Here is a 72089-nt window from a genome sequence, read left to right as displayed (position 1 = left end):
AATGCTTTAATTTAAAATTTGGGTAGGAATTTATCTTGGTTAGACTATCACATGCCACTGGGGTAATGAAGCCGGACAACGTCATGCAGTGTGTCATGGGGAAATTAGACCAGGGCAGAGAAACGTTAGACAATAGCCTACTCTTTTCCAATTTTCAATTGTCAAAGCATCTTTGACGGGACTGTAACTCATAGATGTCCACAATTTTGCATTTGATGACGATTGCTAATGAGGAAGTATTTTGTAGTCTGGTAATCATGCAACTATTCTGAAATAATCTCCCTTTAGTCCCTGTATCTTACTAAGCTTTCATTCCTTTGTGTCAGAAAATTGGGGTCACCCTTCGATTTATTTTTAGAATTAGATGCCTATATCACTTTGATATTATATCACGACATGCGTTGTACTTTTAAAAATAGAGGACTGATTCCCTTTAAAGTGTTGTCGATTTGAAAATAATTTAGTTAGATAGGAAATGAACGCCTGTATGCCTTTAAAATTAAAAAAAAAAAATTCAAATTTAGTTTAAAGAAGAAATAGGCGAAATTACTTCAAGTTACTAAATGACGACTTATAGATCGGTTAATATTTCAATTTAGTTAAGAATTAGACGACTGTGTGCCTTGTCCATTGATAAATTTGATTCAAAAAAATTCCCAATTTAGTTCAAATTAAATGATAACATCCCTTCAAAATTGAGTTATTAATAAACAACTATAGTAGTTTAGTATTTCATTTTTTTTTGTAAAAATCAGACGAACATATTACTTTAATTTAAATAAAGTCATCATATAACAAAACTTAGGTTAAAATTCCAATTTAGTACAAATTAAATGAAGTCATCCCTTTAAATTTGAGTTAATAATAAACAACCATAGGTCGGTTAATATTCTAATTTAGTACAAATTAAACGAGCACATCCCTTTAAATTTAATATTAATAAACAACTATAGTGGGTTACTATTCTTATTTAGTTAAAAATGAGAACACGTCTGAATTAGTAATAAAACCTGACAAGAATTTCAGCCCCAAGGTGACAAGAGTCATCCTCTTCAAAATTTAGATTTTATTTCGACATTTGTGGGTGACACAGTGGGACTGATATTACAATGGGATCGGCGACAGCCTTTATTTTCTGTATTGTTATTTTAATGAATATTTTTAACTTTTCAATTAATGGCGATTCGCCCGACAGTAAGTATATTTAAGAATTTTATATAAAATTTTTGGAAGATTGACAATTTTCTGTACCAAGATAAACATTATCAGCTAATTTCGCCCTATTTTGTGGTGCACATTTATACGTAAAACGATGTTAACAATGTGGACTCTCTGAAAGGGATGCGGAGCTGACGAACTAGAATACCAAATAAACATTATTAGCTATGTGAATTTTATTTAAATTTTTAGCTGATTGTCAATTGTGTAATCTATATAAATATTATTAGCTATGTGGACTCTCTGAAAGGAAGCCGAGTTGACAAACTAGAATACCACATGAACACTTTTCGCTATATGGACTTGGTGAATTCAATTTCAAATTTTTAGAAATGAAATGAAATGAAATGAATGGAGTTTTACGTCCTAATTTTCTTCACCCTATGAGGATTGCTATTATGTGTGCACTTGTTATTGTATTTGGGAGCTATGTAGACTCTCTTAAAGGAATGTCAAGATGATGACGTACGAAGTGTACATTGTTAACTATGTGGACTCTCTAAAAGGGATGTCAAGTTGACAAACCTAAATACCAAATAAACATCATTAGCTATGTGAACTCTCTGAAAGGGATGCTGAGTTGACATACTTAAATACCAAATGAGACATTATTAGCTATGTGAACTCTCTGAAGGGATGCTGAGTCGACTAACCTAAATATCAAATAAACATTATTAGCTATGTAGACTCTCTGAGATGAACATTATGACATATGTGAAAAAGGGCAAGTTAATGTCACTGCCTTTCCCACATTGCAAACTGCATGGCGTTGCCTGTGTTCAATAGCAAAGATTAGAACATAAAACAGAACGTAAAACTCACTTTTAATTTCTTTTTTTTACACAAATTTACCACATTGCAAACTGCATGGCGTTGACTGTGTTCAATAGCCAAGATTAGAACATAAAACAGAACGTAAAACTCACTTTTAATTCCTTTTTTTTCAGGACCAGAATGTAAACAAGATTGTTTCGACCTGTCTATAATACCGGAAGTGCTGTGTCATACGAAACGTCCCGATCGTAAGTGCCCGGATAACAAAACATGTTGCTACATTCCTATTGGCTTAACAACTACCAAGGCTACCAAACATACAGAGACGTCTAATAAGGGGCCACAGTGACAAATCGTGGCATTGTTATACAATATATTCACTTGTTATCTTGTTACGACATTTGTTATCCTTTTGTTATCATGACATTTGGTGGAAATCTGATTTAGGTTAGAGATGCAGCTCAATTTTGTTTCATTATTTTCTGTGGGTTTCTTCAATCAATTTTGTTGAAACAGCTCTGGATATTTTGTTGCATTTATTATCTGTGGGTAACTGAAAATATTGTGTTTCATATACTTTCTGTGGGTTACTTCACTTAGTCTGATAAAATACAGCTCTAGATTGTTAGTTTCATTTATTTTCTGTGGGTTACTTCACTTTTTCAGATAAAACTTTCGTTTCGTGTATTTTCGGAGAATTAATTACTTGACAAATCCAGATCTGACAATTCTATCTTCTTGTTTTGTTATGCAGGTCTGACAAGACTAGATCAAAAGCAAAAACTACGTCAAGCCTACGTAAAGTATATATAGCTAAACGCATGACAGATATATTGTCCAAATGTCTAATACATTGTTGTAGGTTAAATTTCTTTTCGAAGGTTATAACTGATATATCTCTGTATGTTATAAATAAATAAATTGTCAACGTTGATATTTTTTGAAAATTGTTTATAGCTGTCAAACTACCAGAAAGTTTTTGAAAAAATAAATATATATTTATATCAAAATATGTATTTTTCTGTACCTCATTGAACTTATGAAATAAAGGGACGTAACTCTGTTATTTGAGATGTCATAATCTATCAGACTACAATTGAAGCATGATATAATAGAATTTTATTGACAGAAGACAATGTAACAGAAATATCAACATTATAAATAAAAACAAAGTAAATCGTTTATCACCTTTGACGTACAAATATTCTATATTACCCGGCCTAAAACGTTGAAGTAATAGGAATTATTCACTCCACTTATCTTGCCTTTGGGCACGAGGTAGCGCTAGTGTACTTTCGGTACAGTGACGCCACCTAGGGAGATAACCCGAACCAGTCCTATTCCAATCACATGCCTACCTGGCTACTTATACATTTTACAGCATGTATACAGCTTTATAAACGCATAAAAAGCAAAATTAAACATCCCGCCATAACGTCGTGACGTTTGCCTACCCCTGACGTCACGTTATCTCAAGAGGAATGACGTCACAGAATCAGCAGCAGATTTCCGGATTCACGAGAAGTCCAAATTAACAGAATCCAGTACCCTTCTGCAATGTTTGGTTATGGGACTAAAATGTGGTACAGTTATGTCAAAAATTGTAGAATATTTGTAAACAGTGTTCGATTCAAAACATAAACTCGGGTACATAACGCATACAATATAAATCTAGCATAAAATAAATAGACCCCAGACGAGCACAAAATATAATTGTTTGACGATAAAAATATTTACAATAAAAATAAACAAATAAGAGGAGGTCCGCATTTTGAATTATTGCACTTAATAGAGGTAACAATGATTTTAAAATATATACAGGTCAAGATAATTTGTTTCGTTTTATTCTTTGGGCTACTTCCATCATTCTATATATTCTTCAATTCCAATATAATGACCCACAAAAGCAATAAAATGACTCTGCATCCCATTTAGTTCTTTCATTAGATTGGAATACGCTATAAAAGCCACAGAATGACTCGATTTAAGATCCAAGAATTAGTGAAGTAACCCACAGAAATAAACGAAACAAAATTACAAGATGTGCATATTGAGATTCGTACACCAGGAATGTTTGAAGACCCTAAACACTACAACTATGGATTCGAATCTTCAATAACCGGGATTGACTAAAATAGATTAATAATATTAAGAGAGTATTTACAAACTAGCTATCCTGACGATCGATGGTATATCCAAAACATATGTCCACGGCATCATAAGCGTCAATTCACACGGTAACAACAAATTCACAATCGAGTTATAGGCAATATATGTAATTTGCAACGATATATGAGAACACACCGGACATCTTTTACGAATTTGAATTAAGCATTTATATACAGCGTCGATATCAACACAACAATATTAAAAAGTCTCCCTTGCGGCATCCGCATTTCAAAATGTCAATTTTTGGTCCAAGACTTCCCATTTCCAGCGTTTGTTAAAATGTTTGTCCAACATCCCCATATGCTTCACGTTATTCTAATACGTATTCCATATAATGTAATATATATATACCCTCTTCAATAGTGTTATAACGGTATCTTGTATTAGAAAGTTAGCTCCCACATACTGTACCATATAATATGTATTCCATATGACGTAATATATACCCGCTTGTGTGTTATAGCGGTATCTTGTATTAGAAAGTTAGCTGCAATCAATCGTTATATACAAGGGCAATAACCCATTTTCGAAAACAACTGTAATGATGAGAATTTCAAATCCGAAACCCATATCAGCAGCATGAGCTCTAATTAATTTGGAGCTTCTTAAAGCAAATAGTAACACAGTGTCGGGAATTAACAAAGTTTTCCTCTTCAAAAGAAATTTCCGTTCCATTCATACATCCTTGCCTCCGATCAACAAAATTTCACGTTTTGTGCTCCGATCCGAATCACCCTTTTTGGGCGTTGAACGTCGATCACAGCAAAATACTTTTCGCACTGTTTTTTTGGTTTGAAGTCTAAAATTAATATTTAAAAAGCTGTAAATGATGGGATTTATAGCATTGTTTATGAAGAAAAATTTCGAGAAAAATTTCGAAACGACTTCCACCTCTATACCCTGATTTTTCTCTAAGTCTTTGATAACTGACCGCGTCATCATGATAGCTATAGCTGGTAAATAGCTTATCACAAACGCAACTGTAACCGCAAACAACACAATGGTCGTCCGCGTTATACGTATACGTGAAGCGTAGTTAGCTAAGCTTCCGAACCTTGTCCGTTTTTGGTCGTCGCACGTGGTAATGTTGCATCCTCCGGCACCAACGGTTCCTGACGAATCATCGTCGCCATCATCTGCGCTACCACTAGCTACATACGTAACACGGATCTTCTTCTTTTCCTGGTTGGGTTCAGATGGTCGCGAAGAAATCTGGTCCCCGATCACCATATTCCTGCGTCTCTTGATTTCGACCCAAATCCTGACATAGAGGGCCGTAAGAATCAGCAGTGTAGCCACAAATACTACCGACAACGCTCCGTAATATACAGTTTGAAACGTAGATTTTCTGTACTTCTCCTCGATCGAGCAGTCGTAACCTAGCAGTCCGTCAATCGGAGTCGTAGATCGCGTTATCCCAAACAGTAACGCAGTAGGCATCGAGAATATCAACGCAAGCACAGTCGCCATAAAACAAAGCATTTTAATCTTGAATAAGCTTATGATCATCAATGGCCGACATATTTTGAAATAACGATCAAATGCGATTTCTACCAACACTATTGCTGAACCGTAAATCGTAAACGTTTCTGTAAAACGGAAGATCTTACAGCCCGTGGAGCTGTAAAACGTGTACGGATAACGTAAATCGTAAATTTCAGTAGGCATACCAACGACGCATGCGACTAGATCAAAGATGGCCATCGTTAGAATGAAATAGTTAGAAGAGGTCTTTTTGAAGCGTCTACGGTAAACGTATACGACTAAGGAATTTCCGATTACGCCTACGAACATGAGGAAACCGACCCAGATCATTACTGGAATAAAATGCAAGGCTTTTTCATCGTTTAGCCTCTGGAGTAAACCGGACTCGATCACGGTTGTGTTTCCAGAACTATCGTTCTTCAGATCGATGGTAAAGTTCCGCATCTTGTTTTCTGAAACGACAAAAATAAGGCAATTAATGGCTAGTCGTGAATATTGTGGGTGAATAGTGAATACCCGAGAGAATTCGAACCATTGTTGTGGGAACATTCTTATATTTTATCTCTTTAGTTTTATTGATATCTTTGATTGACGGCGATGAATTGGCTTAATTCTTTACAATTTCACCTCCTCTTCCATATGAAGGCAATATCTAATTTGTAACCTCCACGTTTGACGATATAAGAAGTATATTTGAATATTTATTCGCTTTACCAGCTAATAGAGTTCAATTTCAGATACTCGGAATACGTTTTCAGACTTCTGTTAATGGAGCCATTTGATTAGATTGTACGCTAGCAAATACAGCCAATCATAGTCCTCGACAGAAAGTCTTTGAACAAAGCCATAATGTTTACAGTCAAGGTATAAGACAAGTTAGTAATAGCTTGACATTGTGAAGGTTGAGATAGGGGAGTTAAAATAGAGAAAAGTTAACCCATTAACTGCCATGTTGCATTTGGTGTAAGTCGTAATAAAAGGTCGTAATAGCTTCACATTGTGAAGGTGGATGTATAGGGGGTTAAAATGAAGAATAGTTAACCCATTAACTGCCATGTTTTGTGTGGTGTAAGTTATTTAGTAAATGACGTCTCCCACTGCTAGAGGTAATGATTTATATTAACCAGTTAAAGTACCTATTAAATCACTTGGTATTAAAATGAGTCAGTACTATAGTGTACTCAAACAGTCGGGGTTAATTCACAGAACTCATAAAAATTCCAGTTTAATAAAACAAGACAAATTTTGGAACGGGTTGTAGCTCAGCTGATTCGAGTGGCTAAAATCTTAAAGCCATTTTTTAGGTCGATCAAAAAGTGGTCGTTGCACAAAAAACTCCATTTCATTTCATTAGTCCAATAAGGTACAGAACAGAAGGATATAAAACTCCATTTCATTTCATTAGACCAATAAGGTACAGAACAGTAGGATATAAAACTCTATTTCATTTCATTAGTCCAATAAGGTACAGAACAATAGGATATAAAACTCCATTTCATTTCGTTAGTCTAATAAGATACAGAACAGTAGGATTTAAAACTTCATTTCATTTTATTAGCCCAATAAGGTACAGAACAATAGGATATAAAACTCCATTTCATTTCGTTAGTCCAATAAGATACAGAACAGCAGGATATAAAGCTCCATTTCATTTCATTAGCTCAAAAAGATATAGAACAGCAGGATATAAAACTCTGTTTCATTTCATTAGTCCAATAAGATACAGAACAGCAGGATATAAAGCTCCATTTCATTTCATTAGTTCAATAAGGTACAGAACAATAGGATATAAAACTCTATTTCATTTCGTTAGTCCAATAAGATACAGAACAGAAGGATATAAAACTCTATTTCATTTCATTAGTCCAATAAGATACAGAACAGTAGGATATAAAACTACATTTCATTTCATTAGTCCAATAAGATACAGAACAGTAGGATATAAAACTACATTTCATTTCATTAGTCCAATAAGATACAGAACAGTAGGATATAAAACTCCATTTCATTTCATTAGCTAAATAACGTAAAAATAAGAGTTCGGGGCAAAACTTTCATATGGAGAAAGAAAAACACTTACAAGTTCGAATATGGTTTCTATCAAAACGCCACAAAGGTTCCAAAAGGATCATAAAAACGATACAGTAGCCATTGACATTAAAGCCCGGGATTGTATCGAAGTTACCTCATAATGAAGGTCACTTAGTTTTAGACAGTAAAAATGACATCCAGGTGTCAGACTAGGCTAGAGGTGTTAACATGACTTAAGGTACACCTAAAGACCAAAGGTAAATACAACCGAAAATTACAAATTACTTCACGATGAAATAAACAATGGCGATCTATTTGACCGAGTTTTACTTAAAGCTACAGTGAATGAATGAATGAATGAACAAATGAACAAATGAATGAATGAATGAATGAATGAATGAATGAATGAATGAATGAATGAATGAATGAATGAATGAATGAATGAATGAATGAATGAATGAATGAACCAATGAATGAACCAATGAATGAACCAATGAATGAATGAACCAATGACTGAATGAACCAATGAATGGACCAATGAACCAATGAATGAACCATCCAAATAACAAACCAACGAACTAACCAATAAACGAATGAACAAACTGACGAACGAATTGTGATAAAACGAACGAAGGAACGAATGAATCTGCCATAGTTTGATGTATAGCAATGGTACTTCCGATTAGTGTGGAATGTTGAAGAACTTTAATTAATTCTAAGATAGTTCAAGTGTATCAAACTAAAATAAAATCTCTAATCGTTTTTGGCACGATTCTTTGTCTGTGGGCACCGGAACAGTTTTCGTTTTTTTTTATTTCAATGTATTGCGTTAAGTACATACATACAAAAGGTTCAGAGAAGAATTCAACAGTTGGGAAAGTCATTATCATTAAAATTCCTCTTTGAGATAGTCGGCAAAACTTTTATACCTTTAAGGTATTGATATTTAAAGAAATTCAATCGTCAAAGGCTGGGGTGCAAGAGGCCAGAATCTTTCATCTGTGACTTTATTGCACAGGTATTTACAAGTCTCCCCGTTACACATTTGTATACATATATCAATTAGTACGAAATTGGCCTCATTACACAGTTTATATCTTCAAATATGGCTCTATTAAAGGGTTATTCAACTATATGGTCTTATAACAAAGGTATTCCAATCATCCTCGATATGGTCTTATTATACAGGTATGTCACTCATCTTTAATGTGGTCGTATTGTAGAGGTAAAACTCCCCTTCGCACTAGTCTTATCTCAGAGGTATTCTAAACGTCTTTAATGTGGTCTTATTATAGAAGTATTTCAATACCCCTGTAAATGGACTATGGTTGTAATATAGAAGTAATTACTATTGATTAGAAGAGGACAATCAAGTACAAATCATTGATAATCAACAATAAATCTTCAACAATCTTCACTCTATACAGTCTGATTATTGATACAGGTTAAGTCTACCTGAAATATTGGTCGCTTTGTATTCCCTTGTATCAGCTTGGGACTTCAAGTGAGGTGAAGATGGTCTGAAGACGGCTGTCTGTCTAATCGCTTCATTTCATACAGCAATGATAAACTTGTTTTGAAATAAAATAAAATGAAATGGAATGGTGCTCACGATAGGGCTAATTAGGAATGTCACTTCTACATGGAAGAATTTTTTGCCCTTCTTTTCTCCCGATAGGGCAACGCAATACGATGCGCAATGAGGAAAATTTCCAGGACAGTGGCATTAGCCTACCCTTAATAGTGTTAAGCTGTGTAAGTGAAATAATTTGTATGCCCTACGTTTATATTCCAGATAAGGCAACACCTTGCAATGCCTAATGGGGTAAATTTTGCCGGGACAGTGGCATTAGCCTGTATGAAATTAAACATGGAGAGAGATGATCAAGGTATTACAGACTAACAGGTCGAGTAAGAAATAGTATAATTAGATGACTTTATACCTTTAATCTACAGCAAATATTGATATTCCACTTAAGGTAAAACCAATATCTGATTTTTCATGTCAACAAATCTTTATTTAGTTATACTTTCAGACAGTTCCAGGCTAGACTCCAAACGAATCCATAGTCGTCACACTTCGCTTCTGGTCGGCGAGTTTGCTTTCTGAGCCCAATTTCATCCTTTGTAAACCCTTATGCGTTTATACCCGTGCAAGGAAAGCTATTTTTAAAAATGCGTCCTGGATTAAGTTTAGATTAATGGGGTCAATTATTATTATAGGGAAATAACACTGAGAGAAGTTGGCGCATCGTAATCAGCGCTGACGTAAATAACAACATCACTGAGGTTTTACTCTTCCGAGTCCCACACCTAAAAGGGTGTGGACTCCCATCTCACGAATTCGTTTTCATTAGTCCCATTAGATGCAGAAAAGGCGGGAGTAAAACTCCATTCATTTCATTTCCAACCTGGTGACAGAGAACTGCCACTGTACTAGCTAGTCGGGAACAATAATCAAGTATGTCGACGTCCAATGGTGTAAGTACTCTCGACAATCGGAATTCGAAAAAGAGTACTCGAATATCGCCCGCTTTGTCGAAAAGTTTCTCAAATGTACACTGAACGGCGTTGTATATTTTTAATACTCCATACTGCAGCAGAAAAATACAACTAATTTCATTAATTCATTTTTCATTTGGAGAAGCTTCAACTGAGTTTTATCAAATGAATGGGAAATATTTTGATATATAAGATACAAATACCGTAATATGACATGCCTTGAAAAGTATATAAGCTAATACGACAATATATGATTAACATATTTACAATATAACAAAGTTAATCTAAAATTTGTAATAAGTCAATTAACTGGATATCAAATCAAATTAGTATATATTAGTTTGTTGAATACCATGGATACAGAAGACTTAGTAGGTTTCAATTAAACTTATAATAGCTTTGTTAAGTTATAAGGTATCTCTGTGAAATGTGAGTCAATCGGTTCATTTTGCCTTGAAAGACACCCGAAGTATGATTTATAAATTTATGTTACAGAATATTTTGACGAGATAGAAGTGTTTTCCTCGGGAACGCCTGTCATCCCTTTGCGATTGTGTTAGTCAATTAAGTTTCCCTTCAGAGACTTGCATGGGTAAACCATATCATATTATGTCACTCGTGTGATACGTCACATCAAGGCAGAGTGAGTAATTTCATGTGATACAACGTCAAAGTAAGTCAGGTCACAACGTCACGTCACGCCCCAACGTCGAGTCACACCATACGTCATGTCACAAAACGTGACGTCACAAAAAGTGACGTCATGTCACGCCATACAAAGTCACATAACGTCACGTCTCGTCATGTTACGTCACAACTGACGACGTCACGTCATCTGTAAATTTATAGAACACAACTCGCGCTGTACTTCAACAAAGATGAAATCAGACTCGAGCCACACGCTATAATAACGTAAGTAGTTCATTGTAACCACCGACTGTGTATCGTAATGTTAACAAAACACATTAGACCTAACCTTCTGTCTTTATAGAACTGTTTTCAGTTATTGGTCTACAGGCTACATACTGTTAGGGAAAATTACAGTCTTGAACTCCAAAGATTCTGGAACTATTAGGCACAGTAGGTTACTAGGTTTGTTTACATACTTTAGGTTGGCTCTGTGGTTATGGTATATTTTTCTATTAATCGTTGTTTGAGCGACATGCTGTTAGGTGAAATTATGATCTTGAATTCCACCGATTCCTGGGACTAATGGACACAGTAGGTTAATCGGCCTTTCTTACCCTTTCTTTACACCCTCTAGTATGGCTACAGGTTTATAGTATAGTTTTCTGTGTATGAGCTACATGCTGTTAGGGGATATGACAGTTTTGAATTCCACCGATTCCTGGAACTAATGGACACAGTAGGTTAATCGGCCTTTCTTACTCTTTCTTTACATCGCCTAGTTTGTCACACTATAGCTGTTTACATCCTCTAGTTTGGTTCCGTGGTAATAGTCTATTTTCTTTTAATCGTTGTATAAGTTTCTACACAACTGGCTACTTTCTCTTAAATGTGTAGACATTCGACAAACCTCGGCCTTTTCCGTGCAGAGTTCGTTCTACATCAAAGCAGATGCTAGAGTTCCTTGACTTTTGATTGTACATATAGTTTAATACAAAGTGTTAAATTTCCACTTGAAACTGTCGAGAAGTTTTATACAAATTAATTATTGTTTAGTCTAAATTCTCTTCATTATATCTTATAAACTATCTCATCTCACTTTCAATCAAAACCTGGGTACGAGCTACTTTAAATTATAGGAACTACGTAGTACTCCAAACATAAAACGTATCGTTTCTCTTTCTTGCTAGCCATGTTTTTAAATCAAAGCCTAGACTTCTTAAATATTACGGAGCTACGTTGGCCCTAATACTCCGGATATTATGGAGGTTAAACGTTGCCTAAATTATTTCACGTGTCGAAGCTTTAGAATACCAATGACGTCATTACAAAATGGTCATGTCAATCTTGCAAAGTACCAATGTCGATGAGTGAAAATACAAAATGTATATGTAAAAAACTTAATAAGCGGTAAGGATCGACAGTGGTATTATTTATTACAATAGATATATTGACAGACTGTCAGACCGTATGTAATCTCTCACTGTGATAGACATATAAACTATAATCTTATTACAAGAATGAAATGAAATGGGGTTTTACGTAAAGTTTTGCACCTTACTTTAAAGAACAGCTGATGTTACACCTTATAGAGCTGGTATGAATGAAGTTCTGTGCCTTAATGGACTAAGAAAAGAAAGAAGCAACTATATTTTACAAGGGATCCTTTCTACTAGCTGGTTCTTAGTCAAACGTCTTGACATTGATCTTCCGTACCCATTGATTATATCCGTACCCAATTACAGCTAGGTCGACGGGAATTGTGAGTGCAGACGACTTACTCAAGATCATCTGAACTCACAGCCGTCATTTATTTTCAACTTCCTTGAAAGGCATTAAGTAGCTGGGGTATGAAGAACTGGACACAATTATATAGATAACAATTACTTTAATAAATAACTTGCGACGTTTCGACGATGATGTTTTCGTCTTTATCAAGCAATGATGATGTTCCAACCGTTCTGCACCTCGTTTTTTCTCTCTCGACCATCCCTTTAATCTTAAAACAGGTGAGACCTACAGTGAGGGAATAAAAATTGCTGATTGACAGGAGTCGATATAACGGTATTGACAGATTCACATCTGCTACCATTCTGCTACATAATCTGGTTACAAGAAAATACCAAATTATCGTTATTAGCTATGTGTGGACTATCTAAACGGTATGTTGAGTTGACAAACCCAGATAATAGATCAACATTATTAGCCATGTGTGGAGTCGACAACAGTGGCAGAACCCCATCTCACCCCACCCACTACTCACAGTCCCGAAAGCAAGTTTTTCGGACAAAAGTCTCATAACTAGGTTAGAAATTCGGGCAATCTCAGATGTCTCCTCCCCTCCCCTCCCCCCTCCTCGGACGTAAACCTGACTCCGGCACCGGGTGTTCTGAAAGGGTGATCATACTCAAGACGTTACACTAGTCAGTAAAGCAGTAATAAGTTAATAATAGATAAAAACATTGCAATGTCACTCAATGAGTTATTACTCTTGACTTTAAGGAAACAGTCAAAACCAACTCTTTATCGCCATACGGATTGCTTATACGTTTATACCCGTGTAAGGAAAGCTATTTTAAAAAATATGTCCTGGGTAAAGCTTAGATTAATGGGGTCAATTATTATTATAAGGAAATAACACTGAGAGAAGGTGGCGCATCGTAATCAGCGCTGACGTAAATAACAACATCACGGAGGTTTTACTCTGCCGAGTCCCACACCTAAAAGGGTAATTCCCGCACGCATCAATTGATTGAACTGTTGTTCTGTGGTACTTTTTGACATATATCAATTAATTGATAATTAAATAGCAGCAAGACAAGCGTTTTTTCTTTCATTTAAAATTGTTTAAGGATTAGCTATAGATAGTGGTCTAATATAATTATTCAATTCCATAGCAAATATTGTTTAGAATAAAGGATATAGCAAATCAACGAAATGAATCGAATGGAGTTTTATGTCCTACTTTTCAGCACCTGATTGAGTTAAATGTTTTTAGAGAAGATTGCCTATAGATAATGGTTTAATATGGTTTGATAATAATTATCCAATTCTTCTGCATATATTGATTATTATTGAATACTAATAGAATATAGCAAATTGAGAAACTGGTAATAATATAACTATAGAAATTATACAATTCCGCTACAGATAATAAATATGATATACTATAGAATGAATACACAGTGGCGTATTAAAGAGGGGGGGGGACATTGGGCCATGGCCCTGCCCTCTGGCCTGTGAAAGGTCTTTTTGAAGTGTAAATTAAACCGTTCCTGCTCAAAATCCGTTGCCTTCTGGGGGGGCCTCTGGCAGCCCCTAGTCCTCCTTCTGGCCTCGCCTAAGACAGACACCTATCTCGCCTCCTCAAAACTTCTGGAAATTCATTTCAGGATTTCAGGCCATCTGAAATTAGTTGCGGAGGGGTGTAGCCTCCAACGCCTCGGACATTTTCTAGATTCGCCCCTGAGAATACAGAATATAGACAGTACAGTCTGAGAATAGAATACTGATGAATTCAGTTCGATCTGCAGATGATTATATCATTAATCATAGTATACATATTGATAGCTGATATCGATCTTTTTGTATTATTCAATATTTCAATTGCATTAACTCTATTGATTCATAGCTCGTATCATATCAAGATACATTTTGACAAGATGGCTGGTTTTTCTACGAAAATGTCAAAAATTTGTTTTCAGTTTCATTTCATTATTTCGTTATTTATTCATTTATTTATCTGATTTGAATTCATTTCATTTCAATAATTCATTCATTTAGTTTTTTTTTCCATTCATTTTTTTTTTTTCATTTTTATTTCATGTACATGATTTTGAATAAATTTGGTAAAAAATGGCAATTTCTTTTATTTATTTCATTTCATTTCATTTCATTCGTTGGCAATTCATTTCATTTCATTTGAACTATTAACGACTCAAGTTGGAATACTTAATAGCAATTTGATGTAATTTATCGGCACCAGGTGTGTCCGAAAGCAGATTAGTCGAATCATTTAGTCATTCAATTATCAAATAGATCAATACAAAAGAATTAATTACCTCCAGGACAAAACGCAGGAAATGGAAAGTACAGGCATCATTTCGACTTCCAGAGATTCCAATTTAAATGATTAATAAATTTGATCGAGATTTACAATACATGACGAATAAATTCAATAAAATAGAATATTATAACATTTCTTTCGTTTATATTCCTCATTTGAATGAGTGAAGTACCCCACAGAAAAAAACGAAACGAAATATCTAGTGCTGTTTGGAATTGGAATGGCGAAAATTCAAATCTAGACTTGGTGGTGCAATTAAATCAAATTTGTCTTTCCATCCACAATAAAATACAAATTTATCAATTTTTTCAATCGCTTTGATTATCTCTGTTTTGTTTTTGATCTCAAGAAAAACGTTGCGCAGGTCGAACTTATGGAGCCCTTCTCAAGTCAAAGAATCTAACAATTCAACTTATGTATTTCGTTTTATTCAAAGCAACGTTTCGGCATTTTACTACATAGGCTAATATATTATAACGTTTCGTGTCATAACAAAAGGTAAATGAAGGCGAAAACGAACGTTTTTGAGAATATCGTTTTAAAACGGAAAACTGAACGCAGGCGAAAAAAGATGGCTTTAAAACATATTCGAAATTCGAAGTTTAAAATTCACACACTTACGAATTATTTCTGAAAATGTTTGTTACAAAAAAAAGTTATTTCAATTAACGAATGCGTTTTATAATGAATACTGTTTAAAACTCATTTTCTTAATTAACAAATCAAAGTTGAGACAAAATTAAAATTGTACATACCGTTTTTACAGAGAAACACTTCACTTTAGAATGCGATCCGAGTGGAAATGGTGGTTTGACGAGCTAGCCTGGACCTACATTTCAGTGAATTAAATTGAAATAATTCAACGAGCAATAATCCATTGATAAAATTACGTATTTCACAAGAAAAATAAATTCCCACGTCAAATAACAAAAGTCTTCTTCAATGATTCTCGCCGTTTCTCACACTGACTGAAGCCAAGCCTCGTTCTGGTAATCAATCGTCTGCTATTTAGAATGATGAAGCACGTGGTACCAGGGAAACGAGAAGGTAAAAGTCGGAAATCAACTCTTGACTCAGTTCGCACAATGTGAATCGTTATTAAAGGGACACGTTCGTCATCTGTTTAAACAATTATGCTTTTGTCTCCCAAATGGGAATTTTTTGTCTAAGCTAATCAGTAATAGTGTTCACAGCTCACCGTCGAAAATTTAGCCATCGAATCCGTGTGTGTCCACAATTATCTGCGTTTGAAAGTTAAAATGACGACTCGTCCTTTCTCGAAACTCTGCCATATATAGAAAATGTAAAGGCCTACATAATGTATAAAAATGGAAAGTAAAATTTCTAATTTGAGGTATATGTGAAGTGATTGTGCGATTTTCGTACATTTTTAGTACTTCTGAAGACTATTTACATATATTCAAGGCCAACGTCAACCCACGATCAGCCTGAACAATGACCTTTAAAGGGAGTGTAAAGAGTACAGTAAACTTGACCGTCGTATCTTTCTCATTAAATTAACGTTAAAGATGCCCCGGCAGTTGAAAATCGAAAAAGAGAAGGCTAATACCAGTGTGCTGGCAAAATTTCTCTCATTGTACACTGCATGGCGATGACTTCATAAGCCCATTAGTTACAGAAAAGTATGACACTTCACTTATTTACCTCACAATTACATTCCTATCGGGGCAGCGCATGCGCTGTCCGTCATCCCAAAGTACAGATAGGTGAGATGTAAAGCTCCATTTTATTCAGAATCCCATTAACACAAGATCTAATAGTTGTCAAGTGTTTCCTTTGTTTTATAGTACGGAAATCCTTTCTTTTAAAACTGACATTTCTCTCTCGGTTTTTTAACAATATTGGCCACTTATGAAAAGAAAGGAGGAAAGATTTCACTTTTAAGTAGGCCTAACTTTGAGAGTTTTGATCAAACATAGGGACATCGCCTAAAAGCGAGGGAGAGGGAGGAGTGAGGGACCGAGAGGGCTGAGGATTGGAGGTGGTGTCGGACTTTTGGAAGAGGCTATGACCTTACTTCTTCAGTACTATTCCAAAGCATACGCGTTCCAGTAATACTTTTTAAAACAGGCATTTGGTACCATGTTCGATAACAATTAAATGAAGAATGGCGTCCTAATACCGATATTAAAACATAATATCCATACGAATCTATCCATGCAAGATCTTTTGTATTCTAAAGAATACGGGTTCCAGTAACGTTTTTTTAAACGGACATATGGCATCAGGTTCGATAACAATTAGATGAAGAAAGACGTTCTAATACCGATATTAAAACACATTCTTCTCGAGAGAATTGGGAATCATAATATCCATACGAATCTATCCATGTAAGAACCATACGTAGTTTCGTATGTTATAATATCGACCTGTAAATTTGTAAGCATCGTCAATATCATCAGTTAAAACAGATCAGTTCATGATATTGTAGACGAGCAAGATCTTTATAATGAGAAGTGATACACGCAGATATCAAGAAAATACGTAGTCGATTTCACTCCTTTAATGCATTTTCGTTTAAATTGCAATAGTTAACAACCAATCTGGTAAAGAGCCAAATTTTACTTCAATTTTATAACATGTTAGTTTTCATTTTTCACACTTTTCTTGTTACTGTTAAATTCAACATGAATTAACATAATTAGACGTGGGATAGTAATTATAGACTTGGCATAGAGTAGAATTGGATTGGGTGGCGTAGAATAGGATAGGGTAGGATGTAATGATAAGATGAGATGGGGAATGGGTATGGAAATGAAATGAAATTGATAATAGACCTGAAGTAGAAAATGGGGGAGCCAGGTTAACGTCCAAGAGGGGGGGTGGGGGGGGGGAGGGAGGACGAAATATCTGACATATGAGATTTTTTCCTGAAAAACTTGCTTTCGGGGCTGTGAGGGGGGTGGGGGGGGGGCTGCTCCCTCTGCCCCTCTCCTCCTACTTTGGCTCCGCCACAGGAAATAGAATAGAATTATATATCGGATAGCCTCGGGTCGGATCCGAACGGAACGGAACGGAACGGAACGGTTCGGACCGAAATGCATTGGAACACTTTGGAACTTTACGGCTAAAAAAACAAAACCATGTATAATGTTGAAATATTCGCTAATTAGAGTGTTAGAATTGATGGCTCCGGTGTGGTACTCTACCCCTACCCCGTCCTCCTACCCTACACCCGTGGGTGAGGTCCCAACGGAATATAGGTTTAGATAACATGTAATCTGTAACGAGAGTGTGGGTGGTATACATATAACATAATCAATCGACAATCAATTATAGAATCACGCTTGAATCTGATTTCATTAATCCGGCATGCATTAGCATCGGATCAAATTTATATCCATGGTCCCATATCTCAAACGGATTAAATAACTAATAGACCTGCGTTCTGTTCTTCCACTTAGATTGATACAATGACGTCTAAACATTCATTCATTCATTCATTCATTTATTTATTCATTTTAAGAAGTGTACTGTATGTTTTAAGATACTTTTTTATAAACCGGAAGTGTTTAAACTCGAACTTCCGGTTGCTAATTAACGTCTTTTATGTTTTGTATTTTCTGGTTTGTTACACTTTTTTATTTTCTGACAGACGAAAATTTAAAAATTGTTAGAACTTTCTAAATAATGAAAATTGTATACTTGTAGGTCTCTTTAGGAAACTGTATGCAGAGTTTTGATGCTACTTTACGGAACTTTGTTTTCCACTCTTCTGGTTGGCAAATTTAACTACTTAGGTATTTTTCGGGTCAGATTATACATAGCTATCAACTTGTCTGATCTGATTGGCCAATAATAAAAACTGATTTTAGATCGAGTTTATAGAGCAATCAGATATCTGTTTTTTCCAAAACCTATAAATTTATTTAAGTTAATAATTCGAAATAATACAACGTGGAATTAAAACGAGAATACTATTTATTGTATCAATATATACTTAGGTAATGGCTAAACCATGTTAGATACATTGATTGTAGACAACATTCAGGGTGGCCCGTAGAATCCTCCACTATTCAATAAAAATAGACATAGCTTATTCATCAATTACAAAATTTTTCTCTTGTTTTAAAACATTGAGTTTGAGTGTACGTGAGTTCGAATCTCTGCAACTATTCGTGCTGATTTGGTTTTTTTTTCTAATCCATTCATTTTATGACGTGCATTGTATGTTTTACTTTTCTGTAAACCGGAAGTGTTGAAAGGGTTGGGTACCTAAGATACCTTAGTTGTTAAAGGGATATGTTCGTCTAGATATTTGTCTTGTCAGCCGAATGAGAAGACTTTCAGCTTCCTGTTTCTCTTTGCAAAATGCAAAGCACGCGTCTGATCAATGTACAATAAAGGCGTATAGTTGCAAAAAAGAAGAGCGGTCATAAGTTTCGAACGCAACTCTCATGAAACTGAGTTGTGAGTTGTGCTCGGAATTTATGGCCACTTTCATTAATCGAATAATCGTAACCATACACATCTGGTATTCGCTATGGTATGAGGGCAACTTTAGGTTCGTAACTTAATCTAAACTAGAAGTCTGCCCTAAGCTAGACCTCTAACCAACTAAAAGCACTGAACTGTGTATCAACAAACATCAGAACTGTACTATATTTCTGTGGACTAATTGAATATGAAGAAATAATCGATGATATTGTATGGTTTAACTATCTACAGTAATAACTGAATCTTACACATAATAAGCTTTTAATATTTTTATATCAACAAAATAAATATTGGTCTAGTGTCAGTCAATTAGTCCGAGATATGTTCCAATCTTTGATTTTGCTGGAAGTGCGAGTCTACTACATCTGACCCTTGACCTCATGAGTTTGTCCAATAAGGTGCTAAAAGTAACAAACTATTTATACTTAGGTTATTCTGGTTTGTAAAGATAATTATTCGTTCAATAATTTATTCGTATAGTGATAATTCTGTAAAGATCTTCGGATTATTGCTTATTACTGTGTACGAATGCTTAGGTAAAGATAATCGGACAATAGTTCATCACGATCATCTGGAAATGAGTTGGTACAGATACTCGGATTATAATTTATTGATATTATGCTAGAAATGCCTAGTAATTAAAACTTCCATTAAGAGGCTATATATTAAATACTTGTATAATGCCGTTAATCTGTCGTCTGCTGGGGCGACCCTGCAGGCAAACAAAGTGGATGTTTGCTTTAACTTAATGTGTGAGTGGGTGCTAGTTCCGCGTTGACAGACTGGCATTACTCCAGAAAAATGGAGTTTAAAAGCTTGAGCTCGTTTTAATTGGTGCGTCCAACTTGGAGAGTATTATGTAAAGGATAAACAAATTTTTAATTCTCACCGACGATAACTCATTTGAGTTAATTTATGTAATCAAGAAAATGACGTCACGTACAGATTCTAACGGTCTAACCGACTGTGCTACAGCCCATTTTAAAGTGTGTTTTATCCTTTTCAATCTGATATTGTGTATACCTGGAGTAAGGTGTTAATAACTTTCACCTGGTATAGTTTATACTATAATAATTATATAAATATACAGAAATATACAATTCATCATCGTCTGTGTTATATCTTGTTAAAGGGATTGTAAAGAGGTTATTCTTAACTTTTAATGTGTATCGGGGACACTGATAACATCAATTTGCACCATTCATATTTTCAATCAGATGTCTTTGGTTCCTGTAATTCCACCAAAACTAAGTGTTGTGATAAAAACGTATTTTGCGATTAGTGAAGTCATCAAACACTTACTTAAGTGGAATTGCAGAAAGCACATTTATTGAAAATTGGAATGGTACAAATTAAAGCTATCAGTATCCCAGATACAACATTTTAGAAAAGCTCTTTACAATCCCTTTAACACTATGTTTTTTCTCACAAATATAAACTGAGAAAAATACTTGATAGACACCAGACCTTCTTTGTGTATACTTTACTTCAAGAGCAGCAATGGTGCTGTTGTTATATGCACCAACATTGCCTCTTATTGACTACCCTTTGACTTCTTGCTTCTACCTAGATATCGCCAGATATCTCACAAGTATCATCTGAGACTTGATAGAGACCAGATCTTCGATGGTGTTGTTGTTATATACGCCAACATTGATTCTTATTGATTTGATTTAACTTTACTGCAAGAGCAGCGATGATTTTGTTGTTATATGCACCAATATTGATTCTTATTGATTTGATTTGACTTCTTGCTTCTGAGCAGCGATGATGTTGTTGTTATATAGACCAACATTGATTCTTATTGATTTGATTTGACTTGAGAGAGCAGCGATGAATTTGTTATACGCCAACACGGGATCTTTTTCAATTATGTAATTTTAAGCTCCTGTTAAATGTTCGTTTTTTTCTTTAGTTATCTCCCTTAACATAATAGGTTTACAAGTCTCTCACACCGCTACTAATGACCATTACAATTTACAAACCGAATTTTGTAATGAAAGTATGTAAACTGTTACCGAATTATTTCTTGAGTTATCGCCTTTGACTTTGCAAATGAAATAGTTTTTGCCCTTAAAATTGCATTATCAATTGAATAACATGGGTGTAACCCAAACACTGCCCCTAATGGCCATTACAATTTACGAACCGGATTCTGTAATTAAAGTACGTAATTCATTACATCTGGAGATGATTTTTTAATTTAAAGAAAGAAAGATGTCGAACTGTTTTCTGTCAAAAATGATCATGTTATATATAAAGATTTATTACGTGGTTTCTTAATGTGTAGGCTAACTATGTACCTAGAAAATATTATTATTTTATATGAGGTACGGAAAATAAAGGCATAACGCCGTCTAAATCTAGATTTTTACAGACTTTGTTCGACACTTATAAGTTCCATTTGTATAGAGTAAAGTTGGTATCTTTGTAGACTCAATACCAAGATATTTATCCATGGATTGGCTGGTAGACGAATTATTGGGAACCTCAATTTTTATCTTCTTTTGATAGAAAGGGTCCTTCAGAACCATAGATGCTACCTTAATAAGATCATTGCCAAGAAACATGTCCATGGACCAGTTGGTCGACACGATCCTCAGACTCGTGAACCAAAGATGTTAACTTGCCAAGAAGTTTGTCCTTTAGAACCATAGATGCTTACTTTGCCAAGCGGCTTCTGAAGAACGTAACTTGTCAGCTTTTACTTTACAAGTAAAAGCTACAGAAATATAGAATTAGAGGAACTTATCCCTTTAAAACATAAACCATTAATTAACCTCAATTTCTCTTCAATTAGTAAAACAGGTACTTAGTTCGTTAAAGACAAGCCTTTTACTTGGAAGATTTGGGTGTGTAGTAGATCGAACCAAACTCTTGAAAGAACTGGCTGTGACTTGAACATGTTTTGATTTGATGGTGGTTATTACCTACCGCACATAATTACGGGGCAGTTGGCAATACAAATCGAAATCAACCACTACGAATGTGTCATAGTTTCGCATTACCTTTAGGAAAGCGTCTGATGCCTCGACCATTGATGTCGGGAAGTTCAACTGAAATAATGTTTTTAGACTCATATCTTAAAAGGACAGATTCACCATCCGTTTGACAGATTATATTTTAGTTTCAGAAATGGGATTTTTTGAGCTAAGCCAATCAGTAATAGTATTCAGAGCTCACCGTCGAAATTTGAGCCTTCAAATGCATGTGTGTCCGAATTATCTGCGTTTGAATGTTATAATGACGACTCGTCATTTCTTACGACTGTGCCAAATATAAAAAATCTATAGATGAATATAAAATAGAAAGTGAAATTCAAAGTTTGAGATATTTTTGAAGGAATTGTGCAATTTTCGTACATTTCTAGTTCTCCTGAAGACTATTTAAAAATATTCAAAAAAAAAAATAGCAAACCTATCCCTTTAAAGCCAAAAGCCTGAAGAACGACCTGAGGAATAATTTAGTACAACAGCATGTCGGTTAACAAAAACTTATAGAAAATAAAGTAATTAGCATTGTAGACTCTCTAAAAGCAATATAATAATCATTTTATGTCCTTGTTATAGATTGTAATATTCGTGCTATATATAGAACTATAATTCCCGTGGGTGGCTGACAGTCTCTTGAGTACAAACTCTACAAACCCCCAGGTAAAATGTAGGTGCATTTTGTGTAGTTTTAAAACAACTGAAGTTACTTGAGCGTTTCTCATTTTTCAACAATCTTAAAGATGGAGTTCTGGAATTGTTTAAAGAAAATCTTAATACGATTTTGAAATAGAAATCTACGTCCCACTGATGTATAGACCCAATCGAATTAAAATTTCGTTTCACTCCAATATAAGACCGATAAAAATAAGGAAACGAAATTGTAATCTATTTTAAAGATTGGTACTGGCTCGGTCTTGCCTCCCTTTCCTACAACTTTCAAAACATTATACACGGGGAAAGATTTACCCCCCCCCCCCCCCTCTCTACCTATACTCTACCCCCATACATGAATACCTCTGAGACTCATGTTGCCTCTACTCGACCCCTCATCTACTAATCACGGAATCACCATTGCTCCTGCTAACAGCATGATATACTATCAGTTATAAAATTATTTTCGGGGGTATCCAACTTGAACAGGTTTTAATATTGGTATAATTTGGTACCTGTCTATTTAGAATGAAAATACAGTTAATTTTAGCGTGAAACATGTATCTTCCTTTAGTTCAGGAATCCCAATAACAAGTTAGTTGTTTTTATTCGCGATTTGACGATGCTTTGAAAGAAAACAAACTTCCGTGTTTCGACACGATTAGACCATGCCAAGACGAACATCTGTTAGATTTCAAACAGGAGTTCCTTCGTGTAAGGTGCGGAGAAGATTATAACTTATCTAACTGTATCAACACAGTGTTTTGTTCTGAATTCCCCCCAACCCCACTCCGAAAAAAAGCTATGGGCTTCAAATAGGAATTCTGTTGTTGAAGGTGCATACGATAGCCCACGATACATATCGCGATATTATGGGGCAACTGTATAAACACTGTTTAGTTTTGTTCTTCTGCCCCTCCCACCCACTCCAACCACTCCACCCCTCCAAAAGTTCCACCCGCAACCCCCCCCCCCCCCCCCCCATCTCTTTTGATCTGAAACCAAATATGGAAGGCATATAATTCTAGACAGTTTGCTTTTCGTGCCTTTTCTGCTAAAGTGACTCTATTTGTCATCAATGATCTGATGAAATTTTTATGCAACTACTGTTCTAGGTAAATGAATATTCAACCCATCAAATGCTCTGTTAAATGAAAGATTTTATTACTATATAATTACATTAAACAATCAAATCGCTTGTTTTTTTATTGTTTTTTTTTTGTATCTTGATTGTATTTTTGTTTAAAGTGTGTGAAAAGGGACTCTGTTCTTCAGAAGTTCCAAAAATAGTACAAGACATAAAACGTCAAAGGCAACTCAGCAGAACTCATCATATTTGCCAATTAATAAATATTACGTAATTACGTAATAACCTGTATAAACCAAACACGACTACTTTCCCTTAGGGACTTCTAAATGGACGAAATAAGACTAAGGAATTCTTGATAGCCAATGTTGATAAATTAACCCATTGAATTCATTCAATACCGAACGTGTTAATACATTTTATTAGGGGAAACATAGGGACGATTTAGTAATTGATTTAGAAAGGTTTTAATAGATTGGTTATTTGATCTAGTTTCCAATATTTCTATCGACAGAAAAACTAAATAGAGTTCTCGGTTCTCTACAGACGTGAAAGACTTTCCTTGTTGTTTGCCAAAAGAACAGGCCGGAATAATCAAAGCTAGGCAGATATTCCACCTCAGTTCAATACAGTTCTGTAGATAGCATATTTTGTTTCGTTTATTTTCTGTGCGTTAGTTTTCTCAATCAGACAATACAGCTTTAGATATTTTGTTTCATTTATTTTCTATGGTTTACTTCTCTCAATTCTGGTTGAAATACAACTCTAGATATTTCATAGATCCAAAGAAACTGAGGTTAACAAACTAAAGAAATTAAAATAAAACCATTTAAGTAAGTAAACCGCTGTGGTCTGAATCGATGAATCAATTACCTCCCTTATATAAGTCACGTGATAAAGTGAAAGTAGAGATAAAGGTAAACAACATGTCGGAGGAAAAGGAAGACCCTGCAGTGACTAATTTTAGACGATATCTGAGGATAGAAACAGTGCAGCCTCATCCTAAATATGGTAAGGAACAAGCAGACGATTTGTGGCTCCTTGCGTAGGTCGAATTTGCAACATTTTCAAGCGAGTTTTGTCGGTGTTTGACAGCAAGTGTATTCCAATCTCCATGTGTTAGTTTTATGTTATGTAATTGTGTAGGAACGTATTGTACGCATAATGGATCTCTACTGAAGTGGTGTATTCTTTGAACAAACAAACCTTGACCCTTAGGATGGTTTATCTAGGAGACAATTGGAGCGTGAGCTTATTCTTTGAGTGAATACATAGTCTAAAAAACAAGCCACTTTATCAATAGGCCTATAACATTACAGGTATTAGATCTGTGGAGGTCACCAACAACATCTTTATGCCCTTTTGGTAAAATTGAGAAAATATTTTGGTGGTTGGGGTGGGGTCCTGGTCTATTATGTCAGTAATGACACACTGTAGTAACTTGTGACAGTCTATGGTTCAAGAAGATCTAATGCTTGCCCATGACCATGTATAATAATTCTATCATACAGAAATGAATGTGATAAAGTCACCATGTATGGTCACGAAACTAGACCAACCATAAATCATTGTTGTAAGCCTATTTTGGTACATACTCAAGTATAAAGAGATAACGATGTGTATAAAACAAGATAAAGAATGATCAGTATGAATGAATAATTACTACTTCAAAAAAATATTTTCAGACAAGATTTAAATTCGAAAAAAATAAATTTGTCTGTTCATAGGGCTGACTTTAGCATGCTAACACTATCTATGTTAGCATGCTAAAGTCAGCCCTTGTATTGTTACAATGTACGTTAGATAGGCATATCTTACTCATTATTCAAAACATCTGCTATGGGTATTTGATAATCAACCTAGCGTCACAGAAAGGTATCTATCTATGGGCAGATATCTGATTTTTATCCGAATTTAATGATTTATGTTTTAGATGAAGCTAGAGAATATTTTAGAGGTCAGGCGGAAGAGCTGCAGCTTCCTTTTCATACAGTCGAGGTAAGATGATTTTACAGGGTTCTATAGCCGTTTAGCTCGTAATTTACTGATACAGTATCCCTTTCAGAGATTATCGTAACAACTAATTCATTCATTCATTCATTCATTCATTTCAGTTGGTAAAAGGTAAAGAAATGTGTATTATAACATGGCCTGGAAGTGATGCTAGTTTACAATCGGTCATGTTATATTCACATATTGATGTTGTTCCTGTTTTCAAGGAACATTGGAAAGTTGATCCATTCAGTGCTGACAAGATTGATGGTAAAATATACGCTAGGGGCGCTCAGGTAAGTGTCAAAGGTCAACTACGTATAGTAAAGGTGCCGAAACTTTTGCAGGCTGTCGAAAGTAATCGAGCTGTAAATTTGCACTGCAATGTACAAAAGTATTTCAAAAACGAGTAGTGTAGCAAGGCTAGCAATAGACCAGAGGCGTAAAGTATCATTTTAATATAAGTCACGTATAACGATTTTTGTTTTTTTTAGGATATGAAATGTGTCGGTGTTCAGTGAGTACTTTTAATATTTGTGTTTTTCAATTCCAATAAGTTTAAAGCATAAACCTAAATTTTATTCCAGTATGCCAGTGGTGTTTCTATGCGGGAGCCCCAAGAATAGACTGGCACAGGAGGCTGACCAGGCTTACTCCCATCCCCTAACTTTCATATTTCTTAACATTAAACTAGGAGTTACCAATGAACCCAAGTTGACAATCTTGTGGCCCCTCACCTAATGATTCATACGAACACAATGGTGTATGATATATGCGTACCCAAGCTACGAAGCTATTATCTTGTACGGTGGTTGTATATTATTAAACATAGTGAAAATAACTACACGTGAGCCCCCCTTTGACAATTGTGTGGCCCCTATTCGACTCCCTCACCTAATGATTCATACGAACACAATGGTGTATGATATATGGATACCCAAGCTATTAAGCTATTATCTTGTACTGTGGCTGTATATTATTTAAGGTATATCGAGGCTGTAAGAAGAATAAAAAAAGAAAACCAAAAATTTAAAAGAACAATTCATATCATTTTTGGACCAGGTTAGAATTTGAAATAACACCTGACTCAACTGCCATAGGAACTGGTTGAGCCAGGTCCTCAGGCCCAAACACCTAAGGGTGCCCCAACCTCAGAAATAAATCACTAACAGACATTAAATTGACTTACAGAGGGGTCTCAAAATACAGGAGAGCAGAAGTTGAGAATAGTCCACGGGTCCCACTCATCTAGTTCAGCCACTGTTTTTCGTTGAATTGTAGAAGAACAGGGCGTCGGAGGTTAGTCTTGAAAAGAGAGAATATTAAGACAACTGTAAGCCTTTAAAAGTAACATTTTCTGATTATTTTGTCAGATGAAGAAATTGGTGGACTTGAAGGAATGGCTAAATTTATAGATTTAGACGAATTTAAAAAGTTAAATATAGGATTTTCATTGGATGAAGGTAAGATATGATTCTGATGTATATACAGTGTAATATCAAACCACTATCTGTAAGAGATGTCCAAACCTTAATACCAAATAACCATTATTAGCTATGTGAACTCTCTGAAAGGGATGCTGAGTTGACAAGTACGAAATAAACATTAGCTATGTGGACTCTCTGAAATGGATGTTATAATTTTAAAAACATCTTACTTATTCCAGGACTTGCCAATCCAGAAGATTATTTTCGAGTATTTTACGGTGAACGATCAGCTTGGTGTAAGTAACTTGAAAATTTAAACCCAGTCTAAGGATTTGGCGTGGGGTAAGTGTCTAGTGGTTCGAATGGGATAATAAATCACAGCCTCAGATTCTTCAGGGTGTGCACAATAAATATCCAAAGTTCAGAGCTTCTACGCCAATTTTCGTGCAAGTAAAACAATTCCATTAACACGTCCAAAGTATGACAAAATCGGAAGCAAAAGATGGGTACAATCAGGTGTTTCGAAAAGAGTAAGTATGGCCTCCTTCGCGCACGACACCCAGCATTAGCATATAGACGTTATTAAAATCTCCATTGTAATTTCAGGGGTTAAAGTTAATATTAAAGGCGCTCCTGGTCATGGCTCCACATTCATCAAAAATACTGCAGCTGACAAATTTGTAAGGGGATAAAATAATTTCACAGAATTATTAATTTCAAATGTCTACCAGATGAGTCTCTCAGCTCAATTGTGGCTTTTCTTGGTCAATGTTTAGTTTAATTTGCTGTACATTGGCATTAGAAATGCAGACTCATCATATCGGAAAACATTCTTTCACTCCATGATTGTGTCTCTGAGCTCAACTATAGCTTCTCCTGTTCAGTAAGTGTGTCTAATTGGCGTACATTGATGTTCGAAATGTATTGCCCTTTGATAACACTAGCCATAAACAACATCAGCAAAATAACATCGCCTCTTGGCTATTACTAATTTCAAACAAACGAGCGGATATTGCTTTTCAGTTCATTTGAATTTGAATTTTTCTGTTTCCAGAATAAAATTGTTAATAAGTTCTTAGATTTAAGGGCAGAGCAAGAGAAAAGGTAAGTCTGAATTATTCGAGGTCTCTGATAAGCTGTATTCAAAAGCATACAAACTTCCTGAATACAACAAATGTGGCTATTGCAGTCAAGGTATAACTATAAGTATGAAGCTCGTAATAGCTTGATATTGTGAAGTTTATTTTTACTCAGGACTTTGGTGAATATCTTACCCAAATAATCTTAGAGCCAGTTTGTTCCATACTTCTTCAGCTAAGGCCAACAATTAATTACGAGACGTATCCATCAGATATATTATGATTATTTCCAGGTTGGAATCAGATCCAAATCTACGATTAGGAGATGTTACTTCAGTTAACCTTACCATGGTCGAGGTAAGCTAGGCACTTCCTTTCCTCTGGGCTACAGAACACTGATAAGAGATCAGGGGGGGGCATTGGAAAATGTCGAGATGATTGCTTACTTCCTCTACAAACTTCAGAACAGTCCACTCCAGTTCATACATACTGTTCAATTTTGTTTTCTCGATAACTTAACACTATAAGAGATTATGTTTCCACAGCCACTGTTTTCGAGGATGATATCAGTCGCCACTGTTAACCCCTTTCTGTATATTCCAGGGTGGTGTACAAGTCAATGTGGTACCAGCTGAAATGACGGCATGTATGTTCTACTTTCTCGATTTTACCACTTGTTCCGTACATGATTTCCTTGATCCAACCAAATTGAAAACAGCTCTAGATATTTACTTCATGTGGATAATTTCTTCAATTCACATGTTGTGAACGCATTGATAGTGAAGCTTTTGGAATGATGTTCTGCATCATAGCCTTATTCCGGATTCTGTGCCTTCAATTGTCCATTCTTGTCGACTTACAGAAACCGGTGCGAGTCTGACTTTGTTTTTGTATTTGTATATCGCCATTTTATTACACTAAGAAACATTGATGTTTTGACTCTAGGTTTTGATGTGAGAATACCACCAACAGTGAACCTGGTCGAATTTGAGGCTAAAATCGATGCCTGGTGTAAGGAAGCTGGTGATGATATTACTGTAGAATATTTACATGTATGTATATTGCTCAACAATCTAAAGTATCTCTCTGTGCCTCTAATGTCGTTTCTAGGTGCAGGGGCCGAGTAGGGCCACAGAATTGTTGCTCAATGAGTCAGATGCTTGCCTGCGTACTACCCCGGATGGTTGCAGAATCCGATCCCTATCTATTTTTTAAGCCGGTGTCAGTGTTGCAGGTTTGAGCAACTGGCATTGAAAGAGGTCTAGTAGAGTCAATTAGAAAAGAACAACCAACCCAATCCTTGCATGCGTCTTATTCTGTGAACGTTACCAAAGGTTGCATGCAAATGCATCGGACGTAAAACACTTTTTGTTATATTTTCAGAAAGGAAACGCATCCCACATGGCTTCAACTAGCCCGGATGATAAATGGTGGTCCGCATTCTCTACAGCTTGTCAAAAATTGTAAGACATTTCTATCATTTCAGAAACATATTTGAAAGGTTCTATTATGTACCGAAACACTTGCTCGAAATTCGAATCATACTGCAGTCCTAACTGAATAGAGGTCTGACTTTATCAGGTGATGCTAGTTTTCTGTGCCTACCTTAAAGATACATAGTCGCTAAACCAACTGATAGAGCTCAATTTAAGCAATTTATATTTAAATCCATGGACTTTCCCCCCTTAAGCTTTACTTTAAGATGTTCTGACCATTTATCTACGTTTAGGGGAATAAAAATCCGAACTGAAATAATGCCATGTGGTACTGATAGCTTATACGTCAGACAAGTGAGTGTCGGGTTCGAATCCTCTGTCTTGTAGTAGTCTGTAGTCTAACTTCTTTCACATTTAGTTTCTGTTCGTATTCCTCTCCACCTATACCTGCAACATCTCATACAACTAACTGTCTTTTAACTTTTTGTTACTCTTTTCAAAACAGATATTCAGTACCAGCCAAAAATAAACACTCTTATAGTCAAACTAAACGTCAGAATTTCATTATGAAATGTGACACGGATGGCTGAAATTGAGTTCTATCAGCTGGTAAAGTAAATATTTAGATAACAATACAGATAGCTGAAATTGAGCTCTATCAGCTGGTAAAATAAATATTAAGATGACTATACAGATAGCTGAAGTTGAGTTCTATCAGCTGGTATGACTATACAGATAGCTGAAATTGAGCTCTATCAGCTGGTAAAGCAAATATTTAGTTGACTAAACAGATAGCTGAAATTGAACTCTATCAGGTGGTAAAGTAAATATTTAGATGACTATACAGATAGCTGAAATTGAGCTCTATCAGCTGGTAAAGTAAATATTTAGATGACTAAACGGATAGCTGAAATTGAACTCTATCAGCTGATAAAGTAAATATTTAGATGACTATACAGACAGCTGAAATTAAGCTCTATCAGCTGATAAAGTAAATATTTAGATGACTGTACAGATAGTTGAAATTGAGCTCTGTCAGCTGGTAAAGTAAATATTTAGATAACTATACAGATAGCTGAAATTGAACTCTATCAGCTGGTAATGTAAATATTTAGATGACTATACAGATAGCTGAAATTGAGCCCTATCAGCTGGTAAAGTAAATATTTAGATGACTATACAGATAGCTGAAATTGAGCTCTATCAGCTGGTAAAGTAAATATTTAGATGACTATACAGATAGCTCAAATTGAGCTCTATCAGCTGGTAAAGTAAATATTTAGATGACTATACAGATAGCTGAAATCGAGTTCTATCAGCTGGAAAAGTAAATATTTAGATGACTATACAGATAGCTGAAATTGAGCTCTATCAGCTGGTAAAGTAAATATTTAGATGACTATACAGATAGCTGAAATTGAGCTCTATCAGCTGGTAAAGTAAATATTTAGATAACTGTACAGATAGGTGAAATTGAGCTCTGTCAGCTGGTAAAGTAAATATTTAGATGACTGTACAGATAGGTGAAATTGAGCTCTGTCAGCTGGTAAAGTAAATATTTAGATGACTATACAGATAGTTGAAATTGAACTCTATCAGCTGGTTAAATAAATATTTAGATGACTCTACAGATAGCTGAAATTGAGCTCTATCAGCTGGTAAAGTAAATATTTAGATGACTATACAGATAGCTGAAATTGAGCTCTATCAGCTGGTAAAGTAAATATTTAGATGACTATACAGATAGCTGAAATTGAGCTCTATCAGCTGGTAAAGCTGATATTTAGACGATAACCTTTTCGAACCACGTACTGCTTCTGTTGGTAGAGTAGACTATATTCTCCATCTCTAGGTAATGGTTCTATTTTATTTGGCACTGTCTATTCTTGTCTGTCCTGGCTTTTCTTCCAGGAATATTGAAATCAGACCAGAAATATTCCCTGCTGGAACTGACAGTCGTTATGTCAGAAACGTAAGTAATCTTTGAAGCTCCTGGTGAGTGAGTTCACTTACTTTGCTGACACCTCTAAATTCAGATGTTTGTATTGAGCTTCCAATTACATGCCAGCTGCCCTGATGTTGATTGTATATCTGAAACACGTGTCGAGAGCAAAATGAAACAGTGCTGTTTTTTTAAATAGATTGCTTTATAGTGAATGCATTTGGATTTTACAATTTACCAAACAAACATTATTGGCTATGTGGACTCTCTGAAAACACCAAAAAATCATAAATAGCTATGTGGACTCTCTAAATTTATAAATCCATACCAAATCTGAATATGAGCATATCCTGTCTTGTTAACTTTTTATAACTTTGTTTGCTAGCATATAATTAAGAATTTCATATTTTGTTTTAGCTTGGTATACCAGCCCTGGGTTTCTCTCCAATGAACAACACCCCAGTTCTTCTCCACGATCATAACGAGTTTCTTCATGAGAAAATTTTTCTGAGAGGAATCGAGATTTATCAACAAATTATACCAGCTCTAGCTAATGTTAACTGAACTGGGGGGAGGGGCGGGAGTGGTCAGATTACATATATTTTTGATAAATTTTAAATTTAAAATGCAATAAAAGTATTTGATAATAAAAAAAAAAAATAACCTAAGCATTTGTTTCTTTAAGAGGGGTCAAAGCATGCCCTGTATGAGATGCTCCTTGTCGCAAGGAGAGAATTGATGATTTCTTTGACAACGTTGGGACCTACAGCTTCATTGACTCTTGCTCTGAGAAGAGGAATCACTACAAAATTATGAATGAAAAGCCACAGTTGCAATCTTTTTACAAAATATCTGTTAGCTGTTAAAGTTAAAGTATTATCCCAAGCTGATAACCCAAACGCAGAGTGGGATGGGAATGAGTTGAAAGGTTGAGTATGTCCAGCCACACTTTCAAGACATACACCTGGTATGATATAGTGCACGACAAATAAGCCAATGTGTTGTCCCATGTTTTACTAGAGGTATATGTGGGTCAAATCCTGACCTACGACTAGAGGTATATATAGTATATAATATAATATAGTAAACAATAGTATGATAACCATATGATATATACATTATCTATCTCTTAAAGTGATGGTGTCCTCTATATATATTCTTTATCAGCTTATACTTAACATAGCTTACTCTTTACTATCAATTGTCTGAATATTTCTGTACCAGCTGTTAGCCATCTGTGTCTCTTTTCAGAATTGAAATCCAGACACGGGCAATAAGGTATAACCGTACACTTCATGAAATCTGTACAAATCTGCACAATGTGTAGGAATCCTATATTTGATATGACATGCAATTATAACATGCAATGTAGAAGAACTGCATATCAGATTTTAATTCTAACAAGAGCTACGGGATTTTTTTTGATGACCATATCCCTTTTACTTGTTCGAAACTTGCTGAATTTATCAAACTACTATTTCAACTGTTAACGACAGGCGATATTGTTATCATTTCGACTAAAATCTCGTATAAATTGTCATCAAACACCACTAACAACGTCGGTAATCTGGAATATTTCAGAATTTAGGACATCGGATAACTGTCCTAGGACATCGGATATCTGCGCTAGGACATCTGTTATTTGAGCTAGGATATTGGATATCTGAGCTAGGAAATCTATTATCTGAGTTAGGACATCTGTTATCTGAGCTAGGACATCTGTTATCTGAGCAAGGACATCGGGTATCTGAGCTAGTTCATCTCAGCTAGGAAATCGGATATATCAGCTAGGTCATCGGATATCTCAGTTAGGTCATCGGATATCTCAGCTAGGTCATCGGATATCTCAGTTAGGCCATCTGATATATCGAATAGGTCATCGGATATCTCAGCTAGATCATCGGATATCTCAGCTAGGTCATCGGATATCTAAGCTAGGTCATCGGATATCTCAGCTAGGTCATCGGATATCTCAACTAGGCCATCGGATATCTCAGCTAGGATAATGAGTGAAACAGAAGACCCAGCTGTAACATTATTTAGAGAATATTTACGGATTAAAACAGTACAACCTGATGTCAACTACGGTATGGTGTCATTGTTTTTTTTTCCGTATCACTTATGAAAATCCTTTCTAGAGTTTTGAAAAGCTAAAGGTGTGATTTCACGTTCTTTCCAAACTAAATATTTGCTGTACAATCCTGCACACTGACGGTTATGAATTTAAGTCTTACATTCTAATGCTAATGAAGTGTGCACCGAGGGAAAAGTTTGAAATAATGGGCAATTTACGACAGGTCTACGGAAAGGGGCAACACTATGCTGTGTGCAGCGAGGGAAATACTGACAGCCAAACTATCTATATTTATTTAGATGCTATATTAAATCCTTTTCTTCATAGATGAAGCCGTTGAGTTTTTAAGAAGAGTCGCCCAAGATATTGGCCTAGAATTTACATCTTTTGAGGTACGTAAGAGCGTCTGCAATTATGCAATTGAAGACGGACAACGACATGCAGTGTTCAATTAGGGAAATTTTGCAAAATCCCGTCTCAACATTCGAGGGACTTTGATGTACACAACCAAGACGTGTTTCAACGTCACCCTCAAGATGCATCACTGACAGGGGGAAACAGGTTAAAAAAATACGAAGGTATCTCGAGCGAGCAATGTCACTTAACAGTTGTAAATTTCTATGAAAATAGGAACTAATTTGGAAAGGAAAGTTTATCAATAATATAATAATAAGAATTCGTGGGTTATAATATCTAGAAGATAAAATAAATGAATAAACAAATAACCTAATTATGATAAAAAATATGAATCATTATTAACATCACGTACCAAGATATAGGCAATTAGGTGTCCTAGATTTAATAATACGCTGTATGGAAGAAGATCTGTGCCAAAACAACCTGCCCGTATTTAGTCGTCCAAATATATAGTAAGACGCTTTATGGAGGAGAAGCTGTGCCAAAATGACCTGTTATCCCCGTATTTAGTCGTCCATATAGAGTAAGACGTTTTATGGATGAAGATCTATACCAAAATCATCTTTATCCAACGATAAAAATATAAAACACTTTATGGAGAGGGATTGGTGTCAAAACTACCTGGCCCCCATGAGTAGTTCAATATGACCATTTTGAATATGGTGTCAATTTACGAATATCACAATATTACCACATATTTCTAGGTGGCGCCACAGAAACCGATATGTATTATGACGTGGAAAGGAACAGATCCATCATTAAAATCAATCGTTCTCAGTTCACATATAGATGTCGTTCCTGTATTTCCGGTAAGTATTTATGCTATTTTTAGATCTAGTTGTCCCGAAATGTGCTAGCCATGTCCATGCCTGAATATCATGAACTAGATTCTAAATGCTGAGGGGATTCATTCGACTCAATTATGACATTAACCGTATCATTTTTCCGAATTTAAATTTCATGTAGGGTTGGTGTACAATAATATCAGAAACTGCGAATAGTTACTCTTTACTACAATCATGTGAAAATTCGTTTTCAGGAACATTGGAAAGTTGATCCATTCAGTGCTGAAAAGATTGATGGTAAAATTTACGCTAGGGGCGCTCAGGTTAGTGTCAAAGGTCAAATTCTCCCTCGTCTCTCATTATCAAAAATGAATCGAGCGAATTGTATATCGCTATATAGGGTTCTTTCTCTATGACTACTAGCTCCTGGTCGGTGAGTTTGCTAAATTCCGTTTTGAGATGTTGTTTCTGTCTGATGCCGCCTCGGCAAAATAATGTTCACATTTGACATTGCAAAGTGCACCAATCTGCTTCATACGTCTTGTGGTCAACAGACAGTACACCTAGACAGTTGAAAATCGAAAGGTAGCTTAATGTCGCTGCTCCCACATTTTTTTCTGCAAAGCATTGTTTATCGTCAATTTCATTTCATTTTCAGGATATGAAATGTGTTGGTATTCAGTAAGTTATTTATTTTATACAATCTTACCAAATAATCAAATATAAACTTTCTTCGAATATCTCATTTATATTGAGCCATTTTCGTCCAATAGATGATCTCTTTTGGATTTAGTTTTGCATATTTAGCTCTCAAGGAGCCTGCAGGTGGTCTTTTGTGAGTCGTCATGTTTCCATTTCGTAATACAATTTGATATCTTTAGGTACCTAGAAGCTGTTCGACGATTAAAGAACAATGGTGAACAATGTTTAAGAAATATTCATTTGATCTTCACTTCCGGTATGTTACTTCATATGAGGATTTTGCATAACTGATTGGTTTCTGTGTAACCGGAAGTTGCAAACTGCTCACCAAATTGTTTTTTTAGAAATCAATTGCAACTTCCGGTATGCTACGTCCTATCTCCAAGTTGCATGAAAATCTATTGGTACTTCTGCAATTTGTTTTACTGCGGTTGGTTTGGTTTAAATGGCTCGTACGTTACTACTAACATAAGAAGCGAAGGTTGTCTAGCATATTTTCAAGGTTTGCAATTGCGTTTGATGTGTTAGGTATCTAGTCAATCTTGCAAAATCTACAGAAATTCTCTCGATGAGCCTTTTGTTTTTTAAGCTGTGCTGTTTTCGTCCTTTTAGATGAAGAAATAGGGAGTGTTCCACAAAGTTTGTTTGTAAAACGAGAAGAGTTTAGGAAACTAAATGTTGGTTTTGCTCTCGACGAAGGTATGGTGCTTTATTTACTACCAAAGGTGGTGCATTTCTTTCTTTGGATTTATTTCGAGACAAGCTGCATGACAGGCAATGCAGTTTGCATCTATTTTCGTCAATACCCGTTTCCAATATAAGTTTGGTACAAACTGATAGTTTACTAGAATTGTATCAAATGCTATTGTTCAGTGTAGTGGACACTGTATAGATTTATATATTCATTACATTTATTGACTCATAACAGCGTGTTTGATGGATATACTTCGATTTTCTGTTTTCTCTTTGTAATTTCAAACATTTCCGTAATAGTACTTTGAGTGCTGTAGAAGTAGTTATTAGTTGATACTTGTATAGTTCTTGGTACACTGTTACATGATGGATGGCAACTAAACAGCGTATCGTGTTCTACTGGAGGACCATTGGCATGACTGTTGTCAGTCTGAAGGGGTGGCCTCTTCTATCTTTGTCTACCAACTAGTTACCTTTCAAAGGGCAAAGGGGTTGTTCGTTCATTGAGATGGTATTTTGTGGTGCCTCCCACCTCTATCCCACTAGCAGTACGCAGTAGTATCATTGGTCCGATTTTTGTCAACCAAGAGAGGGTTGGGTATCCATTTGTATTTATCCAGTTAGTCACATTCGGGATTGGGTCATGGCTATGGATTTGTAGCCATTATATATTTGGATAACATCCACCTTCCTATAATCAAAGTATGCCTTGTTCCTAGCTATTTGATCCTGAAGTTTCTACTCTGTTTTTTGCAGGAATAGCGAATCCTGGAGAAGAGTTCAAAGTGTTTTATGGTGAAAAGTCTTTCTGGTGTACGTAGATCCTATATTGTTAGGGTTGTCTCTCTTCCCTTTCGTTCTTCCTCTTTAAAAGAAATGATTAAAATTCCAATTTATATTCAAGTACAACTTAGGAGTATGTTATTCAAATTCTGTGGCGTTATATTATAAAATGTAATGAAACCAACTGTTGTAGATAGATATAAACCAAGTTCGCGGCATTGACTGTAGCCTTCTTAAAGCGGGACAATACTAAAGAGACAGCGGTTAATTACCCAGTTTTCTTTGGTTTGTAGGGGTTAAAGTCACCTGTAGTGGCAATCCAGGTCATGGTTCACAGCTGATAGAAAACACAGCCGCAGAAAAAGTGGTGAGTACAATATGATGCTTTTGGATTGGGGAAGAGCAAGAATAAGCTCACTCTCTGAGCACATTTCAAACACAGAAACAACCATTATAATATGTAACACGTGAGGGTAGTCCATTAGCCATGTTCATTATCCTTCCAGGACGTATAGGGATTTTGCAGAGTGTGGTAAATAACTATCTACTTTCACTGGATTTATTTATTTGCTTCTGCATTAATGTGGTAAATATCCATTGCCCTTCAGATGAAGCTGCTGTTTTTTTTTCATTCCAGCAAAGAGTCATTAACAAGTTTCTGGAATTTAGAAAAACAGAAGAAGACAGGTAGGCGTCAGAGACCTTTCTTCATTTTGTTCTCCTATATTGTACTTCCTGTTGGTGGAAGGAGTTCAAAGCTGGACCAACTTCGGAAAGCACGAACCCTGGAATCAGTAATGTTCGTCCATAAAGGGGGTGTCGAACCGACGGCTTCTGATTTCCAAGCAGTCGTCGATCTAGCATCTATTGAGCAATCCCATCATCATCATCATCATCATATCATCATATCAGCTGCAGCATCCATCATCATCATCATATCAGCAGCAGCATCCATCATCATCATCATCATATCATCATATCAGCAGCAGCATCCATCATCATCATCATCATCATCATCATCATCATCTGCTGCAGCTTTACCTGTTTTATCAATTATCATGATTTCAGGTTGAAATCAGACGAGTCGTTAAGTATAGGTTCAGTTTGTACAGTTAATATGACCATGTTAGAGGTAATCCTTACTTTGTCTCAAGTTTCAACCGCGCAACTTGATTAGGACATAAATGAAAAGAGCGCTTCAAAATGATGGATGTAGACATTCGTTAGATCGATGTTTCTATGTATCAGTAGGTGTGGTCGAGTCAGGGGTCAGGGGTCAGGGGTCAGGGGTCACAGAATTGTTAATGTGGGCTCACAGACATTTCTTTCCCTATGTAAAATGATAAAAAAATGAGAGTAGCTTCAGGAGGTCAGCTGGATAAAATTTGCCTTTCCAGATCTATCATCCGTGTTACCCTGGTCCAACGGAATCATGCTTTTGATCTGATCATTTGATATTCCTAATCGTCTTTAATATTATTTCCGCACATTTCAGGGAGGTATTCAGTACAACGTCATCCCGGCTGAACTCGGCATCGGTAAGCTTACATTAGACTAAACGTCCATACACCTAAACATCTTCATAATGACAAAGGAGAAAGTCAACCATTGCAGTCAAGGTATAAGATGAGGCCGTAATATCTTGATCATTGTGAAGCTGGCACCTGAAATGCCAACCATTTACTGCAGTATCTCCGACAGGAAAGTTGACGTTCATTAACACAAATGTTGAAAAGAAAAGGGTCCAATACGGAACCTTGCGGAAAATTGACGGACTGGCTGCATTTCAATTACAAAACTGTCATCAGAAAGAGAATATCCTCAAAAGGTATAAAGCAATATGAGTCAACATCAAATAATGGTTTTAGAAATATAAATTTGAAGCTGATATTCCACACACATATAGTGCCCGTCATCCTTTTTTCAGGATTTGATATCAGGATACCTCCACACGTGGACATGGAGAAGCTCGAAGCTCAGATAGCTCAGTGGTGTAAAGAATCGGGCGAAGGAGTAACTTATGAATTTGTGGTTGTAAGTACTAACTGTAGAATGGGTTCTTCGTGAGAGTTCACATAATTGTGCTATATTTATCATACACCCATAGAAGGATAAGATCGCTGTGCGCTCGTCGTCTCTTTAACACGTCAAAAAATATTACATATTTACCGTATTTCACGATGTCTACTATATTTCGTTTCAATAGTGATGAATAGATCCTTATTTCAGAGAGGGAACCACCAAGACCTTACTAGTATTGATGATTCAGATCCTTGGTGGAACGCCTTCCGCGGAACTTGTCAAAATTTGTGAGTTATGGTATAATTTTGACTATATGAAAGCGTTCGGAGCAGTCTAATGCCAATTTCCTGGATCAATTTACCTCATTACACACAATATGGCGTTGCCTGCCTTCATAAGCCCAACTGAGAGCAGAAAGTAAGGCGTAAAATCCACTTTTATTCCATTTTTAAGCAATAAGAAACAGTTTTAGGGAAAGAAGGAAGTTAAATATTTTGATAAATCTTATTGTAGAGACTTGAAGATCATCACGTCCATTTGTCCAGTGGGAACTGACAGTCGACATACCAGAAAGGTGGGTGGTCCCTTTCATGCCACGCCTGGGCTACTAGTGTCTTCTATTGGTACCAGCCAACACCAAGCGATATGAGGAGCTTCTAAACCGACTGTATGGCGGCTGGGGTAGAAACGCTGGGGAACCGACTGTCCACAGTAAACAAGAGCAATTCTACAGCCCGATGAGTAGCAAGACGCTAGTCCAAGGTTTTGACCTAATGGTTTGAAGACCTTAAATAAGTCACATAAGTTTAGGTCGGAGGGAGGTGGGGGTAACCATACTGTCCATCCTTCCATCCTTATCAATCTTACCCCAAATTCTTCCACAACGATCCCCACTTTTCCACTTTTGTCTATCTTTCAGCTTGGTATACCAGCTCTGGGTTTCTCTCCAATGAACAACACCCCAGTTCTTCTCCACGATCATAACGAGTTTCTTCATGAGAAAATTTTTCTGAGAGGAATCGAGATTTATCAACAAATTATACCAGCTCTAGCTAATGTTAACTGAACCTAGGGGTGTCGCGAGGGAATGTTGGGGTCCGTATGAGCTCTAGCTTGTAAGGAGAGGGGGGGGGGGGGGGGGTATATATTTATCAACAGATCATACCTGCTGTGGCTTATGCTAGTTTAAAGGGAAATTGATGTCTACAAAACTTAAATTCTGCTATTTGTAACACCTTTCACATCACAATATAACGAATAGTTCTTATTTAATTGAATAAAACACTTAAAACAGCGGTGTAATTACTTTAGATGTCTCTGGGATGAAATGATATAAAAAAAAAGTTTACAACGACATCAAGACAATACCAACAGACAATGGATACAAAAAGCATAGCCTCTATTAAAAAGTAAGAAACAGCAATAGCATCCAAGGATCATAAGGATCCTGTCTACCAACAAACCTCTTGAAATGATTTTACAAGGATGACATCTTAAGTTCACAAAGATCCTGTCTACCAGCTGGTCTTTTGGCATTGGCATTAAACTTTGCTGAGGTAATTGACCGTACCTTAAGCATAGAATGTATCCAAAAGTCTGCGTTCAGTTCAGCGCCATTATGACGTCTTCAGATTATGTTTTGTTGACGTCATCAGCATAGCTACTGAAATGTGAGCAGAAGAACACGGGAGCTATTTCTGGAGATTTTTTGTAAAATTTCGCCATTTTTACATCCACAAAATGGATACCAAGGTTCAGCTACCAGCGTTCCTGCAACAGATTTTCAATGCGACTAAAGAAGAGTCGGAAGTTGATCTGAGTTCTGTACAGTCGCAGAAACCACAGAACTTTAGACGTAAGTTTTTCTGGGGTTCAGTTCCAGAGTTTTCATAGGCTTAAAGATTGTTTTGAACACTTTTCTACAAATGTTTAATGCAAAGGCCACTTTCAAATAGGACACAAGCTCATCAGCGGCACTTTTGAAGATCACAATCTTATTGCCATTGACTGGATGTTTCCATTGGCTGGATGTTTCCATTGGCTGGATGGGTTGAATGTAAGACAAGAGTGACAGGACCATGTCACTTTGGTGTAGTAATAGACCTAATTCTGATTCACGAATGACTGAACCTCAAAAACCAAACCAAATATGCATAGTAGCCTAATCGTATGGTTTTGTTGTTTTAGTTGATAGAACATCTATGGGAGAATATATTGTTCCTGAAGGCGAGAAACCATTGACGTCTTTAGGTAAGGATAACAACCACTTAAAGCTATACATTTTTGCCAAAATGGAACGTTTGGATGAGCATTTCATACTAAATTCTGTATCCTTTATAATACTATTATGGCTGTTTTCTAATTTCTGATCAATGAATTTGCATACGTTTCTTTTCATATTAAAATGTTTTAAGTAACATTGGAGTATCGAACCAATTTTGATCTGGTGGAGGATGTTTCTGGTATATTCTTCATTGGAAAAACGTCAACAAATAAACTTGAAAACTAATTTGATGCTGTAAACGTTTTAATAGAAATGTAAAGCCAACCTTGTTATAAATTTCAGGAATTCCAGGCCCAGGACCTGCTGATTATTCCCCAGAGATCAGAGCCACTCGGTACGAACCTCCTCATTATTCTGTAGCCGGCAAATATAAAGTCTTAAAACGTAAGAACGGGTATTTGATACAACTAAACATTCTCACTTAAATCCTATCAGCCTATTGATTTATTGTGTACAATATGTTTGAAGTTTTACTGCCTAATATTGTTGAGGAATGTCCAATTCTTAAAATACGCCACCCTTAACATCGTCCTAGCAATCTGACCACAGAAAAATGTCATTGTCAAACCTTAGCAATCTGTTAACTGGTATGTCCCACCAGCTAACACACTTCTGTTCCTGTTTTAGCTAAGAAAGCTCCTGGTCCAGCTAACTACAGTACAGGGCGTGATTTAAAATGGAAAGACAGGCATCTGTCATTGAAGGGTCGTACTACTTCTATTTATGATGACGAAGGTAAGTCTAATTCTTATCATTTGCTTCAAACTAACTATTTGTTATTTGTGGTTAAAGGTAATCTTGATAAGATCAATGTCAAGAGGTTTGACCAAGGACCAACTGGTAGACAGGATCTTCATGAATCTTAGTGTTATCCTAGTAAGATCACTGCCAAGAAGTTTGACCAAGGACCAACTGGTAGACAGGATCTTCATGAATCTTAGTGTTATCCTAGTAAGATCACTGCCAAGAGGTTTGACCAAGGACCAGCTGGTAGACAGGATCTTCATGAATCTTAGTGTTATCCTAGTAAGATCACTGCCAAGAGGTTTGACCACGGACCAACTGGTAGACAGGATCTTCATGAATCTTAGTGTTATCCTAGTAAGATCACTGCCAAGAGGTTTGTCCAAGGACCAGCTGGTAGACAGGATCTTCATGAATCTTAGTGTTATCCCAGTAAGATCACTGCCAAGAGGTTTGACCAAGGACCAACTGGTAGACAGGATATTCATGAATCCTAGTGTTATCCTTGTAAGATCACTACCAAGAGGTTTGACCAAGGACCAACTGGTAGACAGGATCTTCGTGAATCTTAGTGTTATCCTAGTAAGATCACTGCCAAGAGGTTTGACTAAGGACCAGCTGGTAGACAGGATCCCCGAGTATTCCCTTGCAATCCCTTTAAAGTCATTACATTATAAGCTATGAGGTCGCTATGAAAAACTGAATACCAAATATGCAATATATTATAAGCTATTGTGGACTCTCTATTGATATACTCAGTCGCACTTACAACTGTCAAGGGAGAGCATATGGTGATTCGTGAGCGAAACAAGTAATCATCTAATTCTCTAAATCTGATTATTTTCAGCTGCTAAATCAGCATCCGATATCGGTCCAGCTCGTTACAATGTACGAGTCAACGAGGTGGGGAGTACCGGACCGAGATACAGCATGAGAACCAGGCATCAAGATGCTGGTCTTAAAAACAGCCTGATTCAACCTGCAGATGTTGCTGGTAAGTCTAACACTGTTTCTGTTTCAGACAATCCTTTTTAAAAGAACTCATGTTTGAAACAAACAAACAGGTCCTTCATACATTCTTTCATCCCCATACCCTCAAACCGACCATCTGCTTGACAATGGAAATAAAGAAGTATAAAAGATATCACGAAAAGCTGATGAGACACAAAAGATGCAAAAGCAGTTCTGTAAGCGTGCTTATACTCGTGACTTTCTCTCTTGATCTTTTCTTTAAATGAATACTCTTATTCAGTGACTGAATAGCACATGTTTTTAGGTTTTGAAACTCCAGGGCCGAATAACTGGCCGAGCTCAGGCTACTGGAGATGCGGTCCTCAGAAATCCTTTGGTAACAGCCGGAAAACAATCAGCTCCCAAGAAGGTCCCGGTGAGTGTCTAGAATACTAGAGCAAAAAAGACTACTTCCATTAATAGCTAATATCCAAGTATGCATTCTGTTCCTGAGGACTACAATGTAAACAAGTCGAAACGTTGCATAAAACTTTAACCAGTGATTGTTATTCCATAAAGCTGTGTCTAGTTCTTCGTTCGTAAAGCTCGTACTAAGCGCCAGAGTGGTACTATTTCTCTCTCTAATTAAATGTGATTCACAAACTAAACAGAATCCATCTAGATCATCAGTATTGTCAATAGAAGCTTCTGAAGATTTGAGGCAATCGTGGTGCTACAGAGAAGCTGAAAGCACAAGCACACCTTTCTTTGCAATAATTGCAATTGGTCAATATCCATGTAGATGTATGGCAAAGGGGAAGACGGACAGCTCCTTGCTGCGGCGAATACTCCCTTATGTATTTGGTCACAATCCACGTTTAGATTAGCTATGTTAGGGTCTAAGACATTGAGTGCAGGTTGATTGCCCCTTCAAATTGTTTTGAAACCGTTTCAATACAACTGACGCTAATGTGTACTCATTATAGGTCCAGCGGATTATACAATTGGAAACCCGGAGAGTGGACCTGCTTATTCTTTAGCTAAACGGCTTCAGTATCAAGATGTATGTACGTATTTTTCATTTCACTTAAATATTCTGAGATTTCGAACGTAGCCCCGTGTTGCTATGTTTGAAAAATCATTAGCAAGGGGACCGAATAAGGTTTAAGGGCAAAAGATCATTCGGAAGAAGGCATCGGGTGGTAGTTTTCTGTAGAATGAATTTACATGCATTTCAGCGAGTAAAGAGAACGTACCAGCGCCCAATGTTTACGATGTCGGGTCAACTATTGGTCAGGCTGTAGCAAAATCCATGACAGCCAGGAGAGAAGATTTACAAGGTAGGAACAGCTGTGGAATAATGTTAAGTGATTTCTTATTTAGCCTTGTTCGTACAAATTTGCTAAAGGAACATGGTTGTTCGACAGCAGTTTTCACGTGGAGTTGGTGGGTTTGGCAGAAGCCTTTCAAACAGGGATCGAAAAACAGCTCACTTCTTCTGATAATAGTCAATAAGTTGGATCAAAATATAACCTTCATATGACTAGTAAAGACCATAGCTCAAAATGAACTCAACTCACGAACATCGACCAACGGTTTTTTTGACCATTGGTAACCTCCAAAATGTCGAATAGTCTCAAGATAGTGGTAGTTGTTTCTTCTATTATTTTCAGCTCAGAAATATGGTCCGTCTCCGAATTCCTATTATGTCAAATCCACCATGTTGGATACCGATAAAGCTAAAACTATGAAGTATCGGTGGTTCGATAGAAACGGTAAGTTAAATTAAAGGGGTGTTGTCCTGTGGATATTGTATTGACAGAACTTAAAGGCATATAGCCTGGAATAACTGATGTCTGTCATATCTATTATTCTTGCCCAATCTAATTTTAAATTCACGTTTCATTGCTTGTTTGTAGCGATTTTCTCATCTCCGCATCCATGATCTCACGATTACTATGCAGTGTGAGTTGTAGGTCACCTAAATAATCATCCAATCAAATGTCCCGTTCAACACAAGGTATGTCTACTGTGTGGATTGATCAATGACAAGACCAAGGACCAACTGGTTGAAAAATACCGTGAACCTTAGTTGGTCCCCAACAAAACTTTTGCTTATCTTTCAGATGAATACCATCCCGGCCCCGGGGATTATGAAGTGAAACCAAAAGTGATACAAGAGCGACACCCCGCTTACAGTTGTAGACATCGAACCAAACTTTCTTATCCTGTCAGCAAATATAGCGGCTTGGGACCAGGTAAAATTGTCCATGCATTCATCCATTCATTCATTCGTTAATTCATCCATTCATTCATTCGTTAATTCATTCATTCATTCATTCATTTATGATCTTATCTATTTATGGAAGATTATTTCAAATTCTCCACCAGAAACATAAATTATCAGAATATCGTAACTTTCAGTTGATCATAAAAGTTTAAAACAAGCATCTGATTGGCTAATCCTAATGCATTCACTGTCTTACCCAATCAGATTTCTTGAAATAGTTTGATACGATCAATAGGGGTTGGAAAGTCATATCTGGTTGTGGATTTTTTGGAATGGAAAAAATTCAGACGTAGGCCTACGGCAATTGAAATAATACAATTAATCTTTGCAATAAGTGAACTTAATATTCTATAAATACCTTTTGTAAAACCATAATTCCGAAAATGTGGTATTAAAACATGGTCTTACCTTCCAAAGACTTCATAAAATAACTTTACTCCAAAATAATGCCAAATAAGGCCCACGTCTTTTATTCAAATTGAGTTATGTCCGTACAGCTACAGGCACTATGTGATGTCCCGGACTATCCTCGTGGTTAACCAGCCTCATATGAAATAAAAACAAATGTAATATGTCATGCTAATTGTTTTACACGGGCGGAAATACTTGGAAAGTATTGTCGGACATATGTGTTAACGGTGCGCGAGCCAGTGCGACATATAAACCCTTGATTGATTAAATGGCACTGCTGTCCTTGGAACACGGCTCCCATTGTATGAAAATGGGGGTTTATGTGCTACCCTAACCAGCTTAGGACCCCTTCTCGAAAAACATGACTTGCTACGACACTACCAAGAACCCCTTCATGGCGGCCTAACATGCCAGACCCCTTACCTAAGCTGATGCGCAACTGGACAGCACCCTTTCGTGGCCGCGCAACTGGACAGCACCCTTTCTTGGCCGCGCAACTAGACAGCAACCCTTTCGTGGCCGCGCAACTGGACAGCACCCTTTCTTGGCCGCGCAACTGCCCAGTCCCCTTTCGTGGCTGCGCCCATCCGTCTGTGAAAAGCAAGGCTCGTCGTCTATTATTAGGCCTGGCTGCTATAGAATCTTATTGATTCTATTTCTACTGTTTGATTTTCAATCAACGAAATCAGTAAACTAATCAAATAAACTATGGACTAAACAAACATGGCTCGGGGATATAGAGACATAGTCATATCAGATAGCTTAGAATGTCATCCAGATAGAGCCAGAACAATCAATCTTTTTTCATTGTTAATCTTTATGAGATTTTTATTGTCCTAGAATAATGGTTATTAAGTTTGGTAAATGAATTATATTTAATGTGAGTGGTCTCGGCAGGATTGTTTCGTGGAAGCTTTGTCGATACAGATACAATACTGTCCGAAACTTGCTTCTTCCTTCGACAAAGGAGAGGCGAGGATGATACCAACCAACTGACAGCTTTCTTTCCTACAGTTTTCTGTCGTCCAAATAGGACTGAAATACAAGAATACTGTATTTAATTAGCATTGCTTGGAAAAATGGCAGTTTTCTGTGGTCAGAATGAGACTAGAGTATACCCAACTATAGTGTTCAACTAGCTAGTAGATTGCTTGGTACAATGACAGTTTTCTGTGGTCAGAATGAGACTAGATAATACCCAACTATCATGTCCAACTAGCTAGCAGATTGCTTGGTACAATGATAGTTTTCTGTAGTCAGAATGAGATTAGAGAATACCCAACTATTCTGTCTAACTAGCTAGCAGATTCCTTGGTACAATGACAGTTTTCTGTGGTCAGAATGAGACTAGATAATACCAAACTATCATGTCCAACTAGCTAGCAGATTGCTTGGTACAATGATAGTTTTCTGTGGTCAGAATGAGACTAGATAATACCCAACTATCATGTCCAACTAGCTAGCAGATTGCTTGGTACAATGATAGTTTTCTTTGGTCAGATTGAGACTAGAGCATACCAAACTATCATGTCTAACTAGCTAGCAGAATGCTTGGTACAATGATAGTTTTCTGTGGTCAGAATGAGACTAGAGAATACCAAACTCTCGTGTCTAACTAGCTAGCAGATTGCTTGGTACAATGATAGTTTTCTGTGGTCAGATTGAGACTAGAGCATACCAAACTATCATGTCCAACTAGCTAGCAGATTGCTTGATACAAAACTAATTATACGAGGCCAGATGTAGGGTCACCAAGTTTCGGACTAAACAGACAGTTGTCAAAGATATCAGATAAAACATTTAATATAACTCTCTACTAACTTGACTATAGTTTTATTTAGTTTTCACTTATTATCAATTTGATATTTATTTAGCTATGTCAGATTGTCAGATTTCGGTCTCAGTTTGTAGATATATTTATATCAATTCCTTTAGGTTCAACGACGGGAATTTGGTGCAATTGTAATCTAACGAATTTTCTACCACAGTTATGTTCTAATAACGTTATTTTTAACCAATCAAAGCGAACCAGTTTCTTGATAACAATGGTGAATTGTGTGATATCGAAATCTAAAGAGACTATCATATTGCTCTACCATGGGTTTCGCTATTCCACGATTCGTCATCAATGTGTCTCATCTATAGAGCTGTTTATTTCGTTTCAGAAAGTTCCCCTGGGCCAGCCAACTATAATTTAACCACGGAATTTTTGAAGAATGATAGACCAGCTTTTTCTATCGGCCACAGAAGTAAAACCTGGCAAGACAGTAAGACACCTAGATTCCTAGACTCATTCATCTTCACAATATCAAGCTATTACGAACTTCGTCTTATACCTCTCTGTTGCGGGCTCTGATTGGCTGTATCCGCCAACGTACAACCCAACTAAATCCCTGCATTTACAAACTTCCGTAACATAAGAATAGTGGCTATTGCAGTCGAATATCGAAATAATTTGGTATTGTGCAGATTAGATTCAATATACATACTAATGTCTATAATAACAGATATATCAATACTGATCCCAAGAGAGAGGGTCGAGACCTTGTTATTCTCGAAACAGATAAGAAGTCCTCGTGGACCAAGATAAGCTTGTTATCTTAACGCCAGATACATAAGGGAGAAAATAGACAGTGCCTATCAAAACGATAATAACTCATGAATCATTCATGTAAAATTTGCTACGAACATAATAGATAAACCTAAGATCACAAGGTGCTCTTGAATCGAGAAGAGTAAGCGGGAGTCCCACAATTGAAGCAAACCTTGTCCCGTCTCTGGCATAAGTTCCTGCTATCTGATTGTAGGTGCTCTAAAATGCATCCTTTATTTTTGTCAATGACATCTAATGAATCAAGTCGTAGGTCGTTTTCATGAGAAAGTATTTGCTTATGACATAGTCATTCGTCGCAGCTATGCATAGACAAAGAAGGCCTGAGTGATGGAGGCCACTTATTACATCTCTAATCTGTGTCAAAACGTTTTGACTGTGATCTACCATCACACTGGAACAGAGCTCAATTATAAAACTCTGTTTTTGCAGTTGATGGACCAGGACCCAATGAATACAATGCTGAAAAATATCCCAAACCGGGTGCTCAGAAGGCGCCTGCTTTTAGCATGGGGAAAAGGATTAACCGGCTACATATAGGTATACATCTTTTGATTACTTTTGGAAGAGGGGCGGTGGGGGAGCTTTTCCTTATATATATAGATCCATATCAGTAGCTGCATGGTACTCGTCATGATATTGCTCTCCATCGGATATAAGTATTTCAGATACCAGATTGGATGTCTTTACTTTCCATCAATATTCTGATTTTTGTCATCTAGATCAAGGTCCAGGACCGGCAGCGTACCATCCTGTAGTTAAAGACTCGGGTCCTAGCTATACCATAACTAAACGATCTAAACCATTGAAAAGTAAGTAATAAACAGGAAACTCTCTGTCAAGAATGATATCGATAAAAGAAAACAAGTACTAGCGATCGGAACTGCAAAACGAAACACGAAATCTAAAATAACAATTGGACAATACATTTGTTGCATTAGATGTAGGTTCTCAACATAATTTAATCCTTTTTTTTTCCCAAAAAAGTCTTTAAATGAAGTTAATACAGCTTTTTGGAATAACAATCATTGGATTTTGTTTGATGCAACGTTTCGACGTTCTTCTCCTGATAAGTCTCTTCATCTCCACTGGTTGTTAAATAAACAACCGAACAACAACCCCATGTCATTAAAATTTTGTCATTTATTTTCAGAGTTTACCAACCCATCTCCCAACAAATATACACCACCCTCAGAACAAACTCATAAAGGTCTGCCTACGAAGATGGGAACAAGCTTTAAAAGTCGAGCCAGTCCGTGGATATATTCAGGATTTAAGACCAACAAGCTGTATAATCCAATTCCAAGTTGAATAAAGAACCAGCTAGAGTGAAGGGTGGCGAAAGGCTAAAAATGTGTCTAATCATGAACAATCTTAAAGAAAGTCTCGTCTTTACATCTAATAATTTTTTGTAACTCAAATTTTGTCATTAAGCTGATGAAATACCATCCAATAAACGCTTTAAATATTTCCATCTGAGTTTCTTACTTACATAAGCATAAATTAACCTAATGGCTTAAGTTGGATAACAAAAGTCCAATTTCTTTCTCATAATCGGTAGGCTATATACGCTCCTAAAAGAAATTGACGTTGTCACTAGCCATCCCAGTAATGTTAATCTCCAAGAAAGGTGGAACTTATAGTTTTTGTATGGATTTTGATGCATTCAGAATGTCAAAAGGAGCGATTAAAATCATCACTAAGATTAAACTTTAAACAGTTGTGTTTTCAACCAAAAGGAATTTATTCACAGTCTTGGATTTGCATAACGGCTTTTGGCAGTTAGAAAATGAATTATTCAGTGTAGATTCTTTTAGATTATTAGAGGATACCAATAACAGTCTTTAGACCACTTATTTTTTGTATGTATCAGAGCAATATTACATACGTATCAAGTGGTCTTTATCTAGCTTTAACTGTTCAGGCTTCAGGTTAAAATTTCTGTACTATACCGAGCATCATTTTGATTTACAAAAAAAGTACTGAGGATCCGATCAGCAAAATGAAACCCGACATAAAAAATCACAGTTCCGCAATTCATTGGTAGCAGTTGATAAAATGTTTATATGAGGTTCAATACGAATTATTCTGGGTAGAGAGTCACCTCAGTATTGCAATTTCATGCAAGAAGAAAAACATGGGTAGAAGGGTGGGATCATCAACTCCGTGAAAAACAAAAGAAAATGATTATTGTAATATTGTAATTTTCATCATAATGAGAAATAATAAATAATAACAGAAAAATTACAAATACACTACAACTTTATATACAGTAGATTTCTGTATATTTTGAACTTTCTTATCATAATCTTCCATACTAAAATCTATATCATGAGTTCACGATACTACAGGGCATTCCAGACTCATAACCTTGAGTCATATAGGACGTTAACCCGGCTAGACATTTCCATGCAGGCTTGAGATTGTGACTGGAACATGATACGGCAAATTTCAGCATTATATAACTCAAAAGATAAATGCCTAATATGCTTCATTTTTCATCCAGCATCAGTCAGTGAGTTCATTAACCTTAATAACTTGAGGTATAATTAGGCAAGTTAACCCTCAAGAGGCCTGAGATTAGCTACAGTTAATTTAAACATTTCTAATCAGAAAGCTCAATACATACAGATTTCACATACATACATAATGATATAAAGAATTATACAACTGTTAATCTTCACTTCAATCATCAGGGGAATGGGAGATAACTCTCTTTTATGATGTACTGATCTGTACCTTATTAGACTAACGAAATAAAATATAGTTTTATATCCTACTGTTCTGTATCTTATTGGACTAATGAAATGAAATGTAGTTTTATATCCTACTGTTCTGTATATTATTGGACTAATGAAATGAAATGGAGTTTTATATCCTACTATTCTGTATCTTATTGGACTAATGAAATGAAATGTAGTTTTATATCCTACTGTTCTGTATCTTATTGGACTAATGAAATGAAATGTAGTGTATATCTCACAATTCCATTCCACGCCTTAAACAGCCAAACAATATAAAACTCTACATAATTCTACATTGCACTAATTTAAATCTTCATTTTTTCTTCGTCAGTTTCAGATTTTAAATGCAATTTTTTCAAGTCCTGAGGTGACACATGAATTACTCACATGATCAGTCACATGATACTTAGTCACATGATCCAGTCACATGATCCAATTAAATGATACTTAGTTACACGATCCAATCAGACGATACTAAGTCACATGATCAGTCACCTGATGGTACGAAATGAACTGTATAAACTATTGTTAAACTTCTAAAAAATCTTTTAATAAAGTTAGTCGTCGTTTCTCTGCTATATCCATCAAATTTTCTAATTCCTGCAAAAAGAGAAAAAAGGGGATTTTTATGGTTGGTCCTCTTTAAGTGGATGAGAGCTTATCTATGGCTGCAGACATGTTTCAGATATATAACCCTTATCAAGACAATTAGTGTCCAAAATCATATTTAACTTAACCGTAATGTTATTGGGCTTAAAGCGATAATCAAAGTAAAGGAACTCATTGAAAAGGAGCAAAGAGTTGACAAAGAAATTCTGTACGATAAAAGAGTCTCAATTCGTATCTGAATGAGTCTCGTCCCAAAAACATAGTCTTACCCCAGTATCTGATATTTCTGCCCGTTCTACCTTCCAGGATAAATTCTCTACTTCAGCCTCTAACTGAGCTTGTTGGTACTCAAACTAAAATGATAATGAATTGCAAATCAAAGTTTCATTTACATGTTAGCTAGGAGCATAAATAAAACAAATACAATCTGAACCGCAAACCGAAACACGACATCCAAACAACATATTGGCGAAACATTGGTAGCAGCTAATGAACTTTTCATTTAAGGAAGTATATCAATCATAATTAAGTAAGTATTTCTTATTGAAAAGTGGTATCAGGTATCTAGAAGAGTAAGTATACTCTGCCTGGTGCCACACCCATTCATAGCTGTTCAACTGATAGTTAGACTTACCAGTTCCTTTCTACCACCTCTATCTAGATAATAAGCGTAAGGATATGTATATTGTAAGGAATAACGACACTGAAAAAACAAATATATTACTCAATACACCATCTTTAAGATGAAATAAAATGAAACGGAGTTTCTCCAACTCATTGGGCCAGGACAGGATTATGATCAAACATCTACAAATAATCAAAACAACGTTTCTCTTTCACCCAGCTACTGTATGGGTTGAGAGTCAACAAAAGTACTAGCCATGGCATCAGAATTTCCAACATAAGTGGCAAAATAACACATAACATAACTGAATATGAGCAAGAAGGGAAAAGTTATGGCACTTTTTATGCAAGAAAAATGAAGTTTTTTGAAAAAGATTATCAGGTGACTCAACAAAGTCGGCTTACTCAACTAAGGAGCCACAAGTCCACACCGACCTTTTTGAGTAGATCAGCAGCCTTGAGTAGATATTGCCACGCTATCCAAGTTCCTTCATTGTTCATGACCTTCTCTTCTATTCTAGTTGTAATATTCTTTAATGTTTGTTCTTCTAGAGTTAAACTCTTAGCATGGTTCTCCCACTGAAATCAGACAAACATACAGATAACCAGGGTCCTTTCCCTAAAAGCTCAGGTCTCGAAAAATGTTTATGTGGTTCCTAACAGGAAGTAAGTAGCTCAATCGTCAACAGAGCTGATTTCTTTGCATTAAAAACCTATGCTTCAAAAACTTAGATGTTAGCTCTCGAGATTTCCTTAAGTTTATATCTTGGATTTGAGACTAAATAATGTGGTTCAATATGTGATAAAAGCTTACAGACAACTTAGGTTCTCAAGGATCATTTTAGTGACTGGTCCTTGACTTATTCATCTTCACTAAACTTTCACACACTGACTGAGATTAGAGTCCACGTCCACCACTTACTGGAGTAACCAAGTAAATGACTTCATAAAGACCCAAAGCTCAAAACAAGTAAAATATAAATTTAGAAGAATAAAAAATATACCAACCCTTTCATAGTAAAATAAATATTTTTTTAATGCCTCTCTAGCCTGGACATGGACTGATTCATTTGCAATGTTAGGATTTTCTTTAAACCGACTACATTCATAGTATTCACTACCATGGGTCTTCCATTCTGAAACATTTTAAAATACATCATTTCAATTCTCTTTTTCCTGAACTAAGAATGAATCATTTTAATAACCCACCTTATCTCTACAATATCAAAAACTTCTGTCTCATACCTTGACTGCAATAGTCACCTTTTGTGATTCACAGAAGTTTTTAAATGCAGCGATTTGATTGGATTGTAGAAAGCTAGCTCATACAGCCAATCAGAATCCTAGACAGAAAGTATGTCAGCCCAAAGCCATAATCTTTACAGTCTTTCAGTGGAGAGCTCTAATGGGCTGTATGCACTGGCATACAATCCAATCAAATCGCTGCATTGAATTGCAGTCAAGGTATAAGACAAAGTTTGTAATAGTTTGACATTATGAAGATGATCTGTAACTAATCCTTTAACAAATTAAAATATTCAAGTTCAAAAATAAAAAAATACATAAAAAATGTAAAATGTTACCTCCTAAACACATCCAACAAAAATCAGATTTACATTTTGAACATTGCTGAAAAATAAAATATATTTACATGAAATTTAGCAGCACAATCGGTTTGAACATTGCTTTCTTTACATGATGTCATTTCCTTTGTTACGGCAGTCCCATAAGTCATCTGCACTCAGCTGTAAATGGGTACGGATATACGCAAATATCAAAGCGGTCTTGCCACAGGATCCTTAATTGTGAACCTAAGTTGATATCTTTGTAAAATATAGTTGCATCAGTACTACTCTAGGTCTGTTCATTTTATGAAGTCAAACCCTCCCTTCCACAAAAACTAATTTGATTATAACTTACCATGTGATTGCATCCACCATTTTTTTCAATACAAACATGGCACTTCGGACACTATAATATATAAAAACAAACTTTAAAACAACTAGGACTAATATAACTCATTAGTCTGGGTGGCTACGGACTTTTTTCACTGTCTATGATTCACATACCAAGTTTGTCAAGCCCTTTTTAGGGTAAAAACAGTACACTATACTTGGTGTGTTGAAATTAGAGCCCCCTCCTCCCACTGCCTAATCTAAAATAGATTCTAAACGGGTGTTTATTTAAGTTTCTCTCTTGATTACTTAATACGTTCTCTGTCTTCCTCTATTCTCTAATTTCAAAACACCCCATACACATAAATATACGGTTATAACATTAACAAGACCATGATAAATGTTTTGTGGCGTTTGGGCCCTGACTTACATCTTTTGTATTAGCACTGATATAGTTAGCCGTCTCGGAATCATCGGCACATTTCATTAACCATTTCTTGATGGTATCACAATCAGTTGGGGCATGATAATCTATACCACATCGAAAACTACAATTAAAACATTATCTAAATATATTCATACTTTATTACACCTGACTGGGCAATACAAAACCCTGCCGTGTGCAATGAGGGAATTTTTTTGAACAAGACAGCTGCATATGTGAACTGTCGATGAAAATAAACCTCACAGGAGATATAAATGTCATTTACATAATACTTTATGAATCTTAATTGGGCAATGCGAAACCCTGCAGTATACAATGAGATTTTTTTTAATCACCAGTCTCCAATGGTAGAAGAAATTGAAGCTACAATGTAAACTATGCTACCCAAAATAACTTCTATAAGCTACAATGTGGTATTAAATCATGTTATCGGTAGTTAAAAGACAAATAAAAGAGACTCACCAAAATGTGGATTTACAAGATTTGCATTCAACTCGTTTTGATTTGGGTTCTTTAGCTCTAACAACAATAGAACAATTTGGACCTGGACAAAATCGTAATTGAGAATGACTCTGAAATGGAGAGGAAAAAATATTATAGGAACGTTTACTTAATTTTGAATTGGCAAGTTGAAATTTTGTTGAAATTCTTAACCAGATTTTTTTGTAGTTTTTTTGAGAATAAACAAAAACTACAATTCTGACAAATTTTAATTTTGATAGAGCACCAACTGGAGCGTAGGCCTTGGGGAGGGGGTACATTTATTTGGGGTGGGGGGGTCTTTTAAAGGAATTTAAACATTCTCCCTTTGTTCTAATTTGAAAGATACTTACATCAATTAAATCAGAAAAGGAAAATTTAAAATATTTTTCTCGAGATGATGGATCTTTTAAAATACTACAGATAAAGTCTTCTGGTACTAATAATTTACAGTCTGAACCCATACATTCTATACCTAGATAGAAATATAATAACATTGGAGTTTTACATCCTAATATTGCTTGATAAAGACGAAAACATCATCGTTGAAACGTTGCAAGTTATTTATTAAAGTAATTGTTATCTATATAATTGTGTCCAGTTATACTAATAATTGGTGGAAAATTTGGAACTTACAATGACAAAGAGTCACACTCAAGTTAGGGAAATGGACTTATACATCTTTCGTTTTCTCCAGTTTTGAAATGGAGTTCTTCCATGATCCAACTTTTGATATCCAGCACAGGCCAATGAGGACAAGCAACACCATACAGTGTACAATTGGGGGAATTCTCTTTCTCTTTCAGAGAGTTTATGCAGCCAAATGAATTATTTGGTATTAAATTGCTCAACACAGCTTTCCTTTCTGAGAGTCCACATAGCTAATAATGTTTATAGGGTATTAGACAATTAAACTTCTCTTTACTTTCAGAGAGTCCACATAGCTTAGACATTTAATTATCTATATTATGTATATTTCAGAACAGCATACCTGTAGTTAAGCCTTTACTAATTTGAATACCAAAATGCATGTCCCAGCATTCATTGCAGAATATATGGTGACAGGAAAGAGATTGGAATTCTGATTTAGAGAGTTCACGAACACAAATAGAACATGTATGTGTGGTACCAGTGATCACTTCCTGTAATAAAAAACAACCTGGTCTTGAAAATAGGGACGAGGGCAGGTCTTAATAAAATGGCAGAGCCATGCAGTGCTAAATAGAGCCAACTACCACAAAAGGTCCAATCTAATTAATATCAGATTACTGTTTCTTTTTTTCCTGATATTCTTTGTCTCCATTATAATCTAACAATTTTTCTACTTCAGTAAGGTTCAAATGAGGTTATCATTGACCAATCAAAGCTTGCCATGTATCACCCATTTCTTGTTAACATTGACAATTTAATAGTATGCAAAACCGAAAGAGGCTGTAATATTCCCACAAATCGCCAGTCGACCTGTCCCCTCCCCCATAGGAAAATATAAATTGTACCTGAGATATGTTCTTTTTATCAGCAACTATTCTGGATTCTACTAAAAATTTCTCTGCATTCATTTGATGCCTGAAAACATAAAAAAAAAAGGCTTTTGAAATAGTCTTGCAAGTTAGAACCCTCAGGGCCGTATGCAGCGCTCTTACCTTGACTAAAGTTGAACTTTGGCTAAAGTCGAACTTTACAAAGTTAGGATTAAGGCTTTCATTTGATAGTCAAATTTAAGCAGGACTTTCGTAAATATCGACTGTTGCATACCTAGGGTTCGACTTAAGTCTAACTTTAGTCCAAGTTTAGGTAAAGTACGAGCGCTGCATATGGCCCTCAGATTTTGTAACTTAATGGGTAGGGCAGGAAATGTAATATTGCTATATATGGGAGTTGTCTAGTTTTTTGAGAATTTTCACCATGACCATCAGATGTCTGGCCCTAACAGTGATAAATCCACATCTGTATATCACGTCTGAGGAACAGGTAGGAACTAGGTGAAGACTTGTTGTACCAGATACATTCATTTTATTTTGTCAAGTACAAGAGCTTCGGTTCATCCTGTCTTAAGATATTAAAGTTATGAATTAAAGGGAATAAATCATTACCTTTCTATAATTTGAGACCTCCGCCAGCCGTGGGCATGTAACAACATCTTGGCTAATGATGGTGCAATCTGAAAAATACAACAAAAGACAATGAATATATATATATCAGGATGTCCAGAACTCATTGACAAAAAATAGGGGCTAATTTAAGGGATAAAATTAAGAATTGTTAGGGCTAATGAAGGGCTAAAATTTGGATTTTTAAAACTGAACTTTAGAGTTTTAGACATTCAAATGGATTTCTTTCACTCAACAAACTTACAAAAATACTTGAGCACCATGTATACAAGCATACTCTGGAGACAATTGCGCTTCTGAGAAATTCAGTGCCAACTGAATGACTAATCTTCTGAGGACAAAGCCATGAAGTTCGGTGCCAAAAAAGGAACGTTTGCCCAAAAGATGAAAAGAAATCCATACCTTTAAAGATGTACACAAAGCTTCCACTTCCTCATTCAGCATCCGCTCAACGTCTTCAATCTTCAGTAATTCATATTCAAAATATTCAGGGTCATCGCTTTTCTTAGGTTTCTCAAGGTCAAGGTCATCGTTGTTGTCATAGTAATAACTTGTATCAAATTCATCTTCATCGTCATCCATATGATCCTCATCACTACAGTTCGACTCATTTTCTAAATCCTGACTCATCCTTAATTCTTCTGAAAAATAAATCACCTTAAATGAAATGGAGTTTTACTTCCTTATTTTCTGTTCCTGATTGATCCAAGGCATGCAGTATACAATGAGGGAATGGCAGCCATGTTATCCAGTCCTGTACTGTTTAGATTTTCAACTTGAAGAAATCAGTCCATTCCTACATAAGAACCACACCTCTTCTATGTCAGCCCCTCTCAAGCATCACTGACAATGGAAACAAAACAAAGACCATTTAGACAGTATTAGCAATGTGGACTCTCTGAAAGGGATGCCTAGTTGACAAACCTAAATCTCCCAAATTAGCTATGTGAAATCTTATAGGGTAAACAAATCAAAATATCAAATAAACATTATTATCAATGTGGACTCTCCGAAAGCCAAGGGATACCGAGTTGACAAACCCAAAAAGTAAAATAACATTAATATACTTGTCCAAAAGTATTCCCTAACTCGATTATAATAGGGCATCAAGTATTCTAGAAGAGCTGGGGTTAGGGTTATCTCAAGTTGACAGACACAATGGCAGAGTGGTATCAGGTGTTCTATTGAAATTACACAATAAACATGATCATATGACACCAAAAAACCAAACAGTAAAAATTATTACCAGCTGTTAGATTATCACCACAAATTAACAGTGTTTAGTTGGATTCACATGTTCATTAATTGAACTGTGAACAACAATTGATTTCCTGTTTTTAGCCACTTGATAATTTCAAATGTTTTTTGGAAAAAATCATTAAACTCTTGTCATTTAAAGAGTTGTTATTCTTGATTTTTTTCTAAATTCTATTTCATAAAGAGTCAAATTATGTCAAAAACAAATACAAAATCCAACCACAGACAAAAATGAAGTACCTGTCCAAAACTGATCTACATTCAAGTTAAGCAGTAGAGTGTATCTGTCTTGATGTAATTTACAAATCCACAATCAAACCTCAGACAAAAATGCAGCACTTTAAGTCTGAATCTGTCTTGATGTACTTTACAAATCCAAAATCCATAACATACAAATTTAGCACAAGTGTATACTCTTCAATTCATACACTACAACTATCTTGATGTACAACTATTGAAATGTTTTTATATATTTAGTACTCCAATATGACAACATCTGATCATAACAATACAAACACAAAAAACCCTGTCTGAGGTCAGAGGTGAAAGGTTAAAGTTGAATAGGTCAGATATATTATTGTAGCTACCATCTGTCACTGGGTCAATACTGTAACAGATTAAGAATAGACCATGATAGAGCTCCCAGCTTGCAGTCACACTTCAGTTATCTTAGACAAAAACAACTGGACTAATCAATTGAAAACAAAACCCCAGCCTGATGTCAGACCTTATATCAGAAACTTCATAGTGAAAATGATCATTATAGGAACACAGGCATCTAAATATTTACTTTACCAGCTGATAGAGCTCAATTTAAGGTGTATGTATAGTCATCTAAATATTGACTTTACCAGCTGATAGAGCTCAATTTCAGCTATCTGTATAGTCATCTAAATATTTACTATACCAGCTGATAGAGCTCAATTTCAGTTATCTGTATAGTAATCTAAATATTTACTTTACCAGCTGATAGAACTCAATTTCAGCTATCTGTATAGTCATCTTAATATTTATTTTACCAGCTGACAGAGCTCAATTTCAGCTGTCTGTATAGTCATCTAATTATTTACTTTACCAGCTAATAGAGTTCAATCTCAGCTTTCTGAATAGTCCACTTATACCTCCTCATTCAGTGGATAGAGCTTAATTTCAGTTATAGCCTTAAGGTCAAATCATTGGGCCAAGATCAGTTACTGGAACAAGGTCAATACAGCAGGCCTGTCCCCTGGGGTTCGGGTCAGTACCCTAGAGAGATATATAGTTAATGTAATAGATGACCATATGCCACTAATTACTGATATTACAAGTCCTTATTAGGTAAACAATCTCATAATAGGTTATAGAACAGGTCATTAGCATTCAATGATATTACATCATTCCCTCTTTAACCTGCTCCGTTATGGCTCAAAATTGCAATTGGCCAGTGCTTAATCCAAAGATGATTTTAAATGAAGAGCTGTTGTCATTGGGAGTTTCCAATCCCCATCGAAACTGGAAAAATGAGTATACCAGGGGTGGACTTCATTGCACTTTTACACTAAGCAGATGACAATAAAACTTACTTACTACATACTATAAGAGTTGTACAACAAGTTTAGTAAGGTCTAAGATATAAAATAAGATAAAATTAGAGAGTATGAATGGGTCAGTAGAGTCAACTAAAGTTCAACATTGTTTATCATTACTGTTCTATATCATGTATCCCCTCCTAAAAAATACTCATATCTTTATATCATAACAAGTGTTATTGAGTCTGGCTGGGCCTGTCATTTTTACAACTTCTTGATCATGGCTTTTTTTCAGCACTATCATGTCCACCCATAGGTTTAAACTTTATGTATATTACATTAAGATATAAGTCCCACTAACAATGACCAGTTTCCCCTTGTCAGTGATGCAGGTAAGAGGGACTGACATGGAAAAAGGGTCTAGTCGTTCGAATGGGACAATAAACTGAGGCCCCGTGTGCTACAAGCTGTACACGTTAAAGATCCCTCGACAGTTGGAAATCGATAAAGATTAGGCTAATGCCACTGTCCTGGCAAAATTTTCCTCATTGCATACTGCATGGCGTTACATGTCTTATTTAGCCCACATTCATTTCATTTAATTTTCCAAATACCTTCAGGACATCAATTAGGAAAAAAAAGACACTACTGGACAAAAAGCTATAAATAAAACAATCTAATCAAGGGTCATATATAAGCCAGTTTTTAACACTGTATGCTACTCTGCAATCAGGTCTGTCAACTTAAAAGCTAGTAAAACAAACCAGTGACACACTATGCCTGTTATGAAAAAAAAGATAAAATATATTGCCTTAAACAATAAACATAAGACCTATCCTATAGATAGATCAATCATAAAATTCATCCTGTTCTGAATTGAGTCTTTTGTAACCTAAATAAATTAATTCTTTTTTCTAGTGTTCTAATTCTAGGTGAGATTTTCTCTAAAGACAACAAAAAAGCTTAATTATAAATGGTAAATTTCAAAGGGAATCGTAATGTTTTATTTCTTCCTTGAATTTAAGTTCATCTTCAAGATTATTAATATTATATGGAACATTAGCTCCATTCAAGGTTATACCATAAACGAAACAGGCCCCTTCGATTAAGCTTATTTGTGAATAATTCTGATCGAACAAATTCTGAATCTAATGATCCATTCCTGACGCCCCACCCCACTCTTTTCATCATCAGGATGGAAAAAAGAAGAGATTCAGAGATGATTTTGGGTAAAAAAGTAAAGTATCTTTACCCTGAGACCAGTGAATTCCACATAAAATCAAAGAATCCCTAGAGATATTCAAAAGATATTACCTTAAAAGGACGAGATAGACACAAAATCTGCCCAACTGCTAAAATAGAAAATTGGTCATCCACTCCGACGCAATGTTTTCTTTTTCTGACACAATGGCCGAATCCCGGATGTGACGCAAATGAAGCAAAAAATAATGGACAACCAAAACACTTAAATTTCAAGTCAAAGTCAAAGGATTCGTTGAATTAACTCGATCCACTTGATTTTGTCGATCGTTTGCGTAATTGGATACAATTTTGATTACCACAGATGAACAAAATTTGCAATTTTAGATAACGACATAAACATAATCTATTTTTAGAATTTTCAGTTGCATTCTGGGAAACTGGAAAACCCCTTTTTATTTTCACATGTTTTGAAATTGAATTGGTGAGAAATGCAATAAAAAGTCTTATTCAGCTCAAACTACGCTTTTGATCAAATGATTTTGGGTATTTTCTGAAATGTTGAATGATGGATCATTGGTGAAAGTTTGCATCAGGGTAACCTTTCTGTTATTACCACTGAAATGAAAGTTTTAGAAAAAGTTCTCTGAAGATAAAATGAAAGTAGAGCCCCCTTTAATACAATAATAAGTGTTTTAAAGACCCTAAATTTGATCTAAAGCCCAGGTAGGACTAGGCTACAATGTCTCTAGAGTAGCCCCCGTTTTTTCAAAAACAGAATGCTCAAAAGATGTAGAATTTATAACCTGAAATGCCATCTTACTGCATAAATGAATGAAGCAAAAGATTTTTATATAAATGAAAAGTTGGATTCAATTATTTTCTTTAAAAGTTTCAGCCTTAAATTGACTAGATCGTAAGATGAAGCTTTAAGAAGATGTTTACGTTGATAGCCAAAATTGTCGATTATCTAGTCGGCGATGATGATGATGATGATGAACTCAAGCGTAAATTACCGATCTTCGAAGAGAAATCAGACATCTTGCTAGACAAACGGCAGTTGCAAGGGAAGATAACTCATGTGTTTAATGGCCAAGGACTGATTGATCATGAGATTTATTTTTCATTTGATGTTGTTTCAAATGAACAAAAACCGCGAGTTGGAAATCTGGTGTCTGTCAATGCGGGAAGGCTGAAAGAAAATGGTGGATGGATTGCGGTGAATGTTGTGATCGATTCTGCTTCATGGATGGATGAAGGAAAAGGAAAATTTGATAATCGACCACTTTTACTTCCAAAAGATTCTGAAGATTTGAAATTTATGACTTCCACTGTTGGAAATATTACATCACTCAATAAATCCGTAGGAAAAATTAACGGAGATATAAAATTTGATGTGGAAAATGACGTAAGTATTGAATTCAGACCTCAGATAGGTGATTGGGTACGTGCTGTCGTTCGAACATTCGATGATGGATCTTTACAAGCCGAAGATGTGGAGCCTCTACGGATGAACACAATAGAAGGGGAGGTAACTGCTATTAAATCAGACCACGGTTATATCAATGGTGACATTTATTTTACTCCCAATGTTTGTCTTGGGGGGTTTAAACCTAAGAAATGGGACCCAGTAAAAGTCAGTGCTATTGAAAGTGATCAGGGAAAGTGTTCCTGGAGAGCTGTGTCTGTAGTTCCCAGATCTAAAGGTGCTCGAAGCCTGAGGTAAATTCTATTTTTTATAAATTACAACATTAAACTCACAATTTGCATTTTGTTCTAATTCGAAAGCTTTAGTTACAATTTCTATGTCACCATTAGCGTTTCAATTTACTGAGATTCACCAGACTTTTACACGCTGACAGAGATTAGAATCCAAGACCACTATTTGTTTGACGTAACTAAGCAAATGATGTCATGAAAAGATGTCAGCACTCTAAGTGACTGTGCTACAGAACCCCTGGTTGATTGACAAGGGACAGCAGGTTTGAATCTTATTTTGTATTTTTCAGTAATAGATCTAACAATAGTATAAACACACAGAATCAGACTGATAATTGGATCATACCAGGACAGAGACCACAGTTGTAAGTCATTTAGTCCTTTGAGAGTTCACACAGCTTGTAATATTTCTTTTAGTATTTTTCTTCTCTTCAGCATTTGCAGTTGAAAGTAGCCTACATTTCCCAAACTTCCTTTCTTGTAAATGATCATAGCAGTTTAGAGTCCACATAGCTAATAATATTTATTTGGTATTAAGGTTTATCAACTCAGCGTCCGTTCAGAGAGTCCATGATGTTTATTTGATATTGGTATTATATACATTCTGTTTTCAGTAAAGGAGGAAAGAAAATACTACCTGTAAGATTAGAACATTATCCTGTGCCAAACCAACTCAGAAATGCTGTTACTGAAAATGAAGAAATTACATTTGTAGTTCCAGAATTGATTCAGGTTTGATTTTTTTGCATTTTCGAGCAGGATCACAAAAGTTATCAGGCTTTTGATGAAGGTTCTAAACAATTGTTTTTAGAAGTAATAGGAGCCGCGGTGGCTCAGTGAATTAGACGCTTGCTCACTAACCTGAAGGTCCAGGGTTCAATTCCGGCATAGGTCGAGATAATACCTTTGGATTTTTCAACCCGCTTTCCCCCTGTCAGTGATGCAGGTACGAGGGGCTGACATGGAAAAAGCGTCTAGTCGTTCGGATGGGACAATAAACCGAGGCCCCGTGTGCTACAGGCTGTGCACGTTAAAGATCCCTCGACAGTTGGAAATCGAAAAAGAGCAGGCTAATGCCGCTGTCTTGGCAAAATTTCCCTCATTGCACCCTGCATGGCGTTGGCCATTTTCATTAGCCCACATGGTGCAGAAAAGTAGGACGTAAAACTCAATTCATTTCATTTCATTTTTTTAGAAGTAATAGAACCATGGACACTAAAAATAATGTGGAAAACATTAACTTAATTATCAGAGAGCTACTTCACTGCTCTTTTGGGGTGCTTAATTTAATGGCTTTAGTCTAAGCCAGCTTTTAAGCATCAATTAGACAAATTACAAGCTATTATGACTTCAGAATGCCTAAAGCTTAAGCTTAAAGTTAATATTCTGTTTTACTAGGAGTTAGATATGGACAACTATACACACAGATTCTCAGCTTTACTCCATCTTGAAGAAATACAAGATGAAATCGACATTCGAGAGTTTGATTTACATCGGGTAGGTAGGATATTGCCAATGACCATTTTTACAAGGATAACAACTTAGCTTTACAAGGATGCTGTCTACCAGACAGTCCTAGACCAAACCTCTTGGTTATGATTTTACAAGGATAGCAACTTAGGTTCACCAGGATCCTGTCTGCCAGCTGGTCTTTCCCAGATTTTCAGAACCTTTTCATGGATTGGTCTACTGGAATAATGAGGCATGATGACTAGGAAAGGGGAACTTATACTGAGATAAGCTCTTGTTATTGAAATTCAACCTAGGATTTTATATCTGAAACATGTTTTGACAACATACCCTGAACTCTTATCATTTTGTTTTGTAGGTATGTTTACGTAAAACAGGAGAATATTTAGCTCTAGAAGTACCAGGGTTAGCCGAGGGTCGGCCCTCAGTCCTGACGGGGGATAAAATTATACTCTCGGACCCCTGTGACCCAGAATCACCCTGTTATGAAGGGTATGTACATGAGGTAGGCATGTGGATCTTGATAATTTTTATTGTGGACTCCTAGTTCCTAGACTGGAGTGGTACCCCATTAGGTGCCCAGCGAGCAATACAAAAGGGGGCCTTGGAGGTCTAATGGACAATTTTGATTAGTAATATTTTTATATTACTTTTGGTTTAAGCGTTTACCTTTATCAAATTGGATTGGGTTGTGTTGCTAGATGGAATGAGTTTTAGTGGAATTGCATTACCCACAGACGTCTGATTGTAAATTGGAATGGGGCATATTGATGCTATCAGTGTCCCCAATAAAAAAGTTTAGAAAACCTCTGTACAATCTCTTTAATACCACTAGATTCTATACAATACATTGAGTTGTATTGCTGAATGGAATGAACAGCCAAGGGAATAAGTTCCTCCTGAAAGTCTTTGAAATGATTCTAATATTTTGAATTAAGACTGAATTATCTTCATCTAGGTGTTAAATCATGAGGTGTGGTTAAAATTTAGTTATGAATTTCATTCTGGTTATAATGGTGAGGATTATAATGTAGAGTTTACATTTAATAGGTAAAATATTTCTTATTTTGAAACCAATGTTTACCGTACCTAATTGAGGCTAGGAAGAGTGTTGTGTGCAATGAGGGAAATTTAGCCAGGACATTGAATTTTCCTACATTTTTTCGATTTCCAACTGTGTAAGGATCATTAACATACAGTCTGTAGCACACTGGGCTTCTGAGTTTGCTGATTGGCCAGGGCTTTGTCAAAATCAAGCTCCAGTGTAATTTACAGTTTCGTTTGAAATTTGATTGGTGAATAAGATTTTGACTGAGAAATTTGTGATTCTCTTTCAGGACCTCTTTAAGAAGATGTCACCAAGCCTTGAAAATAGCAGTAAAACAACTTGGACCAGATTGTAAGTATATCTGCAGCATTATATAGCATTGAAACTTGAAATATCTTGGATGAGTTATTGCCCCTGACAATAACAGAATTTGATTTTTGACTAACAAAAAGGTGACGGAAATTTTGAATATTAATCCAAAGTCTGATGTCTATTTTCAGTATTATTTCCAGTAAATATCAAAGTTAAGACACCACAGATTCGAATGGAACGGAGAACCAATCATATGGACGTAATTCCAGTGAAAACAACTTTTAAGAACTCACAAAATCAATTTAACGGACACAAAAGAATTTCACCGACTAAGTACGCTAATACAGATCGTGTTAAAAATTTATTGGATTCTTGCGATGGATCAAAAGATAGTTACATTCCAAATGGAAGCGTTCAGAAAAAAACGGAGAAGGTCAAAAAATATCTTCCAAATGTGAATCTTGCCGTCCAGGATCAGATTGAGTTTATTAATGAAAAGTTAAACGATTGTCAAAAACTTGCCGTTATAAAAATAGTTTTAGGGCAATGTCGGCCATTACCGTATATTATATTTGGACCGCCTGGTAGGTAACTTGATTATTTTTTGCATATTGGTAACACCTTTATTTTAAGACATAGAGACAAAGGTATTTTGGGACAATGTGTTTATGGAAGGTGATGTAGAGGCAGCAAAATTTAATTTGTTAATTCAGTTACCTTTGTAGAAAACATGTTGTTTTTGAAATGTTCCAGGTCTGAAATTATCTAAATCAATCATGTTTTTTTTTCTAGGTACAGGGAAGACCATCACAGTGGTGGAATCTATACTACAGATATTGCTGCAGATTCCTTCTAGTAGGATTGTGGCCTGTACCCCCTCTAATAGTGCTGCCGACTTGTTGGTAGGTCCACCATCTTAAAGGGATTGTAAAGATTCTTTCTTGAATTTTACATCTGTGTTTCTAAAAATTCCACTAAGACTAAGCATTTTAGGAGAACTCTTTCACAAATGCTCTAATATTGTTAACAGCTAGAAAGGAAAAAGAAAAACTTGTCAACATTTATGTGTATCAGGGACACTGATAGCATCAATTTCTACTATTGCTGTTAATGAAATAGTCACCATCATCAGTTAACTTGTTTCTATTGTAGGTAGAGAGGTTGTTTGCCAGTGGTAAAGTAAAAGTTTGTGATATGGTCAGGCTTAATTCATTCCATAGAAAAGATGAGGTATGATGTTTAAATGTAATATTGTGGTCTGAAATGTCATTTATGTAGTAAGAGTAGTCTCCCTTGAGAGAGCTATTGCAAGGCCTTGAGATTATGTTTTTCATTCCTTTTTTTCTTTATTTACCTCTTGAGGCTTGATTTCTGACAAAGATTGAGATAGGCCTATTACCTTCAGATATTTTCCCAATTAAAAATCTCATACATGGCTGGGTGGCCAATATATTGCATCTATGAAACCCTCTGAGGCTGCTGGAGTTGAAATTACATAGGATCTCAGCATAAAGTCAAATAGTGCCTTCAAGTTCAATCATTCATTCATCAGACCCCAGCATAGGTTGAAAGTATCTTCATTTATTCATTAATTCGCTAGTCTAGAATGCTGATGCAGGATGCAGCTAAGATGTCGCTGTTTTCTTTTTCAGTCTATACCAGAAGTAGTCCTGCCGTTCAGTGCGCGTGGTGAAGACATCAATATAATCTGCCGCTATAGAATTGTCGTCTGTACGTGTAACACTGCTGGCTCATTGGTTAATCTTGGGTTAAAGGTCGGCCATTTTACGCATGCTTTTGTGGATGAGGTTGGTAAATATATTTGTTATTTTGGCTAGAATCACCTTGCCTAAATGCTTCACATTTTCATATTTGTGTTTGAAAAGTCAGATGTGATAAGTTTTAGTTCTGTATTATTCAGGCAAGTTTCTCTGTTATAGTCAAATATTTTTTTTTAATTCAGGCAGGACAAGCAACAGAACCAGAATGTTTGATTCCGCTTGGACTTGTATCAGGAGCAGACGGACAGGTATGTTCGATACAGTAGTTTTGTATCCTAATTGACAAGAGCTCATCTTGAGATGACATTGTGTGTGAAGGTTAACTTTCCAAAAGCATCTGTTAGTTTAAATGACACATCTCCTACAGTCTGTTCAATTCAATCTGTCGACATTTTGATAGCTAAAAAGAGTCAGCTGTTCAACTGTCTTGACAAAATTTCCTTCATTTTATATTTCCATTTCATTTCAGACAGTGCTGGCAGGAGACCCAAAACAGCTGGGTCCTGTGTTAATGTCTCGGTATGCTAAGTTATATGGACTAGAGTTATCTTTCCTGGAGCGTCTGATCGACAGATCTCTATACAGACACAGCGAGTCTGATTTCCAGGAATTTGGTGGCTTTGATCCAGAATTGGTGAGTGTTTTCTTTCGTTATTATGAGTTTTTGTGAGATCTGAGGTAGTTCAGGGCTTTATGTGAATCAGACGCCGAAAATAAACAATTAAGTAAGGAATTGAGGCCCGGCATCTGATAAGTCTTGTGCAGATGTGGAAAATTTATGTGAATTGTAAAGAAAATAAACTATTAAATAAGGAATTGGGGTCTTTGAGCTCTTTAAGTCATTTGTCAGTAGTGAAAGCTCATAAGATAGCTGAACATTTTCAGGTAGTTATTGCAACTAGGGGGAGCCACAGTAGGTCAGTAGGTGTGACCCCTGTTCGCTGGCTCGAAGGCTAAAAGAGCAAATTTTGTCACAGCTCTATTCCTTTAGCCTTGACCTTGTCCTACAAAATCCTAAAAATTCCTGCCTCTGTTTTAGGTAACGATGTTGAAAGAGAATTATAGATCTCATGCAGCCATATTGAAACTACCGTCCGAGTTGTTCTATTTTAATCAGCTAGAAGTAATGGCTGACCCAATATTAACACATACAGCTATCAACTGGTCTATGTTACCTACACCAAGCTTCCCAGTTATATTCCACGGTGTTCGAGTAAGTATACACTGTCATGCTTTGTGGATTTAAAAAAGGATTTGGACTTGCTTGTATTTACCAGTCATGTCTGACTAGAGTTCTAGACTGTTGATTTGGTTGTATCTATCAGTCATGTCTGACTAGAGCTCTAGACTGTTGATTTGGATGTATTTACCAGTCATGTCTGACTAGACCACTAGATTGTTGATTTGGTTGTATCTATCAGTCATGTCTGACTAGAGCTCTAGACTGTTGATTTGGCTGTATTTACCAATCACGTCTGACTAGATATCTAGTCTTGATTTAGCTGTTTTAAGTAGTCATGCCATTTAAGTTGTCCATCATTAATATTAGCTGTGTTTCTAGGGAGAAGATTTGCGAGAAGGAAACAGCCCATCCTGGTTTAACCCATCTGAGGTAGTCCAAGTTGTCCAGTATCTACAAGGTCTACTGAAGGATGCTAGTCTTGATCTACAAGTAGAAGACATTGGTATTATCACACCTTATAGAAAACAGGTAAGGTTTCTTGTGGATAAATTTCGGCCAGTGTTTCTATAAACCCATTTCCCATTTACCTATGTTCACGTTATAGATCCCTGACAGTTTCAAATTGTGTTTTATGACGTCACTATACTCAAAAGCTGCTAATGATAAGGACCTTTGCGATAAGTGACGTCATTAAATGCATAGTTAAGTGGAATGGCAGGAACCACAGATGTCTGAAATGGTGCAAATTGATACTATCAATGTCTCCGATACAAATACAAAATCTATAAAACCTCTTTACAATCCATTTAAAAGGGTTAACCTATGTATATAATTGTACAGATAGAGAAAATAAGATTATTAATAGAGAAACTGGGTGTTGAAAGGGTCAAGGTCGGGTCAGTTGAAGAGTTCCAGGGTCAAGAAAGACAAGTTATAATAATCTCTACTGTAAGTTAATCTTTCCTTCTGATATTAGCTATGTTGACTCTCTAAGGAATGCCGAGTTGACTCGTATAGCATAATGTTATTAAATATGTGGACTCTCTGAAAAGGATGCTAAGTTGACAAACCATAAGCTAAGTGGACTGTCTGGAAGGAAATGCAGAGCCGAAAAATTAAAATATCATAGAAAATTTATTAGCTGTGTGGACTCTCTTAAGGGAATGTCAAACGACAAACCTTATTACCAAATAAACACTATGATAGCTATGTGAACTCTCCGAAAAAAAATGAGGAGTTGACAACCTTGAAATTGCAAAATCCAAGAGTTCGGATAACAAAGAAACATTATTAGCTATGTGGACTATCTAAGTCTCTAACATATGCTCTTTCTACTACATGACCTATGCTCCTCTACTGTTCTATTCTCTACCTACAGGTACGTTCCAATGAAAGATTATTAGGATTTGATATCCGCCATGTTTTAGGGTTTCTCAGTAATCCTAAAAGATTTAATGTCGCTATAACTAGAGCTCAAGCTGCACTGATTGTTGTTGGCAATCCTTTTGTCCTGTGTCAGGTGAGTGGCCATCTTTGATTTTTTTATCTTGACCCTTTAGGTTGAAAGCTTTAAGCTGATAGTGGGCCAACTATTGAAAGCACTGGCCAAGTCACCAGGATTTGAACCCACAGACACCTAAATGCCTTTCTGATGACAACCTAACTCACTAATGATTGAGCCATTCCTCTACTACAAAAAATATTCCAACCAACCACTCTGTGACTGGCAGAACCTGAGAGCAACTGTAGGCAACTGGGAAATCAATAGCTAGATTATGTAGACCCTAGTACATCCTCATGTCAATTTGATACTGTCATGTCAATTTGATACTGTCATGCCAATTTGATACTGTCATGCCAATTTCATACTGTCATGTCAATTTCATACTGTCATGTCAATTTCATACTGTCATGCCAATTTCATACTGTCATGTCAATTTCATACTGTCATGTCAATTTCACACATCAAACAACCCCCCCTCCCCCCCACCCCACCTTTCAGACTGTTCAATTACATTGTTTTTATATTAAGGATGAAAAATGGAGAATGTTTATAGAATACTGTATTGATAACGGTGGCTATACAGGATGTGAAAAACCAGACTTTGCCTTGTACGATGTACAGGATGATTCTCTTACCTGATACTGATCTGAAAATCAATGTGCGATAACTAAAATAACAATGGTGGTGCTGTAAACATTGAAATTTGGAAGGTGCTGTAAACGTTGAATTTTGTAAAACTGGGGAGTTTGAAATTTTCCAACTGTCATAATAAAATGAAATGGAGATTTATGTTCGAATCTTTCTGCTATAGATTGGACAGAAGACAAGCTACATCATGCAGTGTGCTAAGAGGGAAAATTCCAAACTATCATGGAATCTGACAAACATAATGGATTTTAAAAAGTGTTTAATCTGATATTTTTTACAATAGAATAATAGTGTAAGATAGAATGAAATAAATAAAAAGCTATAATACCTTGGAGTGTATAGGATTTAAAAAATACTGTGGAATACCAATTGACAAGTCTACCTGAATATAATTAACTGTAAACAGACACCATGCAGTGTGCAATGAGGGAAATTTTGTCAAAACGGTGACATTCTTTAATCTCTCTAAAGAGTTATTTCATGAATAAATCAAGTTAAAAATACAATGAAATGGGAGTATTTTTCTTCTTTTTTTTCCACGTGTGATTTGAGCTATAAAAAATAATGTTAGATAATGCCATGCAGTGTACAATGAGGATAAATTCTCAAGACAAGTGATAAGTGCCTAAGATATTCACCTATTGAGGTATTTAAAGAGGGAGTTTACCATTCCTACTCTTCTATATCTGATTGGATAAAAAGAAAACAGATACAGCCAACGCTATGAATTGTGCAATGAGGGAAAATTTCAACTTGGGAGGTATCATTAAGAGTGTGAGCTTAACTCATTACTAATAATTTGTCAAAGCAAAACATTAGACAACCATAAAAACTAACATCAAAATAT

The 72089-nt window shown here is 36.0% G+C and overlaps 6 protein-coding genes across 6 annotated transcripts in view; 4 read left to right on the top strand and 2 right to left on the bottom strand.

Moving 5' to 3' along the window:
- Positions 1-4836: 4836 nt before the first annotated feature.
- On the bottom strand, positions 4837-5865 carry LOTGIDRAFT_169131 (hypothetical protein; the record flags this gene model as incomplete). Its single annotated transcript, XM_009067435.1, has 1 exon — positions 4837-5865. The coding sequence occupies one exon, from the start codon at positions 5863-5865 to the stop codon at positions 4837-4839; it is 1029 nt and encodes a 342-aa protein (XP_009065683.1).
- Positions 5866-24978: 19113 nt separating this feature from the next.
- LOTGIDRAFT_197114 (hypothetical protein) lies at positions 24979-32605 on the top strand. Its single transcript, XM_009067434.1, has 15 exons — positions 24979-25072; positions 25995-26059; positions 26176-26349; positions 26548-26570; positions 27039-27115; positions 27427-27516; positions 27720-27776; positions 28087-28160; positions 28535-28584; positions 28853-28916; positions 29163-29205; positions 29505-29611; positions 29943-30022; positions 31907-31967; positions 32355-32605. Exons 1-15 carry the CDS (start codon positions 24988-24990, stop codon positions 32499-32501), a joined length of 1197 nt encoding a protein of 398 aa, XP_009065682.1. The 5' UTR covers positions 24979-24987; the 3' UTR covers positions 32502-32605.
- A 1337-nt stretch (positions 32606-33942) lies between these two features.
- LOTGIDRAFT_222505 (hypothetical protein) lies at positions 33943-40479 on the top strand (the record flags this gene model as incomplete). Its single annotated transcript, XM_009067433.1, has 16 exons — positions 33943-34024; positions 34339-34403; positions 35133-35237; positions 35468-35536; positions 35872-35894; positions 36095-36171; positions 36528-36614; positions 37365-37421; positions 37685-37758; positions 38029-38078; positions 38460-38523; positions 38887-38929; positions 39319-39425; positions 39621-39700; positions 39927-39987; positions 40333-40479. 16 exons carry the CDS (start codon positions 33943-33945, stop codon positions 40477-40479), a joined length of 1191 nt encoding a protein of 396 aa, XP_009065681.1.
- Positions 40480-41077: 598 nt separating this feature from the next.
- LOTGIDRAFT_236494 (hypothetical protein) lies at positions 41078-50176 on the top strand. Its single transcript, XM_009067432.1, has 14 exons — positions 41078-41268; positions 41601-41663; positions 41980-42081; positions 42325-42432; positions 43289-43435; positions 43718-43828; positions 44379-44459; positions 44631-44732; positions 45066-45167; positions 45519-45650; positions 48259-48360; positions 49137-49244; positions 49427-49516; positions 49858-50176. The coding sequence occupies exons 1-14, from the start codon at positions 41154-41156 to the stop codon at positions 50013-50015; spliced, it is 1521 nt and encodes a 506-aa protein (XP_009065680.1). The 5' UTR covers positions 41078-41153; the 3' UTR covers positions 50016-50176.
- A 1800-nt stretch (positions 50177-51976) lies between these two features.
- Positions 51977-58194, bottom strand: LOTGIDRAFT_133000 (hypothetical protein; the record flags this gene model as incomplete). The annotated part of the gene is made up of 14 exons (XM_009067431.1): positions 51977-52048; positions 52327-52410; positions 52692-52760; positions 53117-53260; positions 53690-53817; positions 54265-54310; positions 54602-54652; positions 55007-55124; positions 55484-55593; positions 55855-55976; positions 56493-56665; positions 56963-57067; positions 57595-57662; positions 58015-58194. The coding sequence occupies 14 exons, from the start codon at positions 58192-58194 to the stop codon at positions 51977-51979; spliced, it is 1470 nt and encodes a 489-aa protein (XP_009065679.1).
- Positions 58195-63911: 5717 nt separating this feature from the next.
- LOTGIDRAFT_222500 (hypothetical protein) overlaps positions 63912-72089 on the top strand; it is an 8315-nt gene continuing 137 nt past the window's right edge. Inside the window, exons 1-16 of the mRNA XM_009067430.1 lie at positions 63912-64028; positions 64695-64793; positions 65125-65271; positions 65725-65816; positions 66104-66165; positions 66315-66710; positions 66919-67032; positions 67283-67356; positions 67779-67934; positions 68090-68155; positions 68377-68541; positions 68947-69120; positions 69469-69618; positions 69931-70038; positions 70469-70609; positions 71123-72089. The exon at positions 71123-72089 is cut by the window's right edge and continues 137 nt beyond it. Of these exons, the coding sequence (XP_009065678.1) occupies positions 64704-64793; positions 65125-65271; positions 65725-65816; positions 66104-66165; positions 66315-66710; positions 66919-67032; positions 67283-67356; positions 67779-67934; positions 68090-68155; positions 68377-68541; positions 68947-69120; positions 69469-69618; positions 69931-70038; positions 70469-70609; positions 71123-71233 (2046 nt within the window). The 5' untranslated portion in view covers positions 63912-64028; positions 64695-64703 and the 3' untranslated portion in view covers positions 71234-72089. The remainder of the gene's footprint in view (positions 64029-64694; positions 64794-65124; positions 65272-65724; positions 65817-66103; positions 66166-66314; positions 66711-66918; positions 67033-67282; positions 67357-67778; positions 67935-68089; positions 68156-68376; positions 68542-68946; positions 69121-69468; positions 69619-69930; positions 70039-70468; positions 70610-71122) is intronic.

The sequence above is a fragment of the Lottia gigantea genome, assembly GCF_000327385.1.
Source record: "Lottia gigantea unplaced genomic scaffold LOTGIsca_82, whole genome shotgun sequence".
NCBI lineage: Eukaryota > Metazoa > Mollusca > Gastropoda > Lottiidae > Lottia > Lottia gigantea.
The sequence above is the reverse complement of the archived record's forward strand: the minus strand, read 5'-3'. Positions and strand labels throughout refer to the sequence as shown.

Excerpts from the sequence above, each read along its gene's own strand:
- LOTGIDRAFT_197114 (XM_009067434.1), top strand. The coding sequence starts at position 24,988 with ATGTCGGAGGAAAAGGAAGACCCTGCAGTGACTAATTTTAGACGATAT. Across the intron at positions 26,060-26,175 it reads TTCCTTTTCATACAGTCGAG|TTGGTAAAAGGTAAAGAAAT; the intron begins GTAAGATGATTT and ends CATTCATTTCAG. Across the intron at positions 28,161-28,534 it reads ATACTGCAGCTGACAAATTT|AATAAAATTGTTAATAAGTT; the intron begins GTAAGGGGATAA and ends TTCTGTTTCCAG.
- LOTGIDRAFT_236494 (XM_009067432.1), top strand. The coding sequence starts at position 41,154 with ATGGATACCAAGGTTCAGCTACCAGCGTTCCTGCAACAGATTTTCAAT. Across the intron at positions 44,733-45,065 it reads CAGGAGAGAAGATTTACAAG|CTCAGAAATATGGTCCGTCT; the intron begins GTAGGAACAGCT and ends TATTATTTTCAG. Across the intron at positions 49,517-49,857 it reads ACGATCTAAACCATTGAAAA|AGTTTACCAACCCATCTCCC; the intron begins GTAAGTAATAAA and ends ATTTATTTTCAG.